Source organism: Mytilus californianus, unplaced genomic scaffold (genome assembly GCF_021869535.1).
Source record: "Mytilus californianus isolate M0D057914Y unplaced genomic scaffold, xbMytCali1.0.p SCAF_12, whole genome shotgun sequence".
NCBI lineage: Eukaryota > Metazoa > Mollusca > Bivalvia > Mytilida > Mytilidae > Mytilus > Mytilus californianus.
In genome coordinates this window covers 25,974,453-26,046,541 of record NW_026262604.1, presented here as the reverse complement: position 1 = coordinate 26,046,541, position 72,089 = coordinate 25,974,453, and the positions used below count along the sequence as shown (strand labels likewise).

The following is a 72,089-nucleotide window of genomic DNA, read 5'->3' as shown; positions in this document are numbered from 1 at the left end:
TCTGATTTATATATAAAAGCAAATACTAATGATATGGTTTGAATAGGTAAATTAAAAATTTTTAAGTTCTTAGACCACATTCATTCTGTGTCAGAAACCTATGCTGTGTCAAATATTTAATTACAATCCAAATTCAGTGCTGTATCAAGCTTGAATGTTGTGTCCATACTTGCCCCAACTGTTCAGGGTTCGACCTCTGCAGTCGTATCAAGCTGCGCCCAGCGGAGCATTTTATTCTTATACTGTATGCAATAGGTCTACTATATTTGGTGTATGGAATGATTGTAAGGTGTACATGTCTAGCTGGCAGGTGTCATCTGACCTTGACCTCATTTTCATGGATCAGTAGTCAAAGTTAAATTTTTGAGTTTTGGTCTTTTTTTCTAATACTAAATGCAATAGGTCAACTATATTTGGTGTATGGAAACATTTTATGATGTACATGTCAGTCTCGCAGGTTTTATTTGACCTTGACCTCATTTTCACGGTTCATTGCTCAGTTCTAAGTTTTTGTGTTTTGGTCTGTTTTTCTTAATCTATAAGCAATAGGTCAACTATATGTGTTGTATGGAAGGATTGTAAGCTGTACATGTCTGCCTGGCATGGTTCATCTGACCTTCACCTCATTTCCATGGTTCATTGGTTAATGTTTAGTTTTCTTGGTTAAGTCTGCTTCTTAGACAATGTTAGAAACTATAAGCAATAGGTCAACTGTATTTAGTATATTGAATGATTGTAAGGTGTACATATATTTCTTGTCAGTTTAATATGACCTTGAATTCATTTTCTTGGATCATGTTAAGTTTATGTGATAGTTGTAGTAAAGCTTTATATTAAGGACTATCAACATGATATCAATGATTAGTAAAGAAGGCGCAACATTTCAACGTGTGCACTCTTGTTTATACATTATACACCACATTTACTGTTTTTACCCTGATTTTATGGATCACTGAACATAGAAATGTCATAATGTGAAATTATAGTACATTCTTAGGTTAAATTTTTAGGTTAAGGTACATATAACTTACCATGAAGTTGAATTTCATACACATGTTCATTATGTGTTGAATTTTTAAATTCAGTGCCAAACTAAGATTTTGAGCCTGATTACATACATATATGATTGACTAGACATTGACACATGCTAGTGTTTGCCAGGCATGGTGTCCTGTACTAGGAATTTGTTCTGTACTATAAAGAACTTTAATAGAACTCGCTGAGTATGGGGTTTTTGTGAAAGTTTAATATTAGTGAGATTTTTGCATGACATCCTGTCAACTGCTTGTTGATCATGTTTATACATGTCTTAAATTTAATATCTGACACATTGGTGTTTTGTGAACTTGGAAATAAGTTATTTGATAGAATAATAATGTTTTGAGATTATCAAAATAAAAAATATCCCATTTTTACTATTAATGATTAAGTTTTAAAAAAAAGAAGATTTAGTATATATGTATTACCATATACAAAAATGAGACAGCAACCGAACAACACAAAAATAAGAAAAAAAAAACAATATAATTTTTTGTATCAATGTTATAATTTCCAACATGTCCAAAGAGTTCAATGTATTTTCTAATTGAAATAAAACACAAGTGGAACTCTTTCAGAACTTCAGAAGCTTAAAGAAGTGTTGTTTCTATTGTTGGCTTTCTGTATAATATATTGCAAATTCTTGTGAAAAATGGAATTTTATTGTAATTGCCTAAAGTTTTAACATTGATCTTTATATATATATAACTGGGGAAAATACCCAAATGTTATAAGGAAAAATACATAAATTGATTGTTATATAATATTAGAATAGGAAGATGTGGTATGTTGCTAATTTGACAACTCTCCATCAGAGACCAAAGGATGTAGGAGGTTAGCAACTGATGACACTGGACAACCTTCAACAATCAGTAAAATCCATACTGCATAGCTATTTTTGTTGAAAATCATATGTTATTGCAACATGTATGCAAACAATTTTTTATTATCCATAACTTCGGATTTTATTGGTTCTTTTTCAGAAGGATTGAAATTCATCACTTAGAATAAAAGGAGAAAACACAGAAACAAGTCCAGAATAAATTCAAAGACAAAAGTCAGATCAGTTATTATTTTCATAACTCAGTCAATGAATTGAAGTTCTATTAAATATCTTATGATATTAAAACCACAATAATGACAATGTTCTGTGCTGAATGGCCAAAAAGTGGACTATACATTACGATCACACAATGCTGGATGATAAAAAACTATTAATTTTTTGGGTGGATGGATATCCTGAAAAAAAAATAGATTTATGTAAAAAGCTACTAGTACAATGTAGTATGTTAAGCCTATTTTAAAATAGAGTTTTCATTGATTTCAAATGGGAAAATTGTGTTTCAAAAAAAAAGTATTCTAGAATTCATAAATAAACATATATTGATACTTACATTATCTGCTTTGTTGTTTAAAAGTTTAGTTTTGAACAGTTATAGAACAATATAATTGCATTAACATTTCCAAGGAAAAAAAGATATTCAACTAAAAAGATTCATCTTAAAACTTTTTACTACCAAACAGAATTCATTGTAACATACACATTACTGTATATTTATAATTTGAATTCCATAAGATTTTATTTTGTCCCATGGGATATTAAAAATCCAATGGGATAATTATAGTCCCATGGGATTTTTTTTGTCCATGGGACAACTAATATCCCATGGGACTACAATTATCCCATGGGACCCAAAAAAATCCTATGGGATTTAACCAAAATCCCATGGGATATTGAAAATCCCATGTTTTTCTAAATCAAATTACAAAATATATATAATGATAACAGCAGAAAAGCAATGAATTTATTGAATCCCATGTAATTCCGCACATTTTGGTTATATACACGACACTGTAGCTCTAAGGAGAGGCGGCGGCGGATTTGCAAATGAGTGTTTTGCAAATTAAAAGTGTCCAGTGTTCCTGTTCTTAACCAATAATGTGGTTCCCGCGTTCATTTATTATAGATTGTCGACCGTTAATTCATTTATCATAGATAATAATAGATTGTCGACGATAATTTCGTAAATGCATTTACGACTGATAATTATAATTTACGGCGTACATCTAGGTCGACCGATAATCTATCATTATCCCCGATAAACTGTGATTATCTCATTTATGTGGTTCCGGCGTGCCATAGGTATTTTATTGATTGATTATTTTAACTAAGAGTACAAATCGTAAACAGGTGGAATTTTACAGTAAAACATGGATTACAATTTGTTTATTTGTTATACAGGTGTATTTTAAGTAAATCCTGGGAAGATGTGAATAATTTCCAAATAGATAAGTCAGGAGGCCTTTACACCTCATGCGAGGTAAGCTAAGTGTTATTTTTGCAATGTTCGTATTTTTATGTGTTGCTATTTTATGCTTACAGCATTTATACAGCATGCAGCTTTTGCTTTTAGTTTTGTTAATTTGCTTATGTTAAAGTTTGTGCTAACCGTTTTTGCTATTTTTCGTATATTAGACGTGTTTATATAATATGAGTCGTTAAGTGCATATGGACTAAACTTTGTCAGTTACGCTCAACAATATAAACATATTGTTGTAAATACACGCAGAACTTATTTATATTTCGAATAGTAAAACTTTTGTTTATCATATTACATGTATAGAAACCTATATGTACCAGATTATTTATTTATTTGATAAACGGTCAGAATCTTACTATTGTATTCATTTTGTAGGGTATTTTTATTTAGTATTTGTTATAACGGTTACCTGAGTTTGTCCAGAAATAAAATGAATCCACCTCAGAAGAAAAGTATTGTGTTTTATTAGCCATAGAAAGTGCTACTACGTGTGTCTATGTAAGTCAGTATATCAATTCATGTTAAGTTCATGCATACCTCATAACTATGAGGTTTATCACCAATAAATGTTCTATTATATCTATAAGTTTATATTATTATCAAACTCTTTACTAAATACATCATATTTATAAGGGTTTATGATTATTTCCAGCATATGTTATAATGTGTCTCTTAAATGCATTTCTTCTGAAAACAACTATAAAGTACCTTACATCATATTTATGTTGTTTGTCATAAGTGTATGTCCTCTGTAAGTCACTTCTTTAAATATTACTAGTACTTAAAACAAAAATAAGATTGATGGTAAACATTGATAGTGGAGCAGGATCTTCTTACCCTTCCGGAGCACCTGAAATCACCCTCAGTTTTTGGTGGGGTTCGTGTTGCTTAGTCATTATTTTTCTATGTTGTGTCTTGTGTGCTGTTATTTGTCTGTTTGTCTTTTTCTTTTTTTAGCCATGGCTTATTCAGTTTATTTTCGATATATGAGTTTGACTGTCCCTTTGGTATCTTTCGCCCCTCCTTAGTAAATGTTCTCATGTGTCTATGTAAAGAGTAAATGTTCTCATGTGTCTAGTATGTAAATTACCACACTCACTGAACCCTCAACTACAAACATTTCGTGTATGAGTTTAATGTCCAATATATATTCCAATGTGTCTCTTTACGTCAACATGCTGACTAAACCCTTAACCACATACACCTCAGTCGTGAGGTTTATCTATGGAACGCCGTAACTGCCTTATGGTACTCCCTTCTTTATCATGATGAGGTTTTTCTTTATCATGATGAGGTTGTTTTTCTTTATTATGATGAGGTTTTTCTTTATCATGATGAGGTTTTTCTCTATTAAGATGAGTTTTTTTCTATTCTGATAAGGTTTTACTCTATTATGATGAGGGTTTTCTTTACTATGATGAGGTTTGTTCTATTATGATGAGGTTTTTCTCTATTATGATGAGGTTTTACTCTATTATGATGAGGTTTTACTCTATTATGATGAGCTTTTTCTCTTTTATGATGAGGTTTTTCTCTATTATGATGAGGTTTTTCTCTATTAGAATAAGAATAAGAATAAGAATTTAAAATCCAAACAATAGGATTGTTACTAAATAAACAAACCAACACAAAACCAAAACAAAACAAACAAACAAACAGACAGACAGGCATATTTATAACAAAACAATAGACTTTAAATAGAGAAAAACCTCATCATAATAGAGAAAAACCTCATCATAGTAATGAAAAACCTCATCATAATAAAGAAAAACCTCATCATGATAAAAAAAAGCTCATCATAATAGAGAAAAGGCTCATCATAATAAAGAAAAACCTCATCATAATAGAGAAAAACCTCATCATGATAAAGAAAAACCTCATCATAATAGAGAAAAACCTCATCATAATAAAAAAAACCTCATCATAAAAGAGAAAAGCCTCATCATAATAAAGAAAAACCTCATCATAATAGATTTGATTTTTGATTTTTGGTGTTTTAACGCCACTTTTAAGCACCGCTTTTGGGCTATTTCGTGGCGGCCAGTTTTTATTGGTGGAGGAAGCCGGAGTGCCCGGAGAAAACCACCGACCTTCGATAGGAAATCATCACAATAGAGAAAAACATCATCATAATAAAGAAAAACCTCATCATAATAGAGAAAAGCCTCATCATAATAAAGAAAAAGCTCATCATAATAGAGAAAAGTCTCATCATAATAAAGAAAAGCCTCTTCATAATAAAGAAAAACCTCATCATAATAGAGAAAAACTTCATCATAATAGAGAAAAACCTCGTCATAATAGAGTAAAACCTCATCATAATAGAGAAAAACCTCTTCATAATAAAGAAAAACCTCATCATAATAGAGAAAAACCTCATCATAATAAAGAAAAGCCTCATCATAATAAAGAAAAATCTCATCATAATAGAGAAAAATTTCATCATAATAGAGAAAAACCTCATCATAATAGAGTAAAACCTCATCATAATAGAGAAAAACCTCATCATGATAAAGAAAAACCTCATCATAATAAAGAAGGAAGAACCATAAGGCAAATACGGCGTTCCATGTTTATCACCTATATGTTTTCTCATGTGAATCTATCAGTAAATTACTATGAGGACAAAACTCCTAACAAAATACACATCAGTCATGCGGTTTGTCAACTGTATGAGTTCTCATGAGTCTCTTAACGTCAACATGCTGACTAAACCCTTAACCACATACACCTCAGTCGTGAGGTTATCATCTATATGTTTTCTCATTTGAATGTATCAGTAAATTACTATGAGGACAAAACTCCTTACAAAATACAATACAGTCATGCAGTTTGTCACCTGTATGAGTTATTTTGTTAATCTATCAGTAAATTACTATGAGGATAAAACTCCTTACAAAATACAATACAGTCATGCAGTTTGTCATCTGTATGAGTTCTCATGTGTCTCTGTAAACTACTACGCTGACCGAACCTTTTACCACATACATCACAGACATGCGGTTTGTCATCTGTATGAGTTCTCATGTGTCTCTGTAAACTACTACGCTGACTGAACCTTTTACCACATACAAATCAGTCATGTGGTTTGTCACCTGTATGAATTCTCATGTGTCTATTTAAACTACTAAGCTGACTGAAACTTTTACCACATACATCACAGACATGTGGTTTGTCACCAGTATGAGTTCTCATGTGTCTCTGTAAACTACTACGCTGACTGAACCCTTTACCACATACATCACAAACATGCGGTCTATCACCAGTGTGAGTTCTCATGTGTATCTGGAAACTAAAACGCTGACTAAACCCTTTACCACATACATCACAGGCATGAGGTTTATCACCTGTATGAGATCTCATGTGAATCTCTAAATCACCATGCCGACTACACCCTTTACTACATACACCACAGACATGCGGTCTATCACCTGTATGAGTTCCCATGTGAATCTCTAAATTACCATGCCGACTAAACCATTTACCACATACATCACAGTTATTAGGTTGATTACTTGTATGTGTTCTCATGTGCCTTTGTAAATCATACATCTGAATGAACCCTTTACCACATAAATCACAGACATGCGGTCTGCCACCTGTATGAGTTTTCATGTGTGTCTGTAAACTATAGAGCCGACTAAACTCTGTACCACATACACCACAGTCATAAGGTTTATCGCCTGTATGTATTCTAATGTGTCTCTTTAAATTACTATGCTGATTAAATCCTTTACCACATACACCACAGTGATGAGTTTTATCGCCTGTATGTATTCTCATGTGGTTCTGTAAATTGTATAGTTTACTGAACCCTTTATCACATACACCACAGTGATGAGTTTTATCGTCTGTATGTATTATCATGTGACTCTGTAAATTACACAGTAGACTGAACCCTTCACCACATACACCACATTGATGAGTTTTATCGCCTGTATGTATTCTCATGTGGCTCTGTAAATTACATTGTCGACTGAACCCTTTACCACATACATCACAGTCATAAGGTTTATCGCCTGTATGTATTCGTTGGTGTCTTTGTAAATTACCAAGCCGACTAAACGCTTTACCACATACATCACAGTCATGTGGTTTATCACCAGTATGTGTTCTCACGTGTCTCTTTAAGTCATTGCCTTGAACAAATTCTCTAGCACAAACATCACAGTCATGTAGTTTATCACCAGAATGTGTTCTCGAGTGTCTCTTTAAGTCATTACCTTGAACAAATTCTCTAGCACAAACATCACAGTCATGTAGTTTATCACCAGTATGTGTTCTCGAGTGTCTGTCTCTGTAAGTCATTACCTTGAACAAATTCTCTAGCACAATCATCACAGTCATGTAGTTTATCTTCAGTCTGTGTTCTTATGTGACTCTGTAGAGTATCGTCGATTGTGACTAAATCCTGAACATCATACATCATGTGGATAAGGATTATTAACAATGGTCACGCAGGTTCCGTTATCGTTTAGGTTTAGATGTGAACGTGAACTGAATTGTGATGGTAATAAAAACTACTTGTCTTTTATTGATAGTAGTTTTTTTTTTAAATAGTTTTATCATCCTAAGGCTTGTTCTTTACAATGTTGTTAATTGTCTGCAGGCTACATGTATCAGCTTAATTGAAGTAATGGTCGCTTAATATTTTGCCAGTGGTCACTTAAATGTTTGCCATTGGTCACCTCTGTTATTGTTTTATTTACAATACGACAATTTGACCGAAGGTTACATGTACGATTGTCAAAAATGATTGTAAAAAAAATCACCATCCGACAATTTCACTCGTCTAAACTCGGTCTATTCCGGGCATCTATCTAACTATATAGAAGGAAAGTAGCGGATTCGCTCGAGGATTGCCGATTGACGACAACTTGTCCAAATTGTCAAAGATGGTTTTAAAATAAAATGTGTAGACTATCAATTAGGTGCACACTTGTCTGTGTGTATTTAGTTTAGCTTCTGTTCAATTTTCAGGGGTTTTCCTCATTGCTTTTAAAGATCAGCGTCGCATTTCTTCAAAACACTACATAGAACAAGTTTCCCGCAATTTTAACCTACTTACTTCTATAAGAATTCCAGAATCATACTTGAAATGCAATTTTCAATCACTTCTTGTTACATGTTGTTACACATAATTATGGATTTTACCAAAAACACCCTTTTTGCATCCACATGAAAAGGGTACAAAATTCTCTATCATATTGTATGTTTTTACTTCATCATATTCAATAAACACTCTCTAATAAAAATAAATGTTAACACATACGCAAGATCAATGTTATTATCATACATATGTAGTTTTCATTGTGTAGCGTATACTAGTATATATGTTATTACCAGTACATATGCAGTTTTCATTGTGTAGCGTATACTAGTATATATGTTATTACCAGTCCATAGTGTTTGGACAAAAGCTTCATGTGTATTCTTGGCTAGAAATAAATAATAGAATCAAATTAAAAGCAGAAGTCAATATTCATGTAACAAATTTGGTTCTATAATAGGTATAGGTAAACAACCACTGATTCGGACCCGGTCAGACAGGTAAACAACCACTGGTATGGACCTGGTCAGACAGGTAAACAACCACTGATTCGGACCCGGTCAGACAGGTAAACAACCACTGATTCGGACCCGGTCAGACAGGTAAACAACCACTGATTCGGACCCGGTCAGACAGGTAAACAACCACTGATTCGGACCTGGTCAGACAGGTAAACAACCACTGATTCGGACCTGGTCAGACAGGTAAACAACCACTGATTCGGACCCGGTCAGACAGGTAAACAACCACTGATTCGGACCTTGTCAGACAGGTAAACAACCACTGATTCGGACCCGGTCAGACAGGTAAACAACCACCGATTCGGACCCGGTCAGACAGGTAAACAACCACTGATTCGGACCTGGTCAGACAGGTAAACAACCACTGATTCGGACCCGGTCAGACAGGTAAACAACCACTGATTCGTACCCGGTCAGACAGGTAATTAACCACTAATTCGGACCCTGTTAGACGGAGGTTTATAATGTAAAACAAAATAGTTCCTCGGCATAGCTGTAACTTTACATCTATAAAGTAAAATATTTCGATAATGTATGTATCAAATGAAAGCATACGGACTAGGGATCGCTAAAAAAACCGTGCTGGAAGATTCGTTTCAGAGAAAAATATAATATAATAGTATATTTGTTCTGTTGCTCAAATCAGAACTTGTTTTTTTTACTACCAAACTTCCGATAATCATTATGCTGTAATATTCTGCATTTTCGAACATGTCAGGATAAACTATAGTTTTATTGTTTAGTCATGAAACATATGATTTAAGTTTTTGAATTGTTTCACTTTTTGTAACGTATGGTCATTTTTTACGACTTACATGTACAGTAAACATCTGCTCACTGGTAAAGTGTATGTTGTGATCGAAAATATTATTTGCTTAAATCCGCTTTATTTTGGTTCTGTTGGGTAGTTGTCTTAATGGCTATCATACCACATATCTTTATCTTATATATGCGTTCTCGTGTCTCTATAAGTTCCAACGATCAGTGACCAATTGAACACTTATACCACATCTTTATGTGTTCACATGTCTGTAAGTTTCCGTCCTAACGATGCATGAAATATTAGCCACTGGACGTTTAACAACACACAAACAATAAATCAATCTGTGAGTTCTGTTGTCATTGACCAGTTGAGCACTTACACCACGTTTATATATGTTCACTTGTCTCTGTAAATTCTGACTGTTCACTTGTCTCTATAAGTTTTGACTGTTCACTTGTCTCTGTAAGTTCTGACTGTTCACTTCTCTCTCTCTTTAAGTTCTGACTGTTCACTTGTCTCTATCTGTAAGTTCTGACTGTTCACTTGTCTCTGTAAGTTATGACTGTCATTGAACCATTGCACACTTACACCACTTTTATATGTGTTCACTTTTCATTGAAAGTTACTGTCCTGAACATGCATGGAATATTGGCCACTGGACATTAATCAACCAACAATCAATCAATATATCTCTGTAAGTTCTGACTATTAAGTTAGACCATTAATAGAACACTACTGTTGACGCGCAATTTATATTTCGTTTTAGGTGTCCTGTGTGCTATAAAAAAAATCATGGGAGGTGTCCATTAGAATTTTGCGGTTTTCATGTTGTAATGTACTATTATATTATTTATTTATGTATGTCGCTGTGCTGAATATTCTTGCGTTTGTTTGTAGTGTATTCCTGTCACGTAGCGTTGTCATTTTAGCGGTATTTTTAACATTGCACTTTACAAATAAGTGAGAGTTTTTGGCTAGCCATAAAACTAGGTTCAACTCGCCATTTTTTTTTCTTGAAATGACCTGTATCAAGTCCGGAATATGGCCGTAATCTACAGTCCGTTTCTACGTATGTAAGCGTTTTCTTTTGTTGTAGTTTATTGTTTCTGCTATTTGCTATTTATTGATTGTTTGTTGCTTAACGTCCAATAGCAAACATTTCATGCATGTTCAGGACGATATTTGCTATTTAAGGCAGTAATTAAACATAAGAAAATGAATTATGAAGGAGTATACAAAATGTAAGTAATACATTGGCGATACTGGGGACTATGTTCCGTACCACATAACGTTTACATCAAACTGAAACCAGACTAAAAAAATAAATAGTTACTCTGCATTATTAACATGATTAAGTCAACATCGCCGCGATTCATTCAGTTAATGGTCGCGTGTGTGCTATCACGTGACTAGAACCTGAACTCCTTATCATACACCCATTTTTATTACATGATGATTCACATAGTTTAATTCAAAGATGCATTTGACTACAAGCTAAACTGACTGGATGCACATGGCAGGTGCGCTAGACTCAAATCTCAATTGACTAGATTTGTAAGGTTCCCTGTTAATTGTCGATGGTTATCTCCGGACACTCCAATTTCCTCCAAAGACAAAAACTGGCTGCCCCTGGAATCAACAAATAAAAATTGGCAGACATGAAAAGCCAATAATACTGAAAGTGATAAATACCAAAATAATCCATCAATCAATCAACAACTTTTTACATTGTTTAATACGAGGATGAAGTCTCCTTTCATTCTGTAATGTTAGTTCTAACTTAAATCTCAACCACCAACATATTAAGTGTGAGGTTTATATGTGTATTGTATTTTAGCGTAAATTACCACCTAGCTATAAAACCAAGTTTAATGAACCATTTTCTACATAAAATAATAATTTATGTTGTACCAAGTCAGGAATATGACAGTTGTTATCCATTCGTTTTGGTGTTTTTAGGCGTTTGATTTTGCTATTTGCTTATAATTAGGAACTTTCTCAGTTTAGAATTTTAATATCTCGGAGTTCTGTATTTTTGCTATTATATTTTTTTATAACATTGAGGCCGGGTTGAAAATTGCTCTCCCTTTTGAATTAGAGTTATCTTCATTTGTGCATAAATGAAGTTGACGTTGAACTTATTCAAAGAATAAATCAAAACAAAACGTATGTAATTTCTAATTAGACATGTTAGAAATGGGCCACATTCGTTTACAATGACTACCAACAAACAAGTAGTGTAAGTACCATGCTCACCAATCTTAGATGGGAAACCCAATAATTCAAAAGAGCCAAAGTAAAAACTTTCCTACTATACATTTTATTCAACCATCTCGTACAGACATTCCAACAGAACTATACCTCATACCAACATGTGTTTCCAATAGAGGACATAACATCAGATAACTCCAACCGCATTGTCGCACCCCAGTATACCAACATTCCTTATTCCCGAGTGTCATCAGAATTTGGAACTACCTACATGTCACAGCCACTGGTCAGTTTGCCAGCCATAGATGGGTTTAAACAGGCAACCTCCACCATCTCCTAACTTGTGATTATTGGATTTTAACTGTAAATACGCATCTCTTAACTGTACATCGAGGAGAGCTGTACTGCTATGGCACGTATGCGCCAGTATCAACATACTCAAAATGAGACCTACACTTAACCAGAATAATAAGAAGTTTCCTTGACAACTATCATGGTAAAACACGTACATCCACATTTGTAACAGTTATCTAAGTGTATTATAAGTTTAATATGGCCATTGTTATATTATAGTTCGTTTCTGTGTGTGTTACTTTTTAGTGTTGCATTTCTGTTGTGTCGTAGTTCTCCTCTTAGATTTGATGTGTTTCCCTCAGTTTGAGTTTGTAACCGGGATTTGTTTTTTTTTCTCAATCGATTTATGAATTTCGGACAGCGGTATACTACTGTTGCCTTTATTTAAATATTGCTTCAATATGCAAAAGCAATCAGACAAAAAATTAATCAAACTGTGTTAACTGTTAATTCATTGTTACGTGGATGGAGAGTTGTCTCTAAGGCACTCATACATGTACATGTCATCCTTTACATAGATATAGGAAGATGTGGTATGACTGCCAATGAGACATCTCTCCATCAAAGTAACAACCATTATAGTTCAAGGTATGGCCTTCAACACGGAGCCTTGGCTCACACCGAACAGCAAGCTATAAAGAGCCCCAAATATTACTAATGTAAAACCATTCAAACGGGAAAACCAACGGTCTAATCTATATAAAAACGAGAAACACGTATGAACTACATAAACAGACGACAACTACTGTACATCAGATTCCTGACTTAGGACAGGTGCAAACATTTGCAGCGGGATTAAACGTTTTAATGGTACCAAACCTTCTCCCTTTTCTGAAACAATAGTATAACATCACAGCATAGAAAAACACACTATACCATGTATACTGTTCATCTCAGTTCTTACATATGAGCGAGTAAAGATAGATCTCAATTTTAATCAGATTGCCAACTTATAAAATCTTCTCCCATATGTATTACTAATCAACTGTATGACACAATTTGGGCTGGATATATATGATCCACATCATTGAGTTAATACAGTCAGGGGTACTTACTTGTACAAGTAGTTTTTATTTACTTGAAGAAGTAATTATAAATATACTTATATAAGTAAATGTGTAGGATACTTATACAAGTGAATTTTATTTACTTGTACAGGTAAAAAAAAATTGGCTCAGTAATGTCCCTTAGACATTCAGATTTTTTTACTTGTATAAAAAAAAGTCATCCTATCTTCTTTTCTTGAATTGTTAGGATTTCTTTGCTCTAATAGAATTTTAAAATGTTTGCCCTTTGCAGATGTCTTTGCTAATCATTCAAGTGTAATTTCATGGACAATGAAAATCCCATTTGTCTGTTATCTTCAGAACACTGCTCATTTACAAGCCCCTAAGGAGCAATTTTTGAAGGCCTTGCGCAAATACTTAAGATCTTTACCCAATCAGTTTCTTTGTTGAGTTAATGAGATGAAACATTGAACTGATTATATATATCTTTATTTCTCATCACCAAATACATAGGTACAGAGAAGACATGTAATTATACAATACATTAAACACATAAACATAAATAAATTTATGAGATCTGCCCTATTTGTAGACGACATAATTTCAGTATTAAAATAGTATAATATTTGGTCTTCTACTAAAATTTCGATTTATAAATTTATTTCTCTCTTCTTTAAAATGTGAGCAATTAGTAATGTAATGAAATTCATCTCCAATATCTATATTACATAAATTACACTTTCTATTTTCCCTTTCTATATTGTATTATCTTCCAAGTTCGACTGGAAGTTTATGGTTACATATTCTAAATTTACATAATGTTTTGAATAGTCTTGTTCCATGTTTGTTTGAAATGATCACACAATCTTGCTTTGATATTATATTTTAACCATACATCATTTAAAAAGAGCTGTGTGTTCCAGATATAAGAAAATCCACATTATCAAATATACATTTAACAAATATTAACCATTTAAAATCAATGTTTTTAGTACAATACAAGTGGTACAGTAGTTTATATATAATACAAGAATACTTTGACTGCTTTCCCATAATCAATTTAGACCAGTAGGATATCATCCTTAATTTTACATCTGACAATAGCAAGTGGGAAACGTCCTAGCTCACCGTATATCATACAGTTGGGAGTAGAAGATTTCAGATTCAGAAGCAACTTACAAAATTTTAGATGAACCTTTTCGATAACATCACAAGTACTGAATCCCCATATTTCTGATCCATATCCAACCAAAAATTACGAGCTAACCTGGGAAAAATCATCATAGGCATGATTTTGTATCTCAAAACTTTAGAATTTTTGTGGGATTGTAAGAAAAATTTACTTAAACAAGTGAATTTTAGAGAAAATTAAGGGGAGATTATTCAAACATTATAATTTACTTATATGTGTTGTTTTTTTTTACTTCTTCAAGTAAATAAAAATTACTTGTACAAGTAGTACCCCTCATTGTAATATGCATAAGGTAAAAAATATATTTATACAAATTTTCACTAGTCTATGTAAATTACAAACTTGACTTGATCCCTTTACCGTGTTTATTGTTTAACTGACATTACCGCAAACACGACAATCATGCAGCTTATCATCTGTATGTGTTTTTATGTGTCTCTGTAAATTACCAAGCTGACTACATCCTTTACCACATACACATGATACACCACAGACTCAGTAATGAGGTTTACCGCCTGTATGTGTTCTCATGTGAATTTGTAAACTACCAAGCTGAGTTAACCGTTTACCACATACATCACACCCATGAGGTTTATCGCCTGTATGTGTTCTCATATGAATTTTCAAATTACAATGCTCACTGAACCTTTTACCACATACATCACATTCATGAGGTTTGTCACCTGTATGTGTTCTCTTGTGTCTTCTTAAATGACCAAGCAATCTAAAATCTTTACCACATACACCACAGTTATGAGGTTTATCACCTGTGTGTGTTCCCATGTGAGTCTGTAAATTACTATGCTGACTAAACCCTTTACAACATACATCACATATATAAGGTTTATCACCTGTATGTGTTCTCATGTGATCCCGTAAATTACTTATACGACTAAACCCCTTACCACATTCACCACAGTCATAAGGTTTATCACCTGTATGTGTTCTCATGTGAATCTGTAAACTACCAAGGTGACTAAACTCTTTACCACATACATCACAGCGATGAGGTTTATCTCCAGTATGTGTTCTCATATGTCTCTTTAAGGTACTATCTTGAGTAAATTCTCTAGCACAGACATCACATTTATGAGGTTTTTCACCAGTATGTATTCTCATGTGTGCCTTTAAGTGACTACTGAGAGAAAAATGTTTACCACAAGCATCACATTTATGAGGTTTTTCACCAGTATGTGTTCTCATATGTCTCTTTAATTCAATATCTCGAGAAAATTTTCTAAAACAAACATCACATTTATGAGGGTTTTCACCAGTATGTGTTCTCACATGTCTCTTTAAGTCACCACTTTGACTAAATTCTCTAGCACAAACATCACATTTATGAAGTGTTTTACCAGTCTGTGTGTAGTTGTGTCTCTGTATACAGCTACGTAGAGTACCATTAATTGCGACTAAATCCTCTCCTCCCTCTAACATCTTATTAATCATGTTAATAAGGTTTATCTCCAGTATGAGAGTTCTTACACAACTCTGTAAGGAACAAAAAAAAAAAGATATACAAACATGATAAACATGATAAACCTTTTGATACCTTTCTGCAATTGACACACATGGCATATACAACATATCTTTTTTGACATTTTCTGCATTTATGGGGGGTTCTGATCCCGATTCCCGCTTACTGTTTTGTCAGATTTTCGTACCCAGCTTACACTATGCACATCAGCAATTCTCTTCTTTTTGTAATTCATGTGTTCCGCTAGACTTTATTTCCCGTTTTTCACGGCACAATAATTTGACTTTCATGTGTCACGCTTACAAAAAATCTGCAAACCCGCATCATACTTAGACCCCAATGAGACCCACTTTATGTATCTGTATGTTTGGGTAATTCTTACAACCTATATCATGTATATACATGATATATGCTATATCATATACGACATGTAAAACAAATTTTATGCTGTTGAAGGCTGTACTTTGACCTATGATTGTTAACTTTTTATGCATTGTAACTTGGATTGAGAATTGTCTCATTGGCATGCATGCCACATATTCTTTAAAATCTAAACTAAGTAAACTGTTGACTCAATTTGTGAAAGATATGTCTCGCCTGTCTGCATAAATAAAATCAAGAAAGACAATCTTATGAACTGTTAACAGCAACATTGCTAATTAATGTAAAGTTGCTTAACCATGCATGAACTAGGGATAGAACCTCAAGATAGTTGTCAATCTGATATGCTTGGATAGATATGCATCTTTCAAATGACTTTGTAGAAAACACCACAATAAATTCAGTTACTGGACCATGATTGACCTAGGTTGCAATCAAACTGTAGGAGTCGTGTGGAATACCTACATACCCATAATGGGGCGGACGAACGGACAGACAGTGGTAACATAGTATAATATCATATATGTTTTTCATTCGTTGTTTGTACTAAAATCAGGACGTTAATTTTCCCAATTGAACTGTTTAACATTTGTCAATGTTCGATTTTGGGGCCTTTCACAGTTTGCTATTCATGAAGTATGGGTTTTCCTTATTGTTGAAGTCCAAGTGGTTGCCTTTGATTTCTTACAGGATGCGTCTAGATACTTTATTTAACTTCGCAGCATAGTTGTCTCATAATATGATTAATTACCAATCACGTATACAGGTATAACCTAGTCCAAATAATTATGACGTCTTGGAGGCTATTTTAAATTTTTGCTTTGTTATTTACCGTCTTATATGACAAATTTTAGTCTGGACAAGCAGATAATAGCTTCTTCATAGTTTTCACGTTATAAACAGTGTCAAGTCTACCCATTTATTGCTCACTCCAGTTTGTAAAGAATAAAAATAATAAACCATTGTCTTCTAATCAAAAACTTACTATGTTTTTGAAGGGAGAATTTAAGTCGGGGGAAAGAGACCAACGTTATATTCTTCAATATGTATTTCCTTCCAATAATGGAACACCTCCTCAACGGATACGAATCGCCGTTTTATATAAGTGCACTGTTACATAGTTTCTCTGTTAATAATGAACATAAAACATTGCGTCTTCGATATACTGTTCCCAGATAGAAATAAAGACAAATACATCAAAATAAAAAAAAAAAAATCAGTTATCTTAGACGGACGCGCAAGTTAATTTTTAGGGTTAAAGAAATAAATCATTAAAGTTCGATCGTAATTATATATAGAGGGGGCCATAATGGGGTTTACAGAACATAAAATCATCGGCAAACAATGAAGAAAATAGCTTAGAAAAAGTGCGCCCAAAACAATCTAGGAAATAATAAGGTGGTAAAATATAAAGAAAAGAGAAAAATAGGCCAACTTTTACTGGACTTTCCTATTGTATGTATTGGCACAATGTAATTATTTTCTTCCTGAGCATGCGTAAACTATTTGCCACTGGACAACTATACAAACCGATTAATCAATCGTTGTAGCAGTTAAGGAAACACTCTTCATGATAAAACATTCCAATTTATTTTCAGTGTATGTTCAATTGTGTAAATTTGTCCTTTGATTGAGTTAAGCCATTTTAATTGATACTTTATAATGTAAAATTGAGAATGGAAATGGGGAATATGTGTCTTCCTATGTTGTGATGTTACACTATTGATAAAAGCCCTTAAACCCGCAGCATGTGTTTGCACATGTCCTCAATCAGGAACATGATGTTCAGTAGTTGTCGTTTGTTGATGAGGTTCATAAGTGTTTCTCGTTTCTCTTGTTTTTTTTTTCATTTTTGGACAGATGAAACCGATGATTTGGTTTCCCCGTTTGAATGGTTTTCTTTAGTCATTTTTAGAACCCTTTATAGTTAGCAGTCCGGTGTGAGCCAAGGCTTTGTGTTGAAGTACGTACTTTGACCAATAATGGTTTACTTTTACACATTTTGACTTGGATTGGGAGTTGTCTCATCGGCACTCATGCCACATCTTCTTGTATCTATTTTGTCGCATATATCTGTACCAGTCAATCTATATTTATGTTGAGGAACCACAAGGGTGACTAAGGAATATAAATATGATCCGACACTGTTAAGTCTCCGTAAAGTGATCCGTAAAGGGTATCTACGATTTAGACAATAACATACGACCTTTTATATCCAATTTTTAATAAAAAGCAGATTTGAAACATTCCGTTATAGACGGTCAGTTTGTCCCAAGTTTGTAAAAATAAGCTCAAAAACATCACCGGTGTATTGCCTTACAACATGTTTAAAGCCTCACTGTAACTTTGAACACATCAATGCATAACTTCAGATATCTCGTCAAGTGTCATGATTAAACACATTAATACATCTTACGGTATCTCGTAAAGTGTCAGAATTAAACACATATCAAACTCATTTCAAGGTACCTTGTAAAATAACATGATTTAACATATCAACACAGCTTAAGGTATCTCGTCAAGTATTATAATGCTTAAACACATCAACACAACTTATGGTATTTGTATCTTGCCACGTTTCACGATTAAACATATCAACAAAACTTAAGGTATCACGTCAAGTACTAGTATCATGATCAAAACACAGTGACACCAACATTATTTTGTTACTTGAATATGTGATTTTATTATTGATAAAATGCATGACAGCACGGACTAGAAAGGATCCAATTAATCAAAGAAATAACATATAATTATTTGAATTTTCATAAAACATTGTGAAGTGTTGTATATGACTCTATATACATAACCAATTTGAAAGCATTTCCCAAATCAGCGTTTTACGTTTCCGCAATTTGGCACTACGTACGTTTCCGCATAAAAATTCCTACGTTTCCGCATTTTTGTAGTACTCTTTTCCGCATTAATTTTACATTGATTTTGTTAAAGGTCATTTACGTTTCCGCATTTTTATTTTAAATGTATGCCTCTTCCGTTTGCCAGGTAAACCTGGGGCGTGTTTTTTGTTCTTCGATGGTGTTTGGTGTTTAGCACTACTTAAAATACTAATGGGTTATTCTGGTATTATTATTCGTCTTGATATGTCGCTTATGCCTATTTTTCGTTTTTAATTGTAAATTGATTGATTGTTTGTTTGCTTGTTACTATTTTTTTTACGCCCAGACACAAATATTTCACAGGAGTTCAAATCAGTGTGAAGTGGATGTATTCAATCATAGGTAACCTTCTGGTCTTCATCAATGACAAAACCCGATACTGTTAAGTTCCGACATGAAAAGTGTGTCACTGAAACAATTCAAACTAAAAAAACAAAATGTCAAATTATGCATAACAAAACGTTTCACAAAATATTAAATATGAGTAGAGACATGAACCATCGACAACCACTAAACTACAGGCTCCTGACTTGGGACAGGCACAGTAAAGAATATGACAGGGTTTATATAAAAAAAAAAGATTTGGTATGCTATATATAATATACATGTTGAAGGAATCATATTATCATAATAAAATACAAATCAAGAAAAAATACTATAATAAAATAAAGTCTTATATATCATTATTTCCATTTTTTACAGGTGAAATACAGGTAAAAATGCGGAAATGTAGTATCTATTTTTTTCGGAAAAGTAATGCACAAAAGTGCGGAAACGTAAAACTGGATTTTTGCTAAATTTGCGGAAACGTAATACGCCCTCCCAAATAATATATCTGTATACATAACGGTTAAACACCTAGTGTTTCTGGAATGCAAGATTCTAAAAAAAAACCAATAAAATTGAGAATGGAAATGGGGAATATGTCAAAGAGACAACAACCCGATCAAAGAGCAGAAAACAGCTATTTTATACCTCCAATTTCGAAGAGTTTCTCGAGTATGTTTTTTTTATGTGAATGGGCCATTATTTTAAATAATATTAATAGTCCATGATTAAAACCTCACGGCATATGTTTTCATGTGTCTGCCAGTTTCCATTATTATAGAACCTCATACTAAATACATAACATTCATAAGGTCTTATAATTATTTCAAGCATGTGTTCCAATACGTTACTGTGTCTCTTTTAAAATACACATCCTCTATCGCCAACTTTCATCACATACATCATATTTATGTCATTTATGTTTCTTAGTAAGTCCCCTCTTCCAATATTTTTAGCACAACTAGAGTCCCTTGCAAGCCTGTACCGCTTTATGAAAAGCCACTTAATCGTTTTGGTATAAAAAAAAATCATCAATGGGGAATAACTCTATTTCAGGCATGTTTACGTATTTGTATCTATCTTTTATCTTAGTGATCACTTTTCACTTATATCAAAGTTTATATATCTATTACAGTTTTCAAGATACTAGACAAAATGGCAAAACATTATAAAATAAAGTTTTTGAAGGTGCAATAACTCCAAGAAGGTGTCGACTGAAAAAAAAAGAAATAATACATATGAAAGTAACAACTGTATTAATTATAATGTGTAAGGAGCATACATGTACAACCAATACTTTAGAAATTTTTGTATTTCTAGCGTCCCTTTTCTCAGGTAAATCATTTAAGTCTAGCTCCATCGTCAACATTTGCAAACCGCTCCATCGCGGAAGTTATTTGCAGACGATCAAAACAATAAACCCAAGAACGTTTAAAAGACCCAATTTTATTGGACAACATGAATACCTTTCAACTAATCAGATTTCAGAATAAGAGGTCTGAACAGGTCAGTGCAATAGACTGCACACAGGTGCAATAGACCATGGAACAAAAAATGGCAGAAAAATAGCAAATAATATAGAAATATTAATAAAACAGTAAAATAGTCTTTATTAGGTAATAATGACAACTATCCATTTTGTTATAAAAAAACATATGCATATTTTATTTTATGACTTTAACTGACAACGGACGAAAACGATAGACGACGAACTCCAAGTGATGACAAAATCTCACCTTCGCACCAGGTGAGCTAAATATAAACTAATGATGGTTTTGACCAGTATGTCTTCTCATGTGTCTATGTAAATTACCATTCATGAGGTTTATCACCTGTATGAGTTTTCATGTGAATCTTTAAATTACCTTGTCGACTGAACCCTTAAGCACACATCACAGTCATTGGGTTTATCACCTGTATGTGTTCTTATGTGTCTTTGTAAATCACTAAGCAGACTAAACCATTTGCCACATACATCACAGTCATTGGGTTTATCACCTGTATGTGTTTTCATGTGTCTCTGTAAAGTAGCAAGCTGACTAGACCCTTTACAACACACATCTCAGTCATGAGGTTTATCACCTGTATGTATTCTCATGTGTCTTTGTAAATGACTAAGCTGACTAAAACCTTTGCCACATACACCACAGTCATGTGGTTTATCACCTGTATGTGTTTTCATGTGTCTCTGTAAAGTAGCATGCTGACTAAACCTTTTACCACATACATAACAGTCATAAGGTTTGTCACCGGTATGTGTTCTCATGTGACTTTGTAAGTGACCAAGCACACTAAATCGTTTACCACATACATCACAGTCATAAGGTTTTTCACCTGTATGCATTCTCATGTGTCTCTGTAAATCACAATGGTGTCTAAACCGTTTACCACATAGATTACAGTCATATGGTTTATCACCTGTATGAATTCTCATGTGTACCCGTACATTACTAGGTTGACTAAATCGTTTACCACACACATCACATTGATGAGGTTGATCACCTGTATGGATTCTCATGTGTCTCTTTAAACCACAATTCTGACTAAACCCTTTACCACACACATCACAGTCATGAGATTTACCACCTGTATGTGTTTTCACGTGTCTCTGTAAATTACCTTGCTCGCTAAATCTTTTACCACATACATCACAGTTATATGGTTTTTCACCTGTATGTGTTCTCATGTGTCTCTTTAAACCACCGTGCTGACTAAACCCTTTACCACATACATCACAGTCATGAGATTTGTTTTTATCCCCTGTATGTGTTCTCTGGTGTCTCTGTAAATAGCCAAGGATACAAAACTCTTTCCCACATACATCACAGTCATATGGTTGATCACCTGTATGTGTTCTCATGTGTCTTTGTATATTACTATGCTGAATAAACCCTTTACCACATATATCACAGTAATGAGGTTTATCTCCTGTATGTGTTCTCATGTGTCTTATTAGGAAACAACCTCGGTATAATCCTCTGCTATCAATATCACATGTATGAGGGTTTTTACCAATATGTGCTCTTACGTGTCTTTTTAAGTCACTACTTTGACTAAATGTCATAACATTCAGAAACTTTATTGCCAGCCACTGCTATTGCTAGTCTCTGGTATTATGCGTCTCTGTAGAGTTTATTGCCAGCCTCTGGTATTATACGTCTCTATACAGTTAATCACCAGTCTCTGCTATTATTCCTCTTTGTAGAGTTTATTGCCAGCCTCTGGTATTATGCGTCTCTTTAGAGTTAATTGCCAGTCTCTGGTATTATGCGTCTCTGTAGAGTTTATTGCCATCATCTGCTAATATGCGTCTCTATAGAGTTAATTGTCAGTCTCTGGTATTATGCGTCTCTATAGAGTTTATTGATAGTCTCTGGTATTATGCGTCTCTGTAGAGTTTATTGCCATCCTCTGGTATTATGCGTCTCTATAGAGTTAATCACCAGTCTCTGCTATTATGTGTCTCTGTAGAGTTTATTGCCAGCCTCTGCTAGTATGCGTCTCTATAGAGTTAATTGCCAGTCTCTGGTATCATGCGTCTCTTTCGAGTTTATTACCATCCTCTGCTAATATGCGTCTCTATAGAGTTAATTGCCGGTCTCTGTTATTATGCGTCTCTGTACAGATTTTGCCTGTCTCTGCTAGTATGCGTCTCTATAGAGTTAATCGCCAGTCTCTGGTATTATGCGTCTCTATAGAGTTTATTGCCTGTCTCTGCTAATATGCGTCTCTATAGAGTTAATTGCCAGTCTCTGGTACTATGCGTCTCTATAGAGTTTATTGCCAGTGTCTGGTATTATGCGTCTCTGTAGAGTTTATTACCAGCCTCTGGTATAATGCGTCTCTGTAGAGTACCATTTACTGTGACTCAATCGCCTAACCCATACATCATATTACTAGTAATAAAGTTTATTTCCAGTTTGTGTTCTTGCACGACTCTGTAAGGAACATAAAAACAAAATTTAGACAAAAACCTGTTTATAACTTATACAATATCTATGTTGTACACTCTGTTTTATTGCAAAAAAATAAACAATCAAACTATCTCAAAGTTCTGTTTTCTATCAAAATCTATACGAGAAGGCTGAACCAATAATCTCTAGAAGATTTTTCATTTCATTTGTGTTTTTATTTGGTTCGTTCTATTCTTACATATAATTAGAAAATTGGTATATGGACGAGTACATATCATACTTACATGTAGTATTATACTGATAATGTAATTGCTAAACCTGGAACACACATTTTCATTTGGATATACTTAAGTTTATAGAGGGGGGGGTACCTTTTTATGTTAACCTGTTTTGGCCTTTTTCAAGGTGTTGTTAACTGTTATTTGAGATAAAATTTTACTGTTAACTGTTTTCAACCCACTGTCTGTTATCTGTTTTGTTTAAATTTGCACTGTTGTTAACTGTTCTTTTGAAAATAGGATCCCTGTTATCTGTTACTCGACACTTAAAGTGTTCCCTGTTTTTGACTTAATATGTCTCTGTGAACTGATTTTAACTGTCATTTACAAGAATTTTAAATATTCACACGTTAATATCACATTAAATTTTCTGTCCATCTCTTTCTTTACGTAAATTTCCTGTTTACAAAACTTTAAATTTTTCGAAAAACTAAGGATTTTCTTATCTCAGGCATAGATTACCTTAGCCGTATTTTGCACAACGTTTTTGGAATTTTAGATCCTCAATGCTCTTCAACTTTGTACTTGTTTGGCTTTATAAATATTTTGATATGAGCGTCACTAATGAGTCTTATGTAGACCAAACGCGCGTCTGGCGTACTAAATTATAATCCTGTTACCTTTGATAACTATTTACGGTGCTTCCTCAAAGGAGTGACACATATATGTAGCTGTCTTTGGAGATCTTTGACTATAGTACATCCTTGATAAAATTGAGATTTGAAATGGGGAATGTGTCAAAAAAACAAGAACACGACCAAAGAGTAGAAAACAGCCCAAGGCAAAATAAAATGAGTCTCCAACACAGCGAGAAATCCTGCACCAGGAGGCGGGTTGAAGCTGGCTCCAAAGTGACCAAGTTCAATTGTCTTTTCTGAACAAAAAAGTATACTAGTTCCTATAAAATGAACGTCACAATAAACTCCGAAACATATAAATGAACCAAAATTAATATTAAAAAAGAATACAAGACTATGACAGAAGTTCAATTCGGTCTCCTATTTATAATTAATCCCCACGTTAATAGGAATGGCCACTTCTGACCAAGCTAAAATCCTGGTCAGTCCCAAAGTTAAAACAATTAAGATGATATAGAATGTTTGATAAGTTACATTGACCAGGAGAACCTGAATAGAGTTTTCAAAATCTGAATGAAGTTGTGAAAAATAAAGTACCGTTTCAATTTGCAATTTCAAAAATAATTGAACAGTGTGGCCTTGTAGAAGAGGCAAAACAATGAGGTTTTGGTTCTCAAATTGATGCCAAATTTGCTAGTCTAAGACTTCTGAAGTGTAAGTATTGGCCAAAGGCTTTTTCTATATCAGCTCAGAGTTCTTAAGACTTGGAGATGAAAGATGCGTTTGATACATTGGTTTTAATGATTTGCAATTTTTCAATTCCTTTTTATAAAAGCATGTAAGCTATGAGTCGTATGATTACACCGAGATGCAACCATATATTATTAGGGCCCTCGCCATAAAAAAAAAAATAATGGTCGCGCTCTATAGTTAGTTTAAACATATTTATCTAAAGTAGATTGGGAAGCAAGTTTTGCAACTTATATAAATTCCTTTCCACTTTGCGGGTGTGAGTGCTGCCATGTAGCGGCATTAGCCTGCTCCTTTTCGAAATCTACAAGAGTGTATTTAACGTGCTAGAGATATGGCAATCTCTTAACACGGGTCAGACATTTATCTTCCCCTTCCAACAGACTAACATGGTTTCCTCTAGACCATACTCGCAAATGGTGTCAAGGGAGAGCCAAAAATTCAGTCCATTACATTTTCATCCCGGAAAGGGAATCGAAACCAGGAACCTTTGTGTTAGTAGTCCGATGCACTAACCACTACACCATGCCCTATAGTTAATGATAATTTTATTTGCAAATACACCCATATGGGTCAAGCAAACACAAATACACCCATATAGGTCAAGCAAACACAATTATACCCATATGGGTCAAGCAAACACAAATACACCCATATGGGTCAAGTAGAAAACAAATACACCCATATGGGTCAAGCAAATACAAATACACCCATATGGGTCAAGTAAACACAAATACACCCATATGGGTCAAGCAAACACAAATACACCCATATGGGTCAAGCAAACACAATTACACCCATATGGGTCAAGCAAACACAAATACACCCATATGGGTCAAGTAAACACAAATACACCCATATGGGTCAAGCAAACACAAATACACCCATATGGGTCAAGTAAACACAAATACACCCATATGGGTCAAGCAAACACAAATACACCCATATGGGTCAAGCAAACACAAATACACCCATATGGGTCAAGCAAACACAAATACACCCATATGGGTCAAGTAAACACAAATACACCCATATGGGTCAAGCAAACACAAATACACCCATATGGGTCAAGCAAACACAAATATAAACTAAATATATACAGAAAGTGAAGAACTACAAATATAAACATAAAAACATAGTTATAATGGAAATGTAACTTTTGATGGACATGGACCTCATTTTCGAAATTCTAAAGATTACTTTATACATTTAAAGTCACCAACTTCTGTCAAAAGCTCAGGTTCAGGATTTAAAAGTTGCTTAAGCTTTAAAATTGGTTGTAATCACTCTGTCCATCTGTTTGTCACACTTTCCTACATCGCACGATTACCCAAGTTTGCTGTAATCTGAAACTTGATCAGCTTTTTGAAAGATTCCTTAGAGCTTGGCATTTCTGCGACTTTGTACAGTGGTTCTGAACACATTGAAGGTGTGCATTTCCCCCTTTTCATAGCTTTTGGTTTGATTTAGGAAAAAAGGGTAGATTAAAGTTGGTGTTAACTGTTATCAGCATTTAAAATTTGTTGTTAACTGTTTTTGCCAAAATCGAGGTGTTGTTAACATGTTAACGGACCCCCTATTGCCCCCCCCCCCCCTTTATAGAAAAAATAAAATACATATATATTAAAGAGTCCGCCCTCAATTAAATCAAACTAAGTTTTGTAGATATGCACTTGGAACAAACAAAAAAGAACATGTCCTTCTAGATCTGAATATTGAGGAAGATTCCCACTTATTTTTTAATTGCCCAATATTCTCTTTTGTTTGAAGATGGACTTTAGAGTGAAAAATCGTCTGAAATTTTATATTCTCGTTCTCTGGATACTGTATTTTATTCTCAAACAAGCGTCTGTCTAAATTTCATAAATTTCCATGAAGGTTTGATAAAGTCATTTAAACATCAACCACAGACTGACTCTTAATGACACCAACGCCGGAATCTATAAGATCGGTATGACTCGCTTTTGTGATAAAAATGTCGCAAGCTCGACAAAAATTTATATAATGAATATTATTTGAATTATGTGACAAAGGGGTCTTCTATATATATAGTGCTTGATGAGTCCCTAATCTTCTAATGGTACAAAAAAAAACAGTTAAGTCGTGAAGACATCAATGTGGGAACAACACATTCACGTTTACTCATTTTTAAATTCAAACCTAAATAACTTAACAATGGACAAAATCAGCATTACATTATGAGGTATTCCTTAATTGGAGGAAGATTCGGTTTAACAGTAACGGTAACAATTATGACTCCTACCTGCCTAATATATCTATATATATATCTGTATGTGTCTGTATGTTCTATATTCACAACCAATAGTTAAACTGTTATAATATATTGAAAACAGACATTACTCAATGATTTGACAAATTTGTAGCAATACTCTAATCAAAATGACATTTCATAGCCTTTAGCCATAAATGACATTCACATTAGTTTATTTAAAAGATCAAAAAGTCTCAAATAGTCCATTGTCACAATGATCATTCTGTTGTACCACCACCGGATATAGTTACCCCGAAGTAACAAAAAAATAAAAGAAAAACACATCTTTGAAGCTACTTTATATTTCACATCCAAAAGAATTGATGCACTAATGATGTGCCCTCAAGTTGTTGCGATTACAAGCTACTTAATTTATATTTCATATCAGTAAGCATTGTCGCAATGATTCTATTCCCCGTACAGTAAAAAAAAACCGTAGCTATTAACTACTCTCCATTCAATTTATCGGCTATGTTTACATGGATTTCTATGTGAATACGATAGTTATTTCGAAATAAAGTGTTTTTCAAGCGTAAATATGATATAACTTTGTTCTACAAAAACTTCAAATGAATAGTTGAAGGATAAATGTGTTTTATTAACAATTTTGAACTCGTCACATGCTTCTCAGAACAGGTACCACTCGGCCTTAGGGGACGACCATATGATATTCTAGGGGGGGGAGGGGGGGGTGGCAGGAGGATTTGTTTAGGATCGGTTATTTATTTTTTGAAAACTAAGAGGACAGATTATTTATTTTCTGCACTGTTGAAGCAAGATTTTTCATTTTCATTAAAACAAGGGACTGATTATTTATTTTCACAACTATATTTATAATATTTGAAAACATACAATTTTTAAATTCACTAAAATAATACATGTATAGGCGAGTCATTATGTACCATTTAATCAGAATTAATCATGTTAATCATCATCCTCTGCAGAAATGAATCTTCTGAATTCCCAACTGCATTTGCCATGTATACATGTATTGCACACATACATGGTATTATATTTTGGCTGTAACTAGCCTCTTTTAAAAGTATTGCCAAACATTTTTATGCCGAGCGGAGCGAGGCTAAAAAAATTACGAAGGGATTGGGAGCCGCTGAAGGCCCCAAGAAGCTAGCGAACAAATGATGTAAAATCATGCTATTCTGGGCGTTTCTCAGACCCTTTCTTAATCTGAAAACGCAAGTTCTGTTTTAATAATTTTTTGACAATATTTTGGTCTCAAAGCGAAATGTATAGATACAGTGTAAGTTTTAGGGACAACATCAAAAGACAAATATGTAGGATAAAGCAAAAATGTAATTCAGATAGTTAAGTATGTGGCTGCTGTTTTTTTTATGTTTTTTTTTTGGTGTTTCGGCTTGCAGAATTTTAATCTTTTATACCTGTACATTATATGTTTGTTTTTTTTTCAAATTAAGTCAAGAGGGGGCTGAATATCATAGATATAACTATGTCAAGTAAGTTTTTATAACACATTTCAATTACAACTTGATTTAGCTCCTAACTGGGATACAATTTAAAGTACTAGTTAAGTTGTAAAAGTTAGCTAAAAAGTCTTAAATAAAATAAAACTCATGATGAAGTTTAAAACAAAATAACTAAATTACAAATGAAATGCAACACTAAGAGAAAACAGATGAACAATGAACAAAAGACAAACCCGGGAACAGATAAAACAAGAAGCGACAAGCAATAAGACAAATAACACTGAAAATTAAAAATAAATAAGAAACATGGACCACGAAAAAACAGGAGCTACGTCCGAGAACAGAACTTTCTTCTTGCAAGACACTCGCAATGAAAACAATTTGATATGGACACAAGTTTTTGGTTTTGAAACTTTCTACATGAGGCAAATTGCCTCAATGTAGTTACGGCCCTGTAATAAAAGTGAGGTAAGTGTTACAGAGACAATATAATAATAAAGTTAAATGAAACCTATTTTCAGACATTTTAATAATATTTATTCTTTATAATTAATAGATTTGGGAAGTGTTTCCCGAATTTTTTTTTTAAAAAGATGAGTTTTATGAAGAATCTGGTGTCATCTCATACTTTTGAATAGCATTTATAAAATGGCACAAAAGACCTGCCGAGTTATTTATTTTCAATAGTCAGATTATTTATTTTCAAATTACCACAGAACAAACCATTTATTTTTGTGATTTTCAAGGCTGAGTTATTTATTTTCAAAATCCTCCTGCCTCCCCCCCCCCCCTCCAGAATATCAAATGGTCGCCCCCTTATTCTGACAATTTAAAGAGAGAAGAGAAAGCTAATTAAGGATCATAATCAGCTCTAAATAGTTAAAAAGCCATATTATTAGGAATCAATATCACAAAATGTTACTTGTCAGCAAAACGTAGAGTATAATGAAAATAGGAAGAATTTGACTACACGCAAATTCCACTCACATCAATTTCACGTGAGTTTCACCTCAAACGCGCTTATACGTGGTTTTCATGTGAAATCAGTTCATGTGATTATCACGTGAATCTCATGTGAAACTCACGTGAATTTTTAAAGTAAAGTAATTGTTATAACATCTAAACTTTCAAATTTAATTAAAATCGTGAAAAAATACCTCTTTCTTTTTTAAAGTTCACGTGAAATTCATGTTAAAATTTGACAAAGGCTATATCACTCATGACCGACGTTGATGTCTAGTTGCGAATATTACATGAAGGACGGGGACATGATTTTATGATATTAATATGAACCCTGCTGTTTACAAGTCCGACACGCCTATCGGATCTTTCATGTGCTAGATCACACCAGCAGCGGATCCAGAATTTTGAAAAATGCAGAGGATAAACTATAATGGACGTTATGTGCTTCATAAGGTGGTGCGGGCCCCTGCCCCCTCTGCTCACAATACCACAGGAATATCTGTTACCATAGTTTGATATCGTATTCTTTCCTCCCAGTGCCAAATATATAAACATGAATATATTCAAAACAATACCACAACGAGAAGCGAATATACCCTGTTTTTTATACACTAGCAATGTCGCAACTCGTTACAGGGTACACCAATAACATTAGGCCCCTCATTAATGATTTTTTTATTACTTATTCATATCAAACTCCGTTCAGTGTGAACATGTGTCATGAAAATGAGGTCATGGATAAATGACAGATGGAAACTTCGCAAAATAAGGCATCTTCAATGTCAGTCAGTCAAAGTCAGGAACCTTATATTCATAGGTTGTCTTTTGTTGACAAATGTTTCTCATTTCTCGTTGTTTATATAGATTAGACCGTTTGTTTTCATGTTTGAATGGTTTAACACTACTCTTTTGGGAGCCCTTTCTTGCTTGCTGTTATGTGTGAGCCAAGGATCCGAATTGAAGGCTTTACTTTGACCTATAATGGGTTACTTTTACAAATTGTGTCTTCGAAGAAGAGTTGTCTCATTGGCACTCATATCACATCTTTTATATCTATGAACCCTCCAGACCTTCTGCTATCTGAAAAATAAAGCTTTATACAAATAGATTACACCGCCGCTAGATTGTAATTCCTAAGGTTTGCATTCTGCAACTAAGCGAAACAAAAACAACAAAAAACTTCATCATTTGTAGACAATAAGACGAACTTTTAGTCAGCCAGTGAGGTATTATGGCTCCTTTATTGAACACGCCCTCTATGGAATCGAGAACAGGGGGATGTAATGTGCTGTCTTGTGTGTTGAATATTTGATTTCATGAAAATGTCATGATGATTTATTTGTCTAGATTGTGTGGAACTCCAATAGTGTGCATAATAAAACAGTTTTGTCGTTCTATAATTGTAATGCGTATGTGATTATTTCTTTGACCCTCTATGGAATAAAACCACGACTACATAGCTCCATTTCTTTCTATGAACTAGAGGCTCTGAAGAGCCTGTGTCGCTCATCTGTATTTACTGATGTTTTGGAAATCATGTAAAATAAGGTTAAAATCATAATTAACAGTAGATATTATAATTATATCTAAGATAATAACAAAAAAACTGCAAAATTTCTGTAAAATTACTAACTCAGGGTCAGCAACCCAACAACCGGGATGTCGGATTCGTCTAAAAATTTCAGGGCAGACAAATCTAAATCTGATGAACATTTTTGCCACCTGTCAGGTTTGCTCTAAATGCTTTAGTTTCAGAGATATAAACCAACCAGGTGCTCTGCAGGGCGCAGCTTTATACGACCGCAGAAGTCGAACCCTGAACAATTAGAGCAAGTATGGACACAACATTCAAGCTTGATACAGCTCTGAATTTGGATTGCGATCAAATTTTTTGACATAATATGAGTTTATGACACAAAACAAATGTCAAGATCTTACAAATCTATTGTGCAATTAAAGATTTCTTCTTTTAGCTTTTCAAAAATTTAGAATTTGAGAAATTTGAAAAAAAAGAAATTGAAAACAACTACCACCCCCCTTTTTTTTGCAATTAGTCCAAAACCTGACATTTCTTTATACATAATATACAAGTAGTGTAAGGGAGGTAAATCCGAACATACCCAACATTGTATGTTAAATGTTTTAGAATTACCTCCCTTACACTGCTTTTAAATTGTCCATTGACCAGAAATACCTAGTTTTTCCCCTTTTTTGCCCCCAATTCCGAAAATTTTTGAGCCATAACCCCCAAAGTCAATACTAACCATCCCTTCATGGTATGGAAACTTGTGGTTTAATTTCAGAGAGATTCATACACTTAAACATAAGTTATTGTTTGAAAACTACAAAAATGATTATTTGGGGCCCTTTTTTGGCACCTAATTCCTAAACTATAGGGACCATAACCCCCAGAATCAATCCCGATCTTCCTTTAGTGGTATTGAACCTTCTTATAAAAATTTATAGAGATCCATACTCTTAAACACAAGTTATTGTCTGTAAACTAGAAAAATGCTTCTTTTTGGCCCCTTATTCCTACATATTCGGGAAAATTAACCCCAAACTAATTCCCAGCCTTGCCTGTGTTATATGGAATCTTGTCGTACAATGTCAAGGAGATCCATACAGTTACACACAAGTTATTGTCTTGAAACTAGAAAAATGCTTGTTTTTGGCCCCTTTTTGGCCCTTAATTCCTAGACTGTTTGCCCAATAACCCCTTAAAATAAATCCCAACCTTCAACTTATGGTATTAAACATTGTGGTACAATATCAGAACAATTGAAATACTAATACACAACTTTTTGTCCTGAAACTAGATAAATGCTGTTGTTGGCCCCTTTGGGCCCCTAATTCCTAAACATTTGGGACCATAACCCCCAAAATCAATCCCAAGCTTCCTTTTGTGGTTATAAACATTGTGTTAAAATTTTATTTATTTCTTTTTACTTATTCAAAAGTTATTATCCGGAAACAATCCGTCTTCGGACGACGCTGACGACGACGACGACGACGACGACGACGACGCCGCCGACGACATACCAATATACGACCAAAAAATTTTTAATTTTTGCGGTCGTATAAAATCTGCATTTTACCCCTATGTTCTATTTTTCTATGATGGTTGGAAGGCGGGGTCTTCGGATAAACTTTTTAAACTAGATACCCTTACAATGATTATGGCCAAGTATGGTTGAATTGGTCTCTGTTGTTTTAGAGAAGAAGATTTTTGTACAAGATTACAAAAATTTACAAAAAAATGTTAAAAATTGATCTAAAGGGCAATAACTCCTAAAGGGGTCGACTGACAATTTTGGTCATGTTGACTTATTTGTAGATCTTGCTTTGCTGAACATTATTGCTGTTTACAGTTTATCTCTATCTATAATACTAGTAATATTCAAGATAATAACCAAAAACTGCAAAATTTCCTTAAAATTACCAATTCAGGGGCAGCAACCCAACAACTGGTTGTCAGATTTGTCTGAAAATTTTAGGGCAGATAGATCTTGGCCTGATAATCAGTTTTACCCACTGTCAGATTTACTCTCAATGCTTTAGTTTCAGAGATATAAGCCAAAATCTACATTTCACCCCCATGTTCTATTTTTAGCCATGATGCCCATCTTGGTTGGTTGGCAGGGTCAAATTTGGCCCAGTGGTTTCAGAGGAGAAGATTTTTGTAAAAGCTAACGACGACGGACGACGACGACGGACGCCAAGTGATGAGAATAGCTCACTTGGCCCTTCGGTCCAGATGAGCTTAAATTCAGTAAGTTCGAGCATTCATAGCTATTTAATTTGTCTCATGTTCAAAGATTCATGTCATGTCAAAGCTTTATCTTTCCTTGACATGTGCGGAAAAAATCAACATAGTTACTTTTGATTTCATATATTAGCATGATAAGAGCGCACTGATTCCCGGAAGTTTATAAGTGTAAAACAGGTACTTCTGGTCTAAACAGCAGGTCAAATATCAAATATGTCCTCATAGTATCTTAATTTTAAATTTTAAGAAATGTTTTACAAGTACTATAGTGATCTCATATCCTTAAGCCTATTATCAACTCACATCAAAATTACACAACGGTTTTACTGACTGACAAAGTAACAGCTAGGCGTAGGAACTATTTTGTTTAAATATTTACCAGGACTATTTTCTCCTGTTTTTTTTTCAGTCTGTGTAAATTGTCAATTTTACAAAAGTCTTCTCATGCATGTCATGTGTCTCAGGTAATTGTCGATTTATCAATTTGACTAAACCCTTTACATGTTTACAGAAGTGTTCTTGTGTGTCTCTTCAAATTGAATCCAAATTACCAACATAAAGATAAGAAAAGTGGTATGATTGCCCATGAGACAACTCTCAATCAGAGACCAAATGGTGTTACAACTGTAGAACTATAGGTCACCGTAGGACCTTCAACCATGAGTAAAACAAAAACCGCATGGTAAGCTTCAGTTGCCCTGGCATGACTAAATGTAAATATTTGACATGTAAAACAATTCAAATGAGAAATATTACATACTGATTTTATATTATACTGACTATTACAAAACGAAAAACAAATATTATATACAATGTATATGAATAGAAACAAATAACAACCACTTAATTACAGGATCCTCCAATGGGTTAGGCACTTATACACAATCTTAACCAAAAATACCATTTACAAAATATCATCATGATCATATTCATGTAAAATTTGTGTTCTCATGTGTCTATATTCTTCACCATGCCAACTTAACTCTAACCACATACATCATTGTACATTGTCCGTCACATTCACGATATTTATCATGTTCATCACCATGCCGACTTAACCCTAACCACATACATCATTGTACATTTTCCGTCACATTCACGATATTTATCATGTTCTTCACCATGCCGACTTAACCCTAACCACATACATCATTGTACATTGTCCGTCACATTCACGATATTCATCATGTTTATCACCATGCCGACTTAACCCTAACCACATACATCATTGTACATTGTCCGTCACATTCACGATATTCATCATGTTCTTCACCATGCCGACTTAACCCTAACCACATACATCATTGTACATTGTCCGTCACATTCACGATATTCATCATGTTCATCACCATGCCGACTTAACCCTAACCACATACATCATTGTACATTGTCCGTCACATTCACGATATTTATCATGTTTATCACACACTGACTAAATCTTTTACCACATACATCACACTAATGAGGTTTTTAATCTGTATGTGTTCTCATGTGACGTTGTAAATTACTTCGATAACTAAACCCCTTACCACATACACAACAGTCATAAGGTTTATCTCCTGTATGTATTCTCATGTGACGCTGTAAATTACCTTGCTCACTAAAACCTTTACCGCATACATCACAGTTATATGGTTTATTGTCTGTATGTGTTCTCATGTGTCTCTGTAAAGCACCACGCTGCCAAAACCCTTTACCACATACATCACAGGCATGAGCATGATGAGGTTTTTCACCTGTATGTGTTTTGATGTGTTTCTGCAAACAACCAATATCACTAAACCCTTTACTACATCCATCAAAGTCATAAGGTTTATAATATGTATGTATTCTCATGTGAATCTGTAAATTACCTGGTTGACTGAACCCTTTACCACATACATCACAGTGATGAGGTTTATCTCTAGTATGTGTTTTCATATGTCTCTTTAAGGTACTACCTTGAGTATATTCTCTAGCACAGACATCACATTTATGAGGTTTTTCACCAGTATGTATTCTCATGTGTGCCTTTAAGTGACTACTGAAAGAAAAATGTTTAGCACAAGCATCACATTTTTGAGGTTTTTCACCAGTATGTATTCTCATATGTGCCTTTAAGTGACTATCTCGAGAGAATTCTTTAGCACACACATAACATTTATAAAGTGTTTTACCAGCCTGTGTGTTTATTTGTCTCTGTAGAGTACCATTGATTGTGACTAAAACTTCTCCTCCCTCTAACATCTTATTGATAATGTTTATCTCCAATATGTAAGTTCTTGAACGACTCTGTAAGGAACAAACAAATATACAGACATATAAACCTTTTGACAATGTTTGATACCTTTCTCAATTTACACTTATATTATGTATATCATGTATATAATATAACTATGTTGACATTCTCTCTATAAAACAATATATAATGCATCTGTATGTTTGAGCAAGCATGTGTATAGTGTCACTATACAAATCCTTGGTTTGAGTAATTCTAATTCTGAATCTATAATATATACAACATGGAAAAGAAGTACATGTATATATATGATTACTGCCCCATTGATGTATAGTACCTCACATCTTCTTTATTCATCATAAGGACACGAATGCTAGTACATGTGTACATGTAAATGTCAACATTATTTACCGGGCTCAGTGTTGACATGACTGAAGGCTGTACTTCGACCTTAGTCCAAATAATTATGACGTCTGGTAATGTTTTTTTTTCTGAGAAGCCATCACAGAAAAAAAAATAATAAAGTAACCTTTTCGGACGTCATAATTATTTGGATTGAATAATTATCATGATTATCAAGATTATAGGTCGAAGAAGTCCAAATAATTGTGATGCTGTCAGGCTGTCCCAGAAAAATAAAAAATAATAGTCTTGCTTGCAATCATAACCAATAAAATATAAATACAGAGACAAATACATATATGTCTCTCTCTGTCATAACTTTTGGAAATCATTTAGGATTGGAAGAAAACTATTGATGATCAATATATTGCTGCTGTGTTGATGGACATCTCGAAAGCCTTCGACTGCCTTCCTCATAATTTATCAATCTATCAATTTTTAAAACTAAAGGCATATGGATTATCTGAAACAGCTTTAAGCTTGATAGACAGCTATTTAATTAAAAGAAAACAATGTGTAATAGTTGGTATAGATATGAGTACCTGGAAAGATAAAGGTGTGCCGCAAGGCTCTATATTAGGACCTGTACTTTTTAATATTTCTTGAATGACATTTTTCATTTTGTATCAAGCAGTTCATTGTATAATTATGCAGATGACAATACTTTGTCATATTCACATTCTGATATAGACACTGTGGTAAATATTTTAGAAAAAGAAAGCTTAGAGCTAATAAAATGGTTCAGTTTAAATCATATGACGGCCAACCCTGACAAGTTTCAGGCAATAGCCATTGGCAAGAAAACTGAAAATAAAAATATTTCTTTTAATCTAGATGGTAATATTATACATTGTGAAAAAGAAGTGAAATTACTTGGTGTAACAATTGACTATCAGCTTAATTAAGTTTGATGCCCATATTTCTAACATTTGTTAAAAGGCATCAATACAGTTACATATGTACTTAAACGCATTGGAAAACATCTAATGAAATATGCAAGAAGGTAGAAGATCCTAGTTACCGGAAATCAACGTTGATTAGTCGAAATATTTCAAGATGTCAAACTGGTCGAGAGTGAAAATAGGATGTATTGAATGTTGAAAAAAGTGGATTATCTGGACTCAGAAAGGTCATTGATCCTAGTACGGCACACGAAAATGTAGAAAAACCGTTTATCTATACGTGTATACAGGTACGGATGTCTGACAAGTAGAAAATAAGCGAAAAATGAGCGCAAACAAATTGTCCGCAATCTCCTGTTTTGAATGGGCACTGCTTTCTGTCTCTATATTGCACAAAAAAAAAACAGAAAATAGAAAATAGCAAAACCAATAAAAAGCAAATGTAAATTAGAAAATATATATGCATTAATAGAGACAGAAGAATTAGGTCTATTTATGTTTATGCATAACACAACATGCAGTTCAACGTGTTTTTACGATCATTTACCGTCTCAAGATAGCAAATAAAAGTCTGCACTGGTGAATACTATCTTGTTGGCTTTCACGTTATAAACATCATCAAGTCTACCCATATATTATTCACTCCAGTTTGTAAAATATAATATAAATCATTGTCTTCTTATTTACTTTTTTTTTCTTCACAGGGATAATATATGTGGAGGGAAAGAAACCAACGTTATCTTTTCAGGTCCCCTTCCTAAATTATTTGTAAGTTCCGCCTATGTCAGGCGCACCACCATAACGGTGTATATAGGGATTTGATACAAAACTAGTGCCAGCGTTATTCATTTTATCTAGGATTTATGTAATACAGGGTATGATATTTTATAAGTAGACAGAAAATGGCATTATGCATAAAATTCTACTGCCTATAGCCATGGCCAGTAAGCATTAAATTATGTGGATTTAATAATCATGAATAGCTCGGACCCGAGCTCGGGTAATGGTTTCTTTAGTTAACCTAAGACACTTAATCCAGCATGTGTCCACATGTCTCTTTGTGAGTTCTACCTGTCAAATACAGTTATATTTACTCACAATAGGTGAATAATTAAGACCAAAATACTTTTCTTTTTTTCAAGAAATACTGAGCCGAACCATGAAAATGAGGTCATGGACAAATGAAAGATGAAAACTTCGCAAAGATAAGGCATCTTCAAAGTCAGGAACCTGATGTTCAGTGTCACTGTGGTTGTTGTTTGTTGATGTGGTTCATAATTGTTTATCATTTTTATGTACTATATATTATACCATGGTTCTTACGAGTTAACATATTTAAACAAACGAATCCGAAGGATGAGTTTATTTAAATATGTTAATGAGTAAGACACATGGTATATAAAATGTGTATATATAAATTAAATGATTGACAGCTTGAAGACCTTGAACTAATATTATAAATTGATCACGTTACAGTTTAATCCAATGAAATGGAAGCTCGAGCAAGTCATTTTTGTGCCTCGTGTTGATCCTCTGTGTATTTCATTTTAAAGAACCCCACAGTTTGTAGAAAGTAAAGAAAATGTCCGATTTTCCCGATTTTTTTTAGTTTTGCGCCCCATGTATAATCGTATGCACAGGTAATTTCATTATGACATCAGAAAGTAAACAAAAATGTCGGACTCCAGTGTTCAAGGATTAAATTATTATTCTAATGACGGTAAGAATTGGGTTTTTTTGTTGGTTTTCAAGGTATACAAATTAAACATATTTTACTGGTCGTTCATCTCATTGAAAAATGTATATTAAACTTCTTTCTTCCATTATTTTTATTAATTCGATTATTTATTAACACACAATTTTAATGATAAAACACAGAACAGGTGCGGACAAAGGGATCGTAGATAGTTTACGTCCACCCGTTTTGATCGCAAAAAGATTCGTGTTTTTTTCACAAATTTTTGTAGCCGATATTTATTCTTTTTTTTTCTATGTTTACCCCCTCCCCTAACTTTTTTTTAAATCGATATTTAATTTAAATTTTGCAAAGGAAATGGTACTACATTTATTTTTTTTCAGAACTGAAAGAAGAAACTTTTAGTAATTTTTCCAAAATTAAGGGAACTCCTATATAGTTTGAAAAGGGTTTCGTAAGATGTGGTACACATCATGATTTATTTCTTTTTATTATAAAAAGAAAACAAATGAAAATCTTGACCATTTACGTTTTTCAGTTTCCTAAATATTTCAGAGGCGGGTACCTTTCAAAAAAGGGTGGAGCTTCAGCCATGGAATAACATTAAAATGAATATGTTATACCATAACTAAGCTCCGCCTTCTTTCCTTTGGATTCTAGTTGAGTTGCATATTTAATTAGCAAAGTATGGTACAACATTAAATTTCAGATAATATACCATGGTTTTCCCTCAACACACTTTTTAAGCAAATTATTTCATTAAAACATCAAAGGAAAAAATACAATTTATGTTACAAACATATATTAGACCGTTAGTTTTCTTGTTTGAATGGTTTCACACTAATATTTTGGGTGCCCTTTCTAGCTTCAATGCTGTTATGTGTGAGCCAAGGATCCGAATTGAAGGCCGTACTTTAACCTATAATGGTTTACTTTTACAAATTTTGACTTTGATGGAGAGTTGTCTCATTGGCACTTATATCACATCTTCTTATATTTATGAACTCTCCAGACCTTCTGCTATCTGAATATATAAAGCTTTATACAAGTAGATTACACGGCCGATAGATTCTAATTCCTAAGGCTTGCAATCTGCGACTAAGTGAAACAAAAATATCAAAACACTTCAACATTTGCTCCACGAAACCTCTTTCTAAATTATTAACATCTATTTTATCAGCAATCAAAGCCGGGCTCCAAAGTTATTGTGAAACTGCCTATTCTAGAGGTGGCGTGAATCAGATGTGGATACTAAAAAATTCCAAACATCTTTTAGAGTACATACAATCTAAGACTCTCTCATCTTGCAATAGTATTAAAACATTTGACTTTTCTACACTTAACACAAGTATTCTCCATTCCAAACTAAAAGACAAATTGAAAGAGTTGGTATTACTTTGTTTCATTAAAAAGAATGGCGAACGTAGATACAAGTATCTTGTCTTGGGGAGGGATAAATCCTACTTTGTAAAGAATCACTCTGATTCAAACAAAAAATTCTCTGAAACTGACATTATAAAGATGCTTGTTTTCTTGATTGACGACATATTTGTTACGTTTGGAGGACGTGTTTTTCAACAGACTGTCGGAATTCCAATGGGAACCAATTGTGTCCCTCTTCTTGCCGACTTGTTTCTTTATTATTATGAGGCTGACTTCATACAGGAGCTTCTTAGGAAGAGAGATAAGAAGTTAGCAATATCCTTTAACTCTACGTTCCGCTATATAGATGATGTTCTCTTACTAAATAATACAAAATTTGGTGACTATGTTGAACGAATCTATCCCATCGAACTAGAAATAAAGGATACTACAGATACAGTTAAGTCTGCCTCATATCTTGACTTACATCTAGAAATTGACAATGAGGGTCGGTTGAAAACAAAACTTTACGACAAAAGAGATGATTTCAGCTTCCCAATTGTGAACTTTCCATTTCTATGTAGCAACATTCCAGCAGCGCCTGCATACGGAGTATATATCTCCCAATTGATACGATATTCCCGGGCTGGTGTTTCCTATCATGATTTCCTTGATAGAGGATTGCTGCTCACAAGGAAGCTATTAAACCAAGAGTTCCAAATGGTGAAGTTGAAGTCATCCCTTCGTAAATTTTATGGACGCCATCACGAGTTGGTTGACCCTTATGGAATAACCGTTTCACAGATGATATCGGATATGTTCCTTATGTCGTAACTACAATACCCTTCCCTTTTCACGAATGTGACTTACCGAATTAGACTATTTACCGGATTTGTAATAACATAAGCAACTCGACGGGTGCCTCGTGTGGAGCAGGATCTGCTTACCCTTCCGGAGCACCTGAGATCACCCCCAGTTTTTGGTGGGGTTCGTGTTGCTTAGTCTTTAGTTTTCTATGTTGTGTCATATGTACTATTATTTGTCTGTTTGTCTTTTTATTTTTGGCCATGACGTTGTCAGTTTGTTTTCGATCTATGAGTTTGACTGTCCCTCTGGTATCTTTTGTCCCTCTTTTGTGGACATGATAGTCAGCCAGTGAGGTATTGAACACCGAGTCTCCCTCGATGGAACCGATAATAGGGGGATGTCATGTGCTGTCTTGTGTGTTTAATATTTAATTGTATGTAAATGTCATGATGATTTATTGTCTAGATAGTATGGAACGCCAATAGTGTGCATAGTAAGACAGTTTTGGCATTCCATTATTTGGAATTATTCCTTTGAATCTGTTCTGGAATAAAACCACGACTTCATAGCTCCATTTATGTCTATGTTAAATTCAGCAATATCGAGCATTCATACAGCTATTTTGTCTCAAGTTCAAATAGTCATGTTATGTCAAAGCTTTATCTTACGTTATCATGACTTGTGCTCGGAAAACTTCAACATACCTTTGATTGCATATTTAAAGCATGATTTAGAGCGTACTGTTTCCCCGAAGTTTAGAAGTATAAAAAGATACTTTTGATCCTAACAGCAGGTCGAAGATGCTCTTATGCTACATGTAGTATCTTAATTTCATACTTTCAGAAATTTTCCACAGGGGATGTAGTGATTCCAAATCCATAAGCTCTCATCTCACATCAAAATTACACAAATATTTTACTGACTGACAAAATTAAAGCTAGGTGTAGGAACTATTTTGTTTAAATATTTACCAGGACTATTTTCTCCTGTTTTTTATTCAGTCTGTGTAAATTGTCAATTTTGTCAAAGTGTTCTCATGCATGTCATGTGTCTCAGTAAATAATCGATTTATCAATTTGACTAAACCCTTTACATGTTTACAGAAATGTTCTCGTGTGTCTCTGTAAATTGAATACAAGTTATCATCACATAGACAAGAAAAGAGGTGTGATTACACATGAGACAACTCTCCATCAGAGATCAAATGTATATTGCACTATAATATGCCAGCTTTAGCTGGCACTTATGGTAGAAGCATCGTTTTGGAATAAAGAACGATAACTCTCTCTACACGACCCATCTAAAAAGTTTCGTCACTCTCGTTAAATCTCGTACGCTTATTTTTTTAATGGCTGCCGAGTTTATCGTTTCATCGCAATCTTGAAAAAACGGTACAGAACGGAACAATTTCGATGTTAAATACGACATGAATTTTTATTTCAATAATTGTTTACAAAAACAAGAATTAAGAAATTTTGGTAACTTGTGTCATCATTTTTTCCAAGCACTATTGCTGTCTGGAACAGTCTCCCAGAAGCTATCTGCATGTCACCCTCCCTAAAATCCTTCAAAGGTGGTATCTCCGCCTTAACATTTGGAGGATCCTGTCTGGCTAATTATAAAAAAGAAGATGTGGTATGATTGCCAATGAGACAACTGTCCACAAGAGACTAAATTAACACAGACATTAACAACTATAGGTCACCGAACGGCCTTCAACAATGAGCAAAGCCCATACCACATAGTCAGCTATAAAAGGCCCCGATATGACAATGTAAAACAATTCAAACGAGAAAACTAACGGCCTTATTTATATAAAAAAATGAACGAAAAACAAATATGTAACACATAAACAAATTACAACCACTGAATTACAGGCTCCTCACTTGGGACAGGCACATACATAAATAATGTGGCGGGGTTAAACATGTTAGCGGGATCCCAACCCTCCCCTAACCTGGGACAGTGGTATAACAGTACAAGATAAGAACGAACTATAAAAATCAGTTGAAAAAGGCTTAACTCATCAGAAGGACAAAAATACATGTGGACGTGCTCGGGTACTTGTACATCCCGACAACAAAAAGACACTAGGAACAGATCTGAGAGTACTCGCTGTTATCTGACAGCTAGTTCAAAGTCACTAACATCTAATAAAAAAAATCATGCATCTAAGACTAACCTATCAATCCGCACACATCCAACATCCAATGGATTTAGTGTAAAGACGTCATAAACAGTCAGAGAAAAACATGACCTAGTGCAATGCCAAGTTACAGGTATCGACAGATTGTAAATCCATGAATGTATACACGTGTATATGTATATAACATACTTGTAATATTTAGTTTGCTTTTAATTTACTGATAACAAAATCAATATTTATACCAATAAAAACAATATTCAATGATCTTATTACAGTGTTGAATTGGTAACCTTTTAGAATAAGTTTGTTTAAAGGAGCAATAAGTTTACAAGGATCATTTCTAAATTTCCGGGCACGGTTGACAACATTTCCGTAAAAATGAGGATGTACTATCCCGTTTGAAATAAGTTTTCTACAAGTACAACCAAACATCAAAACCAAATCTTTATATCTATGGAAAAATTTAGTAAAGGTTTTAAGTAATTTATGGTAACGATATCCCTGGTTTATTAATTTACCAGTAATACATACTAGACTCAAGCTGGCAGCCACTTTTAGCAGCCAATCAAGATAGCAGCCACTTTTTTCCAGCAGCCAATTTTGATGATATGTATAAAAATCAAAAAACTGTAACATATGGCAAAATTTGGGGTAATTTGCTAATTTGCATAGCGGCCATTTTGCCTTATCATGACGGCAGCCATTACAATAGGATTATATAAGCCCTTTTAATAAAAATGCCAATATGCAAATACCTATGTCGAATGAACAATTTGTTCGCATATAGGTGAATTGTTCATGTTTTTAGGCTTCTGTCCGTGTACAAATGGACATTGTCTTCTCTGAAATCTTTCGGCCTTTTTAGTTTAAAAATCGGAAGCGTAACCATTGTGTAATTGCTATATAAGGTCAAATAAAATGACGTAAGATCGTAAAATAGCAAGATTCAAAACAGAAATACACATGCAAGAAGATATTGTTCATGATTTGTTCGCATATAGGGAAACACCTTGTAGGTTGAATTTTAAAGTTAAATAACTTTTAACTTACCTGCTTTCTTAAGTTTTCGGCCAAATTCTTTTCAAAACATGATGATTTCAACCTTCCCATTTCGTAAAAAGTCAAATTTTAAGCATTTTCCCTTAGAATTACACAACATGTTTGTAAATATCCGCCAAAGGAAGTTTTTAAAGATACATTAGTTTGAGATACATGACGGAAAAGGACTGGATTATCCGCAAATCTATAATAAATTATATTTTCAATCTTAAGCTAAGGGAAGTAATTTGATCAAAAGGGACAAAGTCACGTGGTACAAATCAGGGGTTAAAAAATCCACTAGCCCGACGCCCGGGACTAGACTTTTACACTTCGGGCAATTAAAACTTGTAACCGAATATGCCCGACGGACTAGTAACAAACAATTCTTGGCATTTCCAAAATAGTAAGTGGAAAATCCCCTCATCACTATTCTATCTTAGCCAATCAGATTCAATTATGTACGTCATCAGGGATTCCAAGAATTTGAACCGATTTTGTACATGTTTTAAAAATAGAACAACTAACTCTGGGTGGACCGGTATCATGTATTGATCGCAATTCACGTACTTTCAATATCAATTTCTCAGTACAGGGGGTATTGTACATTGCTTATGCCGAGATTTTCAATTAATGGTACTTTGGTGTATGATGTAATGATCGATATTGACCTGTCTTGTCGGACAGCTGTTAATTTGAGCTTGAAACCATGCACAAATTATTTCTAAACATTTTAGTACGGCCACCCATAGGAACTTTGTCAGTTTCAAAACGAAAAACGGTAGATGAAGGGGGTAATGAGGCTGAAAATTTATCCCAAAAAATGCCAAATACGACCAGGAAAAGCGGAAAAAAACATTTATAGTGTCATGGACAGAAAGGTTCCCCATGGGCAAGGTCGACTGTTACTGATGATAAACAAGAGATGATGTTTTGTGAATATTGCCGTTATTTTCCTGATCACGCTGATAAAACGTCTGCTTTGTATGTGGGAACAACAAATATACGCATTGAACCACTGGTTTCACATGACAAGATCAATGAACATGTTTTCTGTGCCCGAAAATATTTAACAACCCATAGTACAAGGGATATCCAAAAAGATGTCTAGAGATCCTTGTTATAATTAATAAAACAAAAATTTATTTGATTTATTTTATCAAATACCGTGTATAATGCCGCATTCAAAACAAGGGACACCCACTCTAAATTTGTAAGGTATACTCGGGCTAGCAGGTCAGTTTTGATGGGCTAGCAGATCTTTCAACAGGGCTAGTAAAATCCTGCTACCAATAAGTCCTGGGCTAGTGAGCTGTAACAAATTTTTTTAACCCCTGACAAATGATTTAAATAAAGTACCTTTGATTTTGCCATATGAAAGACTCAAACGTTCCAAATATCTCAAAATCTTAGTTAAATGTAATTTAACAGCGAAATTTGACAATTTCACGGCTTATAGTCATTCTCAAAGGATTTCAGTCCGTTCTAAATACCAATAATGATAGCAGTCACTTTTTTGTTGGCTGTTGTAAGGAATCGTGTTATATATATAATTCCAACCAATTTGGAATGAATAAACAAGATGCAATGCACAATAGAAAAGTTACATACATGCTTTCCATAAACTCGGCATCCTCAAATATCAAGTATTTTCGCTGAAATCATTTTTAATATTTATTTTTGTACATATGAAATGAAAACATTCTGATGTCCTTGTAATTGTTATCTTTATTTTAATGTAAACAAGTATTTTCACAAAACCCCTGCGTGGACTATTTTGTACGGCATGCATCATTACCAACTCATTGAATTAAAACTGAAATTTCCTTGTCAAATGTGCCAGTACAAATAACTGACATATAGCTTAAACTGTGGTTAGACGGGCCCGGATCCCAGAAAAATATTTAACCGGGGAATAACCTAGGTCAACACCTTTAAAATGAGCTAGGTCTGGTTCGGAACTTTGCCGTAGGGAGTTGCCGAGGAGTACCGAAAGCATGTGTAGTTAATACGAACAGTACGTATAGGGAGAACTTTGAACCCCTGTTGTGGCCAGACGTATTTTTTCTATAACAACAACTTTGAAAATCTACAAATACCGAATGGTCCTAACTCCCAAAAAAACCTTCCAGTGGGCCCTTCCCTAAGTTATTACCTTTCATTTGAGCCATGTCCAATAGCGAACTTTGCCGTTCGAAGCTGGCGAGGCTTACCGAAAGAGTTTAAGGTGGAGACGTATTTTTTCTATTTCAACAACTTTGGAAATCTACATAAACCGAATGGGCCTAACTCCCAAAAAAACCATCCAGTGGGCCCTTCCCTAAGTAATTACCTTTCATTTGAGCCATGTCCGGTAGGGAACTTTGCCGTACGAAGCTGGCGGGGCTTACCGAAAGAGTTTAAGGTGGAGACGTGTTTTTTCTATAACAACAACTTTGAAAATCTACAAATACCGAATGGGCCTAATTCCCAAAAAAACCTTCCAGTGGGTCCTTTCCTAAGTTATTACCTTTCATTTGAGTCGTGTCCTGTAGCGAACTTTGCCGTACGAAGCTGGCGAGGCTTACTGATAGGGAAGGACCCACTGGAAGGTTTTTTTGGGAGTTAGGCCCATTCGGTATTTGTAGATTTCCAAAGTTGTTGTTATAGAAAAAATACGTCTCCACCTTACACTCTTTCGGTAAGCCTCGCCAGCTTCGAACGGCACAGTTCGCTACCGGACATGGTTCAAATGAAAGGTAATAACTTAGGAAAGGGCCCACTTGAAGGTTTTTTTGGGAGTTAGGCCCATTCGGTATTTGTAGATTTTCAAAGTTGTTGTTATAGAAAAAATACGTCTCCACCTTGCACTCTTTCGGTAAGCCTCGCTAGCTTCGTACGGCAAAGTTCGCTACTGCACATGGCTCAAATGAAAGGTAATAACTTAGGGAAGGGCCCACTGGAAGGTTTGTTGGGGAGTTAGGCCCATTCGGTATTTGTAGATTTTCAAAGTTGTTGTTATAGAAAAAATACGTCTCCACCTTGCACTCTTTCGGTAAGCCTCGCTAGCTTCGTACGGCAAAGTTCGCTACTGCACATGGCTCAAATGAAAGGTAATAACTTAGGGAAGGGCCCACTGGAAGGTTTGTTGGGGAGTTAGGCCCATTCGGTATTTGTAGATTTTCAAAGTTGTTGTTATAGAAAAAATACGTCTCCACCTTACACTCTTTCGGTAAGCCTCGCTAGCTTCGTATGGCAAAGTTCGCTACTGGACATGGCGCAAATGAAAGGTAATAACTTAGGAAAGGGCCCACTGGAAGGTTTGTTGGGGAGTTAGGCCCATTCGGTATTTGTAGATTTCCAAAGTTGTTGTTATAGAAAAAATACGTCCCCACCTTACACTCTTTCGGTAAGCCTCGCCATCTTCGAACGGCACAGTTCGCTACCGGACATGGTTCAAATGAAAGGTAATAACTTAGGGAAGGGCCCACTGGAAGGTTTTTTTGGGAGTTAGGCCATTCGGTATTTGTAGATTTTCAAAGTTGTTGTTATAGAAAAAATACGTCTCCACCTAACACTCTTTCGGTAAGCCTCACCATCTTCGTACGGCAAAGTTCGCTACCGGACATGGTTCAAATGAAAGGTAATAACTTAGGGAAGGGCCCACTGGAAGGTTTTTTTGGGAGTTAGGCCCATTCGGTATTTGTAGATTTTCAAAGTTGTTGTTATAGAAAAAATACGTCTCCACCTTACACTCTTTCGGTAAGCCTCGCCAGCTTCGTACGGCAAAGTTCGCTACCGGACATGGTTCAAATGAAAGGTAATAACTTAGGGAAGGGCCCACTGGAAGGTTTTTTTGGGAGTTAGGCCATTCGGTATTTGTAGATTTTCAAAGTTGTTGTTATAGAAAAAAATACGTCTGGCCACCACAGGGGTTCAAAGTTGTCCCTATACGTACTTTTCGTATTAACTACACATGCTTTCGGTACTCCTCGGCAATTCCCTACGGCAAAGTTTCGAACCAGACCTAGCTTATTTTAAAGGTGCTGACCTAGGTTATTCCCCGCTTAAATATTTTTCTGGGATCCGGGCCCGTCTAACCACAGTTTTAGCTATATGTCAATTATTTGTACTGGCACATTTGACAAGGAAAATTTCAGTTTTAATTCAATGATTTGGTAATGATGCATGCCGTACAAAATAGTCCACGCAGGGGTTTTGTGAAAATACTTGTTCACATTAAAATAAAGATAACAATTACAAGGACATCAAAATGTTTTCATTTCATATGTACAAAAATAAATATTAAAAATGATTTCAGCGAAAATACTTGATATTTGAGGATGCCGAGTTTATGGAAAGCATGTATGTAACTTTTCTATTGTGCATTGCATCTTGTTTATTCATTCCAAATTGGTTGGAATTATATATATAACACGATTCCTTACAACTGCCAACAAAAAAGTGACTGCTATCATTATTGGTATTTAGAACGGACTGAAATCCTTTGAGAATGACTACAAGCCGTGAAATTGTCAAATTTCGCTGTTAAACTTCATTTTACTAAGATTTTGATATATTCGGAACGTTTGAGTCTTTTACAGTTTTTTTGGTTTTTATACATATCATCAAAATTGGCTGCTGGAAAAAAGTGGCTGCTATCTTGATTGGCTGCTAAAAGTGGCTGCCAGCTTGAGTCTAGTGTAATACATAGATTGCGTTCGTTAAAATAAAAAACGTCACAACAGACACGGGCATTGCGAACGAGCTGTGAAATATAAACACCGTAAGATGGTGCCAAAGGAACATCACAATCTAAAAATGGAAAATTAACAATAGGGAACGAAAAATCGTCCCTTTTGTCGTACATAGCTCCTTATTTTATATGATAGTCTCAGTCTAACAAAAATGTTGAAAATGTGTACATGTACGTTTAATTTTTTTCTAGGTTCTCTTGCATGTCATGCATGTGAAAGCAGTACCTTTTCGGTCACTAGTTATGTGTTGCGTCTAAATATGAATTGTAACACTTTTTAGTGACTGGCCAGGTCAAACAAATGCTTCTCAAGAAACATGAAGAAAAAGAAGACAACTTGGAACAGCACCAGCCATGCAAGACTATGTATGAATAAAAACTCAAATCAGAATAGCATGGACGATATGTTATTTGGTATCTTTCGTCCCTATTTTAGTTATATGTCTTTATAAATAGTAAGGAAATCTATCAATAATTCTTCAGATAACGCAACTTTATTAGGTTTATCATACATTTTCTTTTCAAATTTTCACACAATCAGGGAATCATTCAAAAGGGCTAAACTAAGTTTTTATTACTGAAATATCTCGTGGGTTTCTGTGAAAAAAGGCATGCGCAACTTTGTGAATTAAAGGTTAGAATATCCTTTTGCGGTGCACTGGCGTATGTCAATTGTAAACTGACCCAGTATATTTTCTTAATCATGACCAGTCCACTGATACTTACGTCAACATTATCAAGGAGTACACATCACAGGAAAAATGTACTAATTACAGGTAAAATAACTTACACGCCCTGTTTCGTTTGTATAATCTCCTGTGATATCAGTATTTGATGCAAAAATTATGGAAAAAACAACCCAAAAATGTTGTTTATGACAACTGACTCCTAATCTGTTGGTACCATAACCCCCAAAATCAATTCTTACCTTCCTTTTCTGTATTGAACCTTCTGGTAGAATTTTATACATTTGTCATAGAGGTCCATTCACTTAAACTAAAGTTATTGGCCGCAAACCTAATGTGTCTTTGGACAACAACAGCGACATGATAGCATTACTCGAAAGCAAATTTTTTACATTATTCTCCATTTCCATTCTCAATTTTATCTTGCCATCAACTTGAAAAGAAAGCTCATAACACAAAATGCAAGAATTGATTTAAAGCTGTCTCTGAATTAGTACATGTACATTACATTGACGTAGAAACCCACAAACAGAAGATGATCAGGAATACATTTATTCTGCTGAGCAGCGTTATCCCCTCAAATTTTAAATAGCATCCATGAAAATCGACAAAAAAAAGTTAATAAATTTATGGATTGTATAACAGTATTCATATTTTTTGAAATTTAACAAATGTCATAATGTTTTTGTCATGTTGTTATTAATGTTATGCTTTTTTGTTTGAGTCAGATTTTTTTACATGCGAAGCGCTTCCAATGTTATCAATCAAAATTAGTTAGTCAAAATATAACACTAGAAGATACTAGTATGTGGAAAATCTGGATTCAGAATAATTTGTTTGCTCCTCTGCTTGAACAGAATATTTTTTTTCATCAATTTGGGAATCAGAATATTTTTTTTGAAAAAAATACTAGTCCAAAAACTTTTGTTGTCTAGGAATGCTATATTAAATTTTTCCATTGTCAGACGTCTCCTGCGATGTTGCAAAGATAAAAAAATAATAATGACGTCTAGGTAGGCTATTTTAAATTTTAGCTGTTGATGCCTTCCTGCGACCTATCAAATAAAAAAGACGTCATAATTATTTGGACAAGAAAATTACCATACCCCCCTCCTCCCTTTTGAAGTTAAATGATCGTTCCATAAACATTTTTCATCTGAACTTATTATTTTATTTTAGACAAAAACTATTGGCATTATGTAGGACATTCATCCTGCACAGGCATGAAATGTTTGCCACTGGACGTTAAGCAACCAACAATCAATCAATATATAGGACAAAGTCTTGGTATAAAGCTGGCATTTAAGGTAGCGCCTTCCTCATATTAGGTTATCGTACGACCTTCAACGATGAGCAAAACACAAACTGCATAGCAAGCTTTAGCATGTTTAGAGAACCCGGAATGACAAAGTATAAAACACTTGTGTAAAACATTTCAAAAGAGAAAACTAACGCACTTATTTTATATTATACTGATTATTACAAAACAGTCAACGAAAAACAAATATAAATGCAGCAATAATTGACAACTACATGTATCTACATGTAATTACTGTGTCTCATGTAAATCTGTAAATTACGAAGACGAATTAAATCATTACCACATACATCAGTCATGGGGGTTTTCAGTTTTCACCTATATTTGTTCTCATGTGTCTTTGTAAATTTCCAAGCCGACTTAACCCTTTACATTCATCACAGTTATTAGGTTCATCACCTGTATGCGTTCTCATGTGTATTTTTAGATGACCATGCTGAATAAACCCCTTGCCACATATATAACATTCACAAGGATTATCTCCCGAATGTGTTCTCATGTGATTCTGGAAATTCCCAAGCCGACTAAATCGTTTACCACATACATCACAGTTAACTTATGAGTTTTAACACCTGTATGTGTTTTCATGGGACGTTTTTAATTACTAACCAACAATGAATAATCTTTTACAACATATATTACAGTCTTTGGTTTTCTCATCATTATAGTTCTGTGATCTCATGTGTCCCTTTAATTCACCCTCTACCATACACATCAGTCATGAGGTTGTTCACCTGAATGTGTTATCATGTGTTTTTGTAAATAAGCAAGCCGACTAAACACTTTACCACATACATCACACTCATGAGGTTTATCACCTGTATGTATTATCATGTGACGTTTTAAATTACTAGGAAGTGTAAACGTTTTGCAACATACATTACAGTCATGCGTTTTATCACCTGTATGTGTTCTCATGTGTCTCTGTAAATTACCAATCCGACTAAACCCTTTACCACATACATCACAGTCAAAAGGTTTATCATCTGTATGTATTCTCATGTGAATTCGTAAATTATATTGCTGACGAAACCCTTTACCACATACATCACAGTCATGAGGTTATGTATTATCATGTGACTCTGTAAACTACTATGCTGACTAAACCATTTACCACACAGTCACATTACAGTTATTCTCATGTGATGTTGTAAATTACTAGAATCAGTAAATCCTTTATCACATTCATCACAGTTGTAAGGTTTATCACCTGTATGTGTTCTCGTGTGACTCTGTAAATAACTATGCTGACTAAACCGTTTACCACATCATCACAGTAATGAGGTTTATCACCTGTATGTCATGATTCTCATGTGTCTCCGAAAATCACTTATGTGACTAAACCCTTTACCACATCTATCACAGGCATGAGGTTTTTCACCTTGCTCACTAAACCTTTTACCACATACATCACAGTCGTAGGGTTTATCTCCTGTGTGTGTTCTCATGTGAGTCTGTAAATTACAGTGCTGACTAAACCTTAAGCACATAAATCACAGTCATGAAGTTTATCACCTGTCATGTATGTGTTCTCATGTGTCTCTTTAAATTAGTATGATAAGCAAACTTTTTTTTACCGCATACATTACACTCAAGAGGTATATCACCTGTGTGTGATCTCATGTGAATCTGTAAACTACCAGGCAGACTAAACCCTTTACCACATACATCACAGTCATAAGGTTTATCACCTGTATGTATTGTCATGTGTCTTTGTAAATCACTAAGCTGACTAAACTCTTTGCCACATACATCGCAATCATGAACATGTTGAGGTTTCTCACCTGTGTGTATTCTTATGTGTCTTTGTAAATTACTAAGAAGACTGAATCTTTTGCCACATACATCACAGTCATAAGTTTTTTCACCTGTATGTGTTCTCATGTGTCTTTGTAAATTACCACGCTGACTAAACCCTTTACCACATTCATCACAGATATGGGGTTTATCACCTGTATGTATTTTCACATGTCTATTCAAGTGACTACTTTGACCAAATTCTCTAGGACAAACTTCACATTTATGAAGTGTGCCAGTATGTGTTTTCACATGTCTCTTCAAGTGACTACCTTGGTCAAATTCTCTACCACAAACATCACATTTATGAAGTTTTTTGCCAGTATGTGTTTTCACGTGTCTCTTCAAGTGACTACTTTGACCAAATTCTCGAGGACAAACGTCACATCTATGAATTTTTTTGCCAGTATGTGTTTTCACATGTCTCTTCAAGTGACTACTTTGACTAAATTCTCTAGGACACACATCACATTTATGAAGTGTACCAGTCTGTGTTCTTATGTGTCTCTGTTGTGTACCATTGATTGTGACGAAATCTTCTACCTCATACATTCTTTTTAATGTAAATGCATGATCTTGTACAACTCTGTAAGGAACAAAATAATAAAACAAAGACATAAATCTTTTGATACTTTTCTGAAATTTTCACATAAAATATTCATTTGAACATTCTCTGCATTTAGGCATCTGCTTGTTTGGGTTACTTAATTCCATACATTGATGTATACCTCACGTTTTCTTCATTCATAAGGAAAAGAATGTTCGTAAATGATTTAAATTATGTGGTGGAAAGTTGTCTCATTTACATATATACAGCCACATCTTCTTATTCATAACAAGCATTCAGTTAGTATTGCATGGCAATACATAGTCCCCTAACGGTTAAAAATTATTGTAATGGAACGAAATTCTAACTTGATCTATAACTTGTCATGTTGTAAACTACATAAAAATATCAAATCAAAATCTTCACACACAAAGGAAAAAAGTCTGGAAAAAGGACAGACAGACAGACAGACAGACAGAGTTGGACTACTGGGCTGTCAGACCAATAAGGTGTTAAAACTAATGGAGCGTTGGACTAGTGGGGTGTTTGTCCAAATAATTATGAAATCTGGTAATAACTTTTTTATCTGGGACGTACGCCGCGACATAATTATTTGGACTAGTGGGGTGTCTTAATATTTGTGCTGTGTATTGACTGATTAGTCAAGGGGTTTTCTCATTGTTGAAGTTCAAACGATTGACCAAAGTTGCTTATATGATTTATTAACATCTTTCATTTGAACTTTGGTGGATAGTTACATTAGTGTACGCAACATGTATTTGTCTCATACAATGTAATTTTACAACCCATTTCGGCATTCTTAATTTACATGATTTAGCCTGAGACATTTAATAAAATATCTGTGATTTAGCAAGTTTGTACAAGTGGATTCTAGATTCTTCGTTTTTATGTTATAAACAGTATCAACTTAAGTGTACCAATACATTTTTTTCACTCCGTCTCCGGTTTGTTAAAATAATTAAGAACACTCGATGATGATGGAAGTGTTTAACGACCTTGACTGGCTTTTCAGCCCTCGCACGGTCGGTACTAAGAATAAAAAATTCCCGAGGCACATAAGTATAACGGGAATTGATTGTCTTCTTGCGCATGTGTAATACATGTAAGTGTAGGCGTAGAAATTTTTGGCGCCAAAAAATTAGGTTGTAAAGCGACGGTTTTATATTGTTAATTCTAGCCTGTACTTCGTACTGTGAACATCATATTTTTTAAGGGTTTTTTAAGGAAAAAAGATTTGCATAATTTTGTATTTTGATAAATATATTGATTTTTATGTAGGTGGAATGGCTATACAAACGTAATCGTATCTCGACTTTTGTACCAAATATTTTCTAGCCGCCGAGTCTTAATGACTCGATTTCTTTTCTATTTTCAATATTTACAAACAAAATTATGTTTTCTTTTTCTCATTTGACAAGTGAGATCCAACACTTAGAGTTTCGTTGGCATTGACAAAAGGACGCAGGTTTCCCAAATGGGTTATCCTGATCGGCCACAAAACATTCAGTTATTCAGTTATTTAAATACAAAGGGTTAACACGAGTTTATTTTTCTTGAACAATTAAGATATTGTATTCACATTGTATGGTGTATAATATGTTTATATTGATCATTTGTCTTATTAAATCGGCAGCTCACAATTTGCAGTACACGAGCTAGTCAACAAACATAAGTTTGTGTTGTGTTTTTCTTTAAATAGTTGAGTTTACATGTATTTAGTGGAAAGAAGACCAATCGTTTGTTTACTCGGTCTAATTTACAGGGCATATATAGGTCGAGGGAATGAGACTTACGTTATCATTCTTTGGGCATATTCATTGCCTAATCGGTAAGTTTCGCCTCTGGCAGGAGCACCACCGGTAGAAAGTAATTTCGTACCCTAGCTGTTTCGTACCTCCGCCATTTCACACACAAAATTACCATTTCGTACCCTATCGACCAAATGCATCTAAGATTTCGTACCTCATGGACTTTAAACATGTTTACTATTTCGTATCATTTTTTTTTGTAAAAGTTCCAACTTATTTTAAGAATCTGGCTGTTAGTTAATTTAAAACAGTAAACACTCACACCACATTGATTATGTTTATCACCAGTTCGTGTTCACATGTCTCTCTGTGAGTTCGGGATGTAAGAAAAAAGTTAAAAACTTTAAAATACACCGGCTACATTAAATAAGGTTTATCACCGGTATGTGTTTACAGTTTTATCTGTCAGTAAAACATTGAAGACTTACACTACATTAATTATGTTTATCACCCGTGACCCGTATATGTCCATATATCTCTTAGTGAGTTCTTATGGTCAGTGAAAAATTGCACTCTTACGCCACATTAATAAGGTTTATAAACCAGTATGTGTCTACATGTCTCTCTGTAAGTTTAAGCTGTCAGTTAAACATTGAATACTTTTACCACATACACCACGGGCACATTAATTAGGGTTATCACCAGTTTGTGTCCGCATGTCTCTGTACATGTAAGAACTGACTGTCAGCAGAGATATATTATCAGTGCTGACTGTTCTCATTTCTGTGTAATGTCTGACTGTTCTCATGTCTGTGTGCATGTCTGGCCATTCTCATGTTTATAAGTTCTGACTGTTTCCATTAATTTCTGTAAGCTCTGACTGTGCTTATAAATATACGTTCTGACTCTTCATGTCCACGTAAGTTCTGACTGTTCTCATGTCCACGTAAACTCTGACGGACCTAATGTCTGTGTAAGCTCTGACGGTTCTCATGTCTATACGTTCTAACTGTGTTCATGTCTATGTAAGTTCTGACTGTTATGATCATGTCTGTGTAAGCTCTGACGGACCTTATGTCTGTGTAAGCTCTGACTGTTTTCATGTCTCTGTAAATTCTGACTGTTTTCATGTCTATGTAAGTTCTGACTGTTTTCATGTCTCTGTAAGCTCTGACTGTTTTCATGTCTCTTTAAGCTCTGACTGTTTTCATGTCTATGTAAACTCTGACTGTTTTCATGTCTATGTAAGCTCTGACTGTTTTTATGTCTATGTAAGTTCTGACTGTTATGATCATGTCTGTGTAAGCTCTGACTGTTCTCATGTCTGTGTAAGCTCTGACGGTTCTCATGTCTGTAAGTTCTAACGTTTCTCATGTCTATGTAAGTTCTGACGGTTCTCATGTCTATAAGTTCTGACTGTTCCCAAACTTCCCATGTCTATGTAAGTTCTGACTGTTATCAAGTATGTGTAAGCTCTAGCTGACAGTTCTCATGTCTATACGTATTAACTGTTTTCATGTCTCTGTAAGCTCTGACTTTTTTCATGTCTATGTAAGTTCTAACTTGTGATCATGTCTATGTAAGTTCTAACTTGTGATCATGTCTGTGTAAGATCTGACAGACCTCTTCTCTGTGTAAGCTCTGACTATTTTCATGTCTATGTAAGTTCTGACTGTTATGATCATGCCTAAAATGTGAGGTCTGACGGACCTCATGTCTGTGTAAGCTCTGGCGGTTCTCATGTCTATATGAATGTGTTCGAATGTCTGTAAGCGTTAACTGCATGTCATTCACAAAATGAACATTTGCAACACGTGTGTATGTGTTCACATGTCTTATAAGTTCTGACTGTTATTGAAATATTAAATACTTGTTATTATGTAGTTTATTTTCATTGAACAAGTATACATTTTGTTATGGGGCCAGCTGAAGCCCGTCTCCGAGTGCGGATTTCCTTGCTGTGTTAAACGTGTGTAGAAACGTTTCTATCTACGGCATATTCTATATTTGTCTGTCAACGATCGTTTATTCCGAAGACAGCGGCTTCTTCCACAAATAACAGAGTGCACGTACTGAAATGTACGCCTGTTTTACTCAAGGTAACACTAAATTCGTGTTGAAAGTCTGTAACATGAAGGTTTTACCACAAGTATCACATGCTTATAGTATCTGATAGACTTACTCGGTCTAATTTACAGGGCAAATATAAGTCGAGGGAATGAGACTAACTTTATCATTCTTTGTACATGTTCATTGCCTAATCGGTAAGTTCCGCCTCTGACAGAAGCACCACTGTTAGAAAACAATTTCGTACCCTAGTAGCCGTTTCGTACCTCCGCCATTTCATACCCAAAATTACCATTTCGTACCCTATCGACCAAATGCATCTAAGATTTCGTACCTCGTGGACTTGAAATATGTTTACTATTTCGTATCATATTTTTGAAGAAGTTCTAACTAATTTTAAGACTCTGGCTGTCAGTTAATTTAAAACATTGAACACTCACACCACATTAATTATGTTTATCACCAGTATGTGTTCACATGTCTCTCTGTGAGTTCTGGATGTAAGAAAAAGATTGAGAACTTTAAAATACACTACATTAAATAGGTTTATTACCGGTATTTGTACACATGTCTTTCTGTAAATTCTGGCTGTCAGTGAAACATTGAGCACTTACACCACGTTTATTAGGTTTGTAACCAGCACGTGTCCACAGGTCTCTTTCTGTACTCTAACTGTCAGTATTACATTAAACACTAACTCCACATTAATTAGGTTTATCACTAGTATGTGTCCACATGTCTCTCTGTAAGTTCTAGCTATCAGTACAAAAATGAACACTTACACCACGTTAATCAGGTCACCAGCATGTGTCCACATGTTTCATTGTGAGTTCTATATCTTGACTTACATCTAGAAATTGACAATGAGGGTCGGTTGAAAACAAAACTTTACGACAAAAGAGATGATTTCAGCTTTCCAATTGTGAACTTTCCATTTCTAAGTAGCAACATTCCAGCAGCACCTGCATACGGGGTATATATCTCCAAATTGATACGATATTCCCGTGCATGTATTTCCTATCATGATTTTCTTGATAGAGGGTTGCTGCTCACAAGGAAGCTATTAAACCAAGAGTTCCAAATGGTGAAGTTGAAATCATCCCTCCGTAAATTTTACGGACGCCATCACGAGTTGGTTGACCGTTATGGAACAACCGTTTCACAGATGATATCGGATATGTTCCTTACGTCGTAACTACAATCCCCTTCCCTTTCATGAATGTGACCTATCGAATTAGACTATTTACCGGATTTGTTATAACATGAGCAACACGACGGGTGACACATGTGGAGCAGGATCTGCTTACCCTTCCGGAGCACCTGATATCATCCCCAGTTTTTGGTGGGGTTCGTGTTGCTTATTCTTTAGTTTTATATGTTGCGTCATGTGTACTATTGTTTGTCCGTTTGTCTTTTTTATTTCTAGCCATGGCGTTGTTAGTTTATTTTTCGATTTATGAGTTTGACTGATACTCTGGTATCTTTCTAGCTGTCAGTAAAATATTGAACACTTATACACCACATTTATAAGGTGTATCACCAGCATGTGTCCACATGTCTATGTGTTCTAACTGTCAGTAAAACTTTGAACACTTACACAACATTAAATGAGTTTATCACCACCATGTGTCCACATGTCTCACTGTGAGTTTTAGCTGTCAGTCAAACATTGAGCACTTACGTACACCACAATAATTAGGTTTATCACCAGTATGTGTTCACATGTCTCTCTGTGATATCTGTCGGTCAGTAAAACATTGAACACTTATACACCACATTGGTTATGTTTATCACCAGTGTTAGTTCACATGTCTCACTGTGAGTTCGGGCTGTAAGAAAAACATTGAACACTTAAACCACATTAATTAGATTTATCACCAGTATGTGTTCACATGTCTCTCTGTGAGATCTGGCGGTCAGTAAAACATTAAACACTTAAACACCACATTGGTTATGTTTATCACCAGTGTAAGTTCACGTGTGTTTGTAATATCTTGCTGTCAGCAGAGATATATAATACAATCATAAAATTATTATTTCTCGGCTGTTAGTGAGCCATGATCCAAGAACGTTTGCACTAAAATAATAATGTATCTTCCATTGCGTGTTAAAATATCTGTGTAATATGAGGGAGCTACCATTTGATTTTTATGGAGGGACTAGGATGAAATTTGAAAAAAATAGGCAGGACAGGAGTTTTGAGTAAAAAAAAAAGGGCAGGACGAGACACTTGCAAAAAAAAAAAGTCAGGATAAACTTTAAAAAAAAAGGCAGGACCGAACAGAGTGAAAAATAAAAAGGCAGGACAGAGATTACAACTAAAAAAAAATGCAGGACAACATTTTTCATCCTAGCCCCCCCTCCCCCCCCCCCCCCCCATAAAAATCAAATGGTAGCTCCCTAAGTTCTGACTGATCTCATGGCTCTGTATTTCTGACTGTTATCACCTCTGTAAGTTCTGACTGTTTCCGTGTCTGAGTAATTAAAGGCATAAAGTTCTGACTGTTCTCATGTCTTTGTAAGTTTGTCTCTATTGTTTCACTGATCATTAAATTTATGTTGAAAGTCTGTATCATGAAGGTTTTACCACAAGTATCACACAAGCTTAACATTATCAATGTTGAACATTGTTCTATGATAATGACGTCATAGTCAGGTGATCTAACCAAAGCAAGACAGACAGTCATGTAAACCTTACAATCATTCTGACTGTTCTCATGTCTGTGTAATGTTGAACCTTGTTCTATGATAATGACGTCATAGTCAGATGATCTAACCAAGGCAAGACAGACATGTAAACCTTACAATCATTCTGACTTTTCTCATGTCTGTGTGATGTTGAACATTGTTTTATGATAATGACGTCATAGTCAGGTTATCTAACCAAGGCAAGACAGACATGTAAACCTTACAGTCGTTCTGACTGTTCTCATGTCTGTGTAATGTTGAACAATCAATTAATACACCAAATATAGTTGACCTGTTACTTATAGTATCTGATCAGGGACTTTCTATACTAACAGTAGTATAGAAAGTCCCTGATCAGATAGACCTAAAAAAAAATACAAAAATGTATCGTTGACCAATGAACCCTGCAAATGAGGTCAAGGTCAGATAATACCTGCCAGACAGACATGTTCATCTCACAATTATTTCAGTCCTTAAATATAGCTGACCTATTACGTCAAGAATTTGAAACACAGACCAAAACACAAAAACTTAACATTGACCAATTAACCATGAAAATGAGATCAAGGTCAGGTGTATGGGCCTGTCTGCCAGACAGACATGTTCATCTTACAATTATTTCAGTCCTTAAATATAGCTGACCTATTACATCAAGAATTTGAAAAACAGACCAAAACACAAAAACTTAACATTGACCAATTAACCATGAAAATGAGATCAAGGTCAGATAATACATGTAATACTGGCTAGAACTACATGTATACCTTACAATCGGTGTATACACTAAATATAGTTGACCTATTACTAATAGTACATGAAAAACACAAAAAACTAAAAAAAAAAAAGACTGCCATGTATCTATTACAGTAATTACATACACCACGTATAGTTATAAATCCTACTGCTTACAGTATTTGAAACTGACCCCATCACGTAACTTTAACCTTGTCCACTGATCCATGAAATGAGGTCAAGGTCAGGTGTATGGGCCGGTCTGACGGACACGTAGTCGTTGCAGCAAACCCATACACATGTATTAAATATAGTTATCCTATTACTCATAATAAGTAAGAAATTCACATTAAAAAAAAATCTTTTTTTTTACAAGCAGTCACTGAACAATGAAAATGAGGTCAATGACATTGAACATATGACCGACGGAAACTTCGAAACATAAGGTCTCTATTTACAAAATATGAACCATCCAGGTCTTCTACCATCTGAAATATAAATCTTTATTCAAATAGTTTACGCTGCCGCTGGATAGTAATACCTATGTCCGGCATACTGTGACTTTCGTCGCAGGCGAGACAAAAACAGACTTTGTAATGATGAACATGATGAAAGTGACGAAAATACTCAAAATCCATCAATCAATTAATGTTATAACATAGTAAAATACCCGGACAAACTCTCATACAATCATAATAATAATTATTATAAAAAAAATAATAGTATAAATTCTTTTATTTAAAGAGAGTAAACAATTATAGTTAGTTACAACAAACTTATCTTCGCTGAAACCACACACACATCACAATACAATCAAAAACAGATATTTACACATAGTTAATTTACAGTCAAGTATTCTAGACGAATGACATTAATCAATTATTTACTAATCATGCTAATATGTGTTCTCATGTGTCTATGTAAATTATCACTAGTATGTGTTTTCATGTGTCTGTAAATTATCACTTATACGTGTTCTCATATGTCTATGTACATGATGTAAGTTATCACTAAATTATATGATTTCTCATGTGTCTATGTAAGTTATCACTAATATGATTTCTCATACATCTACGTAAATTATCACTTATTTTCTAGTATGAGTTCTCATGTGTCTATGTAAAAGAGGGACTAAAGATACCAGAGGGACAGTCAAACTCATAGATCGAAAACAAACTGACAACGTCATGGCCAAAAATAAAAAGACAAACAGACAAATAATAGTACAGATGACACAACATAGAAAACTAAAAACTAAGCAACACGAAAATTAAATTAAGTGTAAATTATCACTAGCATGTGTTTATATCATGTGTCGGTAAATTATCACTAGTATTTGTTCTCAGTTCTCATATGTCTTTGTAAGTTATCACTAATATGATTTCTCATACGTCTACGTAAATTATCACTTATTTTCTACTATGTATTCTCATGTGTCTATGTTAATGATCACTTATAACTTGCATGGGTTCTCATGTGTGTTTACATAAATTATCACTTATTTACTATGTGTTCTAATGTGTCTATGTAAATTATCACTAGTATGTGTTCTCATAAATGTCTATGTAAACTATCACTAGTATGAGTTCTAATGTGTCTATAAATTATAATTAGTATGTGTCCTCATTAGTCTTTGAAAATTATTCATGTTATCACTTATTTACTAGTACGTGTTCTCCTGTTTTTAGTATGTAGATTATCACTCATATTGTCATACACTATGCTGTTGCGAATAAACACCGCCCCCTTTTGCCAACAAAAAAAAAAATTACACCTATTTGCTTTTGTGCAATACACTATGCTGTTGCGTATTGCCCCCCTTTTTTTTGCCAAACAAAAATATTTGAAGAAATTTTCTTTTTAATTTCTGGTATCTACAATGAGAAAAAAAAAATGCCCCCCCCCCCCCCCCCCCCCCCCCCCGGCCCCCCCATTTTCCCCCAAAAAAATGTTTCCCTCAAGATATGTTCATAATCTCAATTCAAATTTCCAATGGAGTCTGCAACCATAACTACCCATTTAAAAACATCATAACAGTCTTAAAATAGAAAATGACATACATAATCATGGCTGAAATTAATATTCCTTAAGGTTAAAAACCCCTTCTGTGGCTTGTGAATTACGAAATTTTCAAACTGCGATATTATCAAAACAGCAAAGATAATGAACAATAGAGTTGAGCCATTTTGTACATATACCAAGGGGAAACTTCGCGCAAAGAATTACTATTGATTGTTAAATTGCGTTTAATAGAAAATGGGAATTTGGTGAAAATAAAACCAAGATTTTTGTAGAAAATCCACAGATATTTTTGTTATAAAATTTTAAACATAGATTATTTACTTGTTTTTCTATGATGTGCTAGCGTTTATTGTTTACAAAAGTCCTAAACAACCTTTAAATTGCAAAATTCCTCGTGGTGAGTCACTAAAGTCGAGCGCACCCTAGAAGGTGTACTTGAATTGGTGCATATTTGAATTTGTTTTAACCTTTATCTAAAGATATAAATGTGTTATCATCAGTATAATTATAAATGGTGCTTTTTTTGTACAAAATGAAATATATATATGAAGACATTGAAAAGAACTGAACCAAGAATTGACCCTTGTGGTACACCTTCAAAAATATGATCCCATTCTCTGTAAGAACTTCCAATTTTAATGCGTTGTTTTCTGTTTTCTATGTGCGCACTACTCTTCTGAAAGTATAAAAGATAAAGAATAAGAAATAGTGCAAAATGTTTGGGTCATTGAGACGAAGAAAACGTGCATTAATCCGAAGCGATTCAATGAGATCATATAGGAGTTATTGCCCCTTATATGTTTAAAATCTCTATAACTCCTTAACTATACATAATACAGGTCCAGGGTCTTTGGATTTTAGATTTTTTACCTTTGGCCTTGATAGTGCAAAATGTTTGGGTCAATGAGACGAAGAAAACGTACATTAGTCCGAAGCGATTTAATGGGATCTTATAGGAGTTATTGCCCCTTATTTGTTTTAAATCTCTATAACTCCTTAACTGTACATAATACAAGTCCAAGGTCTTTTGATTTAAGATTTGTTGCCTTTGACCTTGAAATAAAAGTGAAGGTCAAAGGTCAATTTGAACTTCTTACGTCTTAAGTAATACTTTAACACAATGATTTGTAAGATTTGGTGGTGTAATGGTTTGCGTGTTTGCATGATTATGGGATGTTTTCTGCTATCAGGTGTTCGAATCGCATTTTTTTTATCTCCTTCCTAGATTTAGTTCCTAAATTTACATCAATTTTAAATGGTATAAAAACTTTAATTTAACTGAATTGCGAAAAATATGCAAAAAGCCGTATGTTAAGTCAAGTTTTTTCCAAGTGTGGGAGGTCTCAACATGAGTTTTTGGGTACAGATGTGCCGCTGGTATTTCAAAAATAACCCCATTCATATATTGAAGTCTTGTGAAATCACGACCCATAAATATATTTTATGGCAAAATCTTAACCCTGTCATATATTCTTTAGTTATCAAATACTTATTTTTTACATTTTAACTTGATTTTAAACGATTAAAACAGCATTTGGAAAAAAATCTAATCGAAAGATGAAAATTACTGATCATTGACATATTACCTTGGTGATATCACAAAAGGGACCCATTCCAGCGGCACATATGTATATACCTTGATATTGGAAGACCCCCCCCCCCCCCCCCCCTCCGTGGTGGTATCTTTCATTTTGTTTTTATTTATTTGCATTGGATATGTCTCAAGTATATGTTTTACTTTAACACTTTTCCTTGTAAGATTTGGTGGTGTAATGGTTCCACTATTTGCAAAGGTTGATTATAATTCTTTACAAATTCATTTATAATTTCAACTTGTATTACAGGTTTTGGAAATAATTTCCAAACAAGATTCCAAAGATTTCAAAGAGACGATCAGATTGCCGCATTTTTCAAATTGTTTGCTAGCTTCATTCATATTATTCGTTAGCTAGTCAGTAACTCCAGCGCACCAGTTCGTAACTAGTGCGCACCAGTAAGTAACTCGTGCGGACTATTTGTGTAGCTCGTGCGCACCAGTTAGTAACTTTGCCCTCCAGTTAGTAACTTGTGCGCACCAGTGAGTGACTCATGCGCAATAATTGTGTTACTCGTGCGAACAAGTAAGTAACTCGTGTGCACCAGTTATCAACTAGTAAGCACAAGTTAATAACTCGTGTGCACTAGTTTTTAACTCGTGCGCATCAGTTAATTACTCGTGCACACCAACTGTTTTACTCGTGCGCACAAGTTATTAACTCATGCGCATTAGTTAGTAACTCGTGCGCTCCAGTTAGTAACTCGTGCGCATCAGTTAGTATTTCTTGAGCACCAGTTAGTTACAAATACATCTTTTTGTTTATTATTTTCCTTGGATACTCACACCGCTAGAAGAAAGGTTGATTTTGTATTATTCTGTATTTGATTTTGAAATTATAAAATTTAATGAGGATAAGAGTCGAGTACTGACATTTTATCTCAAATACTCGACTTGAAATGTCAAGCAATCTACATTTTCTCTTATAAAAACATGTTCTTAAGTAGAATAAACAAGGCAATAGATAATAATAAATCGAGCGTCGAAAAAAACGTTTGATATGTCTAGCGCTCAATATAAAACGTCGACTACTCGAGACACGCAAGGTCAAGTGATCGACATTTATAAGCTAGTGCTAGAGATAACAAGTCGAACACTCGCGATATTATGTCTGTAACTTGATTTTTTTTATAAATAAGTCGAACGCTACAGATATTATGATGAGCGCTCATGATATTTTTTCTGGTGCTCGAGATATCATGTCTACCGCTTCAGATGATAAGTCGAGCGTTCTATGTGATAAAGCGAGTCCTCATTACAAAAAAAGTAGATAACAAAAATACCAAACTCCGAGAAATATTCAGAAGTCGAACAGTTTAGATAATAGGTCAAGCGCTAAAAATAATAAATCAACCGCTGGAAATAATAAGTCGAGCGTGTGAGATAATAAGTTGTGCGCTCGAGATAATGGCTTTTTTATCATTTTGCTTAGCATTCTTAAGTGTTAAATGAAGCTAAGAAGACAATTATATGTCGAGCGCCCGAGATATTATGTCGAACACTCGAGATAATAAGTCAAGGGCTCAAGATATAACGTCGTATGACTGAGTTTATAGGTTGAGCTCTCGACATTAAAAGTTTAGCGCTCGAGATACTTACTCGAGCGCTCGATATATAATAAGTGGAGCACTCAGGATAATTATTCTATCGCTTGAGATAATAAAAGTCAATAACTTGATAAGTCGAGCGCTTAATATTTTACGTCGACTGCTTGAGACAAAAAGGTCGAGCGATCGATATTTATAAGACGACCGCTCAAGATAATAACGTGAACGCTAGACAAATTAAATCTAGGGCTCAAGCTTATTAGTTGAGCCTTGATATGATACAACGAGTGCTCAAGATGATGAGTGAGCGCTCAAAATATTAAGTCGATCGCTAAAGGTAATTATTCGAGCAATTGAGTTAATAAGTCGATCGCTCAAGATAATATATGTATATGAATGTTGTAATTTAATTCCAATGAATTACAGGCTCCTGACTTTGGATAGGCACATACATACATAATGTGGCGGGGTTAAACATGTTAGCGGGATCCCAACCCTCCCCCTAACCTGGGACAGTGGTGTAACAGTACAACATAGGAACGAACTATAAAAATCAGTTGAAAAAGGCTTAACTCATCAGATGGATACAAATAGAAATACAACTAACAAAAACAGAGTGAACATGGCTGGGCACTTATACATCGCAACAACAAAAAGACCATTAGTACAGATCTGAGAGTACTCGGAGTTACTGACAGCTAGTTCAAAGCCAATAACAACTAATAAAAAAATCATGCATCTAAGACTAAATTATCAATCATTACACATCCAACATCCAATGGATTTAGTGTAAAGACGCCATAAACAGTCAGAGAAAACATGACCTTGTGTAATGCCAAGATACAGGTATCGACGGATTGAAGATCCATGATTGTGCATATGTATATAGCATTTATATTTAGTTTGCTTTTAATTTACTGATAACAAAATCAATATTAATACCAATAAAAACAATATTCAAAGATCTAATTTCAGTGTTGAATTGGTAACCTTTTATAATAAGTTTATTTAAAGGATCGATAAGTTTACCAGGATCGTTTATAAATTTCCAGGCACGGTGAACAACATCTCTGTGAAAATGAGGATGTGCTATAGATCAATTTTGTTACATCGGGTGATCTGATTATTTGGTAATCGCCACGGCAGTCAGCAGTGTTAAAGAACATCAGTTTTTATCCAACGCCTTGTAGGTCTGTACGTTGTCCACAGTTTAGAATTATATATATATATATATATGTGTGTGTGTGTGTGTGTGTGTGTATGTGTGCGTGTACATCTAAACAAGTGACAACTCTAAGGCAGATTTATCCATCGGATCACCAGTGAAGGTGATACAAGGCTGAAAATTCATTCTGTATATATAATTCGTCTAAATAACAGCCCAACAATGTTAGATCTGTAAATTTTCTTCCGCAAATGTTTGTTGTTCCCTTGCCGGGAATCGAACTCATCATGCTACTGAGATATCGTGGCACCAAATCGCCTTGCACTATGCCCGGCGCTCTAGAATTCTCGACAAAAATCAAGCAATCGGTAGCCGGGTGATACATTTCCTCGTCAGTTCAAGTTCATAATGACTGCCGTTTATTTATTTATTGTGGCAATGGCAGAGGGGTGACATCTGCCATTGATATCATTTTTATTACTATAGGCAAGAACATTTTTCTGTTTATAGAACTATGAATGAACATAATGCTCATTCGTTTCGTATAGTTTTATTATTGCAATATTTTTGAGTGAACATTCATTTTAATTTTCGTTTTAGGTAAAAAACAACAATATATTGCATACTTATCTCTGAAAAATGGACGACAAACAAAAACGACGAAGAAAAAGAAATAAGAATTTGTCCTCTCAGGAGTTACAGATTCCAGAAAAAGTTAAAAAAAAATCTTCCTCCTACAGTTAATGTTGAGTTGGAAGTCGAATATTTAATGAAGAATATGTTCGGCACAGAATTAGGGAAGATATTGAGGAACCAGAAAACACTAAAACAGAAGATGAAACTACAAACCACGACAATGTAGATAATTTACAACACAATATGTACAAATCACTTCAAGAATCAAGTGATGAGGCAGATATAATTTTTTTTAAGTATAACACCTTACATGAGACTACAAACAATCCCCCCAGGAACACTGAACATGACAGTGATTCACTCGACATAAAACTGACCAAACCAAAAAACCAATAAACAAGCCAGATGTTTATGATTTCAGAAAGTATTCAGAAGACGGTTTTTCATGAGGATGATGAGTTTGAAAGAGGTGAACCAGTACTGCCACCAAACATTGATTCTGACTATGAAGAATATAATCCTGCAGTCGGTGTTTTACAGGATATTCATGAAGACTTTTCAGAACAAACAACACAAGAGGAAGATAGAAACACAGAAGCTAAGTACAGAAAAGATGACCAGATACCAGCTTTTTCAGATAACAATGATCCGTCAGATTCTAGCGAAGAACATTATGAAATAGAATGCCCTTCAAAATTTTCTATAAAAATTAGCAAGCAAACATGGGAGACAATAAAGCCTAAAGAACAACAGTATGTCCTCTCTGGAAAGTGGACCAATGTTTTGAGCAGAGAATTTTATAAGATTAACCCATTTTGCGTTTTAGGTTTTAAGTATAACCGGGTGAAAAAAATGGGATCAAGAAAAAAAAAACAACACCATATTTAAGGGAAAGGCGTATTGTGCGCATGCATGTATGAGTTTACCATAAGAAAAAAAACCAAAAGACAGCAAGGAATTTGTCAAGATAAAAGTCCAATCCCACGGAAGCTGTGTTCATAAAGAACAATTGGAAAAAAAGCAAGTTTACTGAAATACAAAGAACCGAAAAAAGAGTATATCCAATCTGTTGGGGCGGATCCATTTAGCATAATTTGCTACACAGAGGAACAAATACGATTAATGAAAAGTTTAAAAAAAAAGGAACTTTGGTATTATATTTAGATGCTACTGGGAAAGTAGTTCGAAACATCCAGAACCAAACAAAAAAAAACATTCTACTATGCAGCTTGTGTTGAAAGCCCTGTTAAAGGAGAGCCATCAGTGTGGCGGAAATGGTGACAAATGACCATACATCTGTATCAATAGCGTCATTTGCCTTGAAGCTTCGTCATGCCACTTCTATGGTTTTTTGGTAGGCCTATTGTTCCAGATCGTGTGGAAAGCGATTTGTCATGGCCAATAATTAATGCTTCGCTTGCTGCATTTTGTGGCCAAAATATCAAGCAGTACTTGAATTCAATGTGGGGTTTGTTAAGACGAGAAAACAAAAACGAAGAAAGGAAAGACACTTGTATATTACATTTATGCTGCAGTCATATAACCAAGAAAGTACGAAATAAAATGTATAAATTAACTAAGGACAAGTAGCTGGGCAAATTCATACTTTACTGTTTTGCTTTGCTTCATAACGCAACCAAATTGGAAATGGCAAAATTATCATTTAAGCATATAAAGAATGTCCTGACATTTCCTACACTGACAAAAAGGGTAGAAGAAGGAATTTCGTATCTTAATCTAAATATTGAAAGTTCAATTGAAAGTCAAATTGAAAATGATACAGAAGGAGAAGGGGAAAGAAACAATTCGGACCAAAATAAAAAATACTTACATATCAACAACTTCGTCCCTCTTCCTTTTTGTCCTGATATAAGTGTTAGAGCCAAAAAGGCCGACAAGAAAAACTGCCATCAGCATGTCATTGGGGATGCTGAAGTACTCATCCTCTATCTCAATCAAATTGCTGAAATTCAAATGATAATAGACGTGTATAATATTATATGAAATAGTATGTGTAAATCATTGCTTTTTATATCACCCTTTTTCACACCTTTGCATTTTTTTTAATTCCATCGAGCTATATTTTCAAGGAGTATCTAACATTTGCATCTACAACTTTTTAATGTTTACTCTTAAAAATATTGGTTATCGTGTGAAAAAATACCATTGACACGTGTTGTACAGAAAAAAAAACGTTATTTAAAATTTCAAAACCATCCATAATGAAAATACAAAACATTTTTATGCAAAATAATTTGACCACTTTTTTATAATTGTATTAGATGTTACCTTAAATCGGTCATTTTTCTAGATAATTGTATGAGATATAACCTTGATTGACTTTTTTGTTAATTATTTTAAATATTTTCAATACATTCTACCACTTTTCATTACTATTATATCAGATGTTACCTTAAATCGACAATTTTTATAGATAATAGTATTAGATGTTACCTTAAACTGGAGACTGTTTTATTGATAATTTTACTACATTTTATAGTAAATGTGACCACTTTTTTTATAATTGTATTAGATGTTACCTTAAATCGATCATTTTTTCTAGATAATTGTATAAGATGTCACCTTAAATAGGCTACTTTCTTAATTGATAATTCTATAACATTTTACCAGATTCCACTCCTTTTCAAAAGATAGATAAATTATCAGATGTAACCTCAAATCGACCGTATTCTATAGATAATTTTATTAGATATAACCTTAAATCCACGACCAATTTTTATAGACAATTGTATTAGATGTAAACTTAAATTTGCCACTTTCTTAATTAATAATTCTATTTCATTTTACAACATTCAACCACTTTTAATTATTGATATATTAGATGTAACCTTAAATCAGCCATATTCTTTATTGATACTTATTCTAATTTTTACAAGATTCGAACTCTCTTTACAAATAATTGTATAAGATAAAACCTTAAATCGACAATTTTTTTTATCGATAATTATATTAATATTTTACAACATTCAACTCTTATTTAAGATAATTGTATTTGATGTAACCTTGAATTGGTCACTTTCTTTATTGATTATTTTTTTTATATTTTTCAATAAACTCGACCACTTTTCATTATTCTTGTATTAAATGTAACCTTAAATCACAATTTTCATAGATAATGTTATTAGATGTAACCTTAAACCGGCCACTTTCTTTATTGATTATTTTACAATATATTTAAATCAATTCGACCATTTTTCTTGATTATTGTATAAGATGTAACCTTTAATCAGCAACTTTATTTATTGATTATTCTGCTGTATTTTAAAATTAATTCTACATCATTTTATAGATAGTTGTATTAGATGTAATCATTTAATCCACCACGTTCCATCGATGATTGGATAAAAGGTTACTTTAAACCAGCCACTTTGTAATGCTATTTTTACCACATTTTACAGTACATTTGACCACTTTTTTGATAATTGTATAAGATGTAACCTTAAATCGAAAATTTCTTAAAATTAATTGTATTAGATGTAACCTTGAATCGGTCACTTTCTATATATTAATTTTTTTTAGATTTTTCAATAAATTCGACCACTTTTCATTATTCGTGTATTAAATGTAACATTAAATCACAATTTACATAAATAATTGTATTAGATGTAACCTTAAATCGGCAACTTTATTTATTGATTATTATTTTAAGAATATTATTAAATTCGACCACTTTTCCTTATTAATAGTTTTAGATATAACCTAAATGACAACTTTCGTAGATAATTGTATTAGATGTAACCTTAAACCGGCCACTTTCTTTATTGACTAGTTTACAATATATTTCAATGAATTCGACCACTTTACTTGATTATTGTATTAGATGTAACGTAAAATCGACAAGTTTTTATAGACAATTGTATTAGATGTAACCTTAAATTTGCCAGTTTTTTTAATGAAAATTCTATTTCATTTTACAAGATTTAACAACTTTTTATTACTGATGTAACCTTACATCGACCATTTTTATATATATTTATTAGATGTAAACTTAAATCGGCTATTCGTTATTGATAATTCTTTTTCATTTTACAAGATTCAACCACTTTTTACTATTGATGTATTAGATGTAACATTAAATCAGCCATATTCTTTATTGTTACTTATATTAATTTTTTACAATATTCGACCACTTATTACAGATAATTATATAAGATGTAACCTTAAATCGAGATCTTTTTTAATGAATTGTATTAGACGTAACTTTAAATTAAAAACTTTTTATAGGTTATTGTATTAGATGTAAACGTCAATCAGCCACTTTCTTTATTGATTATTCTATTAAATTTTACAAGATTCTACCAATTTTTTTATAAACAATTGTATAAGATGTAACCTGAAATCGGCTACTGCTTTGTTGATAATTTTACTACATTTTACAGTAAATTTGACCACTTTTTTATAATTGTATATGATGTAACCTTAAATCGGTCATTTTACTAGATAATTGTACTAGTTGTAACCTTAAACCGGCGACTGCTTTATTGATAAACTTATTACATTTTACCAGATTCCACCACTTTTGATAGATAGTTTATTAGATGTAACCTCAAATCGACCTTATTCTATAGACAACTTTATCAGATATAACGTTAAATCAACGACCACTTTTTATAGACAAAATTGTATTAGATATAACCTTAAATAGGCCACTTTCTTTATTGATACTTATATTAATTTTTACAAGAATCG

General features: G+C 34.1%; 1 protein-coding gene across 1 annotated transcript; it reads right to left on the bottom strand.

The window, feature by feature from the left end:
- Positions 1-13,737: 13,737 nt before the first annotated feature.
- On the bottom strand, positions 13,738-56,302 carry LOC127722363 (zinc finger protein ZFP2-like). The gene is made up of 6 exons (XM_052229246.1): positions 55,939-56,302; positions 52,706-52,767; positions 51,772-51,874; positions 22,042-22,125; positions 21,767-21,873; positions 13,738-15,948 (listed from the first exon to the last, which is right to left on the bottom strand). Exons 1-6 carry the CDS (start codon positions 56,300-56,302, stop codon positions 14,953-14,955), a joined length of 1,716 nt encoding a protein of 571 aa, XP_052085206.1. The 3' UTR covers positions 13,738-14,952.
- Between the last annotated feature and the right edge of the window lie 15,787 nt (positions 56,303-72,089).

Excerpts from the sequence above, each read along its gene's own strand:
- LOC127722363 (XM_052229246.1), bottom strand. The coding sequence starts at position 56,302 with ATGAGAAACGTTAGAACTTACAGACATGAGAACCGTCAGAGCTTACAC. Across the intron at positions 52,768-55,938 it reads CTTACATAGACATGAACACA|GTGATAAACCCCATATCTGT; the intron begins GTTAGAACGTAT and ends AAATACATACAG. Across the intron at positions 15,949-21,766 it reads ACAAACCTTATGACTGTTAT|AGTTGTGTAAGAACTCTCAT; the intron begins GTATGTGGTAAA and ends TGTTCCTTACAG.